Raw genomic sequence first — 72,089 nt, 5'->3', positions numbered from 1 at the left:
CAAGATTTGAACATACATGTAAGTCATAAAACCAATCAAAAGCAGAGTAAAGTTTCATATGTCATAAGGATCATAATAGGTACATCAAGTTGGGATAGGTTTATCAAACCATTTCAAAAGGGAAAGGGAAACAACAAGGTTATAGCAAAACGTGCCAAGTTACCAAGATACAAAATAACAAAAGACTTTCCCTTATACAAAAGATTAAATCTCCAAAAGTGCCAGTCTAGTTTAGGGTAAAATTACAACCTCTATCCCTCGAGTGAAGTCAAACCATCTCGACTTGTGAAACCTTTTCTACTTGGGTCCAATTTACAACTATTAGTATTAATTACTCTCATCAGACATTCGATTGCTTCGGGCGAAACTAATTGGCTGTTGAGTATTTCTTCCTTTTGTTAGGGGCACTGGGGCAACTTGAAATCTGATGTTCGGTGCTACCACAATACAAGCACTTTTTCAATTTCTTCCAACATTCATTCTTTGTGTGGTTGGGCTTACTATAGTATCCACAGTCGTACGAGAAGTCATGGCCTGACCAGCTTGAGAAGTTTCTTTGTATTTCATTTCCAGTTCTACGTTCTTATATAGCAACTCAATTTTCTCAGCATATTCTTGTTTTCACCGCCCTTCCCAGTAGTCAGCCAACATCTTTTGAAACTCTACCTCCTTTTGAAGGAGGTCCACTTCCTTACGCATTTCTTCCAAATTTGTCATCTTACCGGTTGGTTCAAGTCAAATGCTAGCCGGCCAGGTAAATCAAAGGATCAAATAAATAGCTATTTACAATGGAAGCTCGAGCCATAATACTCTTTCATTCTTTTGCTCATATGTTACCTCGGAATACAAACCTTAATCATTCTCTGTTTAACACGGGCGAGCTCTTAAGTCTCCATGAAATTACTATCAATAATTACAAACTCAACAAGGTAAGGGGGCCTTATTCCTTAATATAAAGATTCCATGTCTCAGTTCACTCTTCAATACTTATCTACAAGATCATTCGAGAAGAAATCATAACCTCTTGTTCTCACTAGTGCCTTATTATATCCTCTCAAATCAATCTCACTATTTCGAGGTTAGATTTTCCATGTGCTTAGATGGACGAACTTCAAGAATTGCTCAATTCCTCACACCTTTCTTGGTGTTTAGGTTGGTTGATTGGTTTAGGGCTTTAGCGCTCCACTAATCGTGCTAGGGCATTAATCGTCTGGTTAATAGCAATAACTAGGCGATTATTTTCATTCATTTCTAGGGTTTTGATTCAGCCTAGCAGTCGTTCTATAATCGTCCCCTTGAGCTTTGGGTTGCTTAACCCCTCGCTCTCGATCCTTTTCACTCTTTTGGTCACCCATAAATTTAACATATTTAAAGGCATGACATAAAGTGAGTGCACATAAACAGAGTTTGAAAAGTGATACCTTTATCACGCCAAACAAATACAAGAATAAAAGATAAGACACCAAAATAATCGCAAATGGGTACAACCCAATCATGGATTTGAAATCATGAAGCAGTAACGTCAAGCGTGCCATGAATAACGTTTAATTGCCTCAAAAGGTAGGAAACATAGTGAAACAAGATACAAAATGCAATGGCCTTTAAGCGAGCGCCACCCCGTCTATCTTTGGTAAAAACTATTAAAATAGTTTAAATCACTAGCTTAGTGATTGGCGGAGCGAAAAACCTTCACTACCTCCGTAGGATCATTTTCATTCCCAGCACTAGGAGTTTTAGATCTCATGTCCCTTATCGAATATCTTGTCATTCTCCACTTGTTCAACCAAGGTAACACACCCAGCCATCGACTTATCCATCCTGTCTTTAATTTCGGGCACTACCCTAACAAGTCGGGTCTTAGCTTTTTAAAACTTCTCACAAGGAGCCTTTGTCTTCCTCGCTCCTTAAGTATCTCAATCTCCACTTTAGAATTCTAGTAGTCTGGGCCTTCACAGTTGTCCTCAGTTCTCGATTATCCTCTCAAACTATCACTGTTTCCTCGGATAGCCATCTCCAGTCATTGACCCCCGTATCATTCCGTTATTTGGATACGAGTAAACCCTCTGGAAATCACATGGGGTTCTAGTTCAGAAAGTTGGATTATATCTCCAATGAATTTCCCTTAGGTCTTTCTCAATAACGGATCACCGGAAAGCATCCCCGAGGCGGTTCATTATTACCGTTACCTTCCATAACTTACAATTAAAATTAAAACTTAAATGGGTCCAAGAATATGAAATAAACTGTATTTGGTCATCTCATACTATTCCACACATCTCTTACAGGATCGAGACTCCCGGTTGTCCATTAATTCAAATCTAGGTTCTAAATTTCATCCCCACAAACGGTCACTTAACTTTCCAACCAGTTCCACAGTCCAGCATCCTAAACATTTAAACTTAGGACACACTACAAGGATATGAAACCTAGGCTCTGATACCAACTATGAACGCCCCCACTTCTCCCTACCGCGAACCAAAGGATATCCGCGAGACGCCTGCCTAACTCTCGTCAGGACTCAAGCAATTTCTGTTCAAGCTTATAACGGTGCTAAAAGCCCATAACCAGATAATATAATACAATTAGTGCGGAAGCGTTCAAGCTTAACAATATATAACAATCACCCAATCCTTACATCGGGTTTCCATAATACAACCCAAAATATACAATAGTCAAAAGTCCAGACAAAAGAGTTGGAACCCTATTACAAGAGTACACAAAAGAGAATTTCCTCCGAATCTCATTCCAAGCTCAAATCCTGTTAAGGAAAACAAATCTACAGGGTGAGCAAAACGCTCGTGAGGCCAAGAACACACATGCAAGCACATTGTTCAAGTAACAATCCCAATTTAACAAATAGAGCAATAATATTGCAATAAATAACAATTCGAGCGGGAAAAGTAAATAGAAACAATTCAAGGATATAGTAGCTCTCAGGAGCTAAGTTCCACTTGCTCTGCCGATGTCATTCGTATACCTTCCCGCGATGACACTCTGTCAACCGGGTCGGTATTTCCATTCCGTAGATCACCACTTATTTCCCTCCGTCCACTGTGCACCTCCCGGGCCCGCAAGACATTTATTAGGCAATACTCCTTGAGTATGCCAAGTAAGACCTCTCATTAGGTCGAACTTCATTATCTCATGGCTCGCCAAGGTTCCCGACCAAGCCCATGCCGGCTCGAGTCCAAGGTCGGCCTATGAGTTTAGGCGTCCCCCATTTACATTTGAGAGTCGAGGAGATTTACTCCAACGACGTATGCAGCCATAGCATACCATTTCATTTCATTCCATCATTCAATCATCTCATTTTATTCAATTAAGTCATTCATTTCATTTGAATCATGAGTCATTCATTTCAAATAAGAACGGGTGCGGTATAGTACACACTCGCCTCCATTTTCAAAATCTCCGAACAATCATAACAATTAAGCATGTATCAAGTATTCATAAACTTGACACTCACCAATATAAGTAATGAGGAAGAAATGTCCCTCGGAGCTTTAGGCGTTCACTGGGGGATCCTCTTGAAGGTCCTCGTGTGCGCTTGAGCAAATAATAATAGACTATTATTTACAAACCCCTATTATTAAAGAAGATCGTACCATAGTACAATCTTAGAAAGTCTCGTGAAACGAGTCTAAATTATCCTAAATCGAGACTCTCAAGTGGGGTTTCAAAGTACAAGAGAAATTTAGTTTTCATCTTGGAGATCAAGTATAAAACGTTCAAGTAATATCGAAGAAATAAGGAGTACTTGAAAAACTCCATTTCCTTGGAATTCAGAAAATTTCAGTTTTGATACGATACATTAGAAAAATCGTATCTCACGCTTTACAAGTCAAAAATTGGAAAGCTTGGTACCGTTGGAAAGTAAAAGTTTATAGAATACACATTTCCATGATTCCTGGCACCCCGAATCAATGTTTATAGAATCAATGTTTCTGGCACCCCGAATCGGCATATGATGTGATCTCTTAAGAAATTTGCCACCACTTTCTTCGTCACGTGCTTGAATGATTCCGCTTCGACCCATTTGGTGAAGTACTCAATTGCCACCAATATAAATCGATGCCCATTTGAAGCAGGAGGGTCAATTGTGCCAATCACATCCATACCCCACATTGAGCAGGGCCATGGGGCAATCATACTGTGCAACTCGGTGGGAGGAGCGCGTATGATGTCGCCATGCATCTGACATTTAACACATCTTCGGACAAAATCTATGCAATCGCGTTCCATTGTAAGCCAAAAATACCCGGTTCTCATGATTTTCTTCGCCAACAAATGTCCATTCATGTGAGGTCCGCAGGCACCGCTATGCACCTCTTTTAGCATGTATTGAGCTTCATCTTCATCGACGCACCTTAAGAGGTTCAAATCTGAGGTCCTTTTGTATAATACCTCTCCATTTAAGAAAAAACTTCGAGGCCATTCTGCGCAGGAAACCCTTGTCATTTGCACTAGCTTCTGGAGGCTAAGACCCGGTTTTGATGAATTCCTTAATATCATTGTACCAAGGGCTATTGCCAGAAGAATTGTCTATGACCCAACAATGAGCAGGCTTGTCTTGGAGTTGAATTCGGATAGGCTCGATTCCTAATTCGTCCGGATATTGTATCATAGAAGATAGGGTGGCCAAGGCATCTGCAAATGCATTTCGGGCTCGTGGGAGATGTCTGAATTCCAAACTTTGAAATTGTTTAGCCAAATTGAGCAAATTACAGTGGTATGGCAGAATTTTTGAATCTTTGGTTACCCATTGTTTCAATGTTTGGTGCACGAGTAAATCTGAATCACTGAAAGCTATTAACTCCTTAAACTCCATTTCCAAAGCCAGTTTAAGACCAAAAATTCATGCTTCATACTCGGCCATGTTGTTCGTGCAAGCAAATTGCAATTTAGCGGCTCTAGGATAATGCTTCCCTTCTGGGGATACAAGAACTGCTCCTATTCCGACTCCAAAAGAATTGGCTGCACCATCGAAAAACAATCTCCATCCAAGGCATTGCTCGCTCATATCTTCTACGGCACCGACAAATAAAACCTCCTCATCAGGGAAATAGGTATGGAGCGGTTGATAATCATCGTCCTTTGGATTTTCTGCCAAATGATCGGCTATAGTTTGTCCCTTGACGGCCTTTTGCGAAGTGAAAAAAATGTCAAACTCTGAAAGAATCATCTGCCATTTGGCCAGACGCCCAGTTGGCATCGGCTTCTCCAAGAGGTATTTCAGAGGATCGAAGCGGGAAATGAGATAGGTAGTATGACTTAGCAGATAGTGCCTTAATTTTTGAGCTGCCCATGCCAATGCACAACAGCTTTTCTCAATGAATGAATAATTAGCCTCATACTGCATGAATTTCTTGCTAAGATAGTAGATGGCTTGCTCTTTCCTTCCCGAGTCGTTGTGCTGACCTAGAACATACCCTACTGCTCCGTCGAGCACAGATAAGTATGTGACAGCCCCACTTTCCCCTAAGGCGAACCAAAGAGGTTAGCGGACTGCCTGCCCAGCTCTCGCCAGGACTAACGGTGCAGTATAGAGCGATCTTTCACGTTCCGGAACTTATAACGCGCGCAAATAAGGCAAAAGGGCAAAATAACCCAAAATAAAAGAAAATGCAATCCGGAGTCGGCCATGAATAGTAACTGACTCGTCCGAACCCAACCAAACATCGAATTACATATACCCCATAACATTTAGCCTTTACAAACCAAAATGACATTTAAAAGTGATACAAAAGTCGCTACATATATGGTTTGCCAAAACAAAAGTGAAAACGGCCCTAATGATACATTTAGGGTCCCATTTTATATACAATACAAAAGAGTCATTCATCTAGTTCATTTGGCAACCATTTATCAAAATTCATTCCAAAAGAGTCATATTCCTGTAAGAAAAACAAAAGGAACGGGGTGAGCTAATTGCCCAGTGAGAATACAACTCAAGCAACCAAGTTCATGGATACATCAAGCTTAACAGTCCAATTTACCAAAATAAATAAAGCCACACATTAATAATGAGGATAAAAGGATACGGGTGGCTCTCAAGAGCCCTTTTCCTCGTTTGAATTCTTGATCAGGTCTCATTGACTCTCCGTCAATGTCTGAAAGGTAACCAACCGTAGACTCCTCTTAACTTCCATTCCCTTCCTCCTAACATTCCTCAACCGGGCCCGAAATCCAAACACTTGCATTGTGGTATTACTCGAGTAAACCGGAATCAAGAGTCTCTCATACTACAAGATTCCCTATGATGTTGCCCCAAGGCACATTAATTGGCACGACCAAGCCCTCGCCGGCTCGATTCAATCAATAACCAATGGGGTTGAGCTCATGGATAATATTTGAAGTCATGTATTTCATTTCATATAACATTTCATATAACTTTCCAATAACATGCGGAACAATATGTGAAAGTGATAAAGTACACTCTCACCTGGATCAATCAACATTCAACATCTCAAGTACAAAGATCAAAGCCATGTAATAGCACATAAGTGAGTAGTACACTCACCAAGCTAGCACAATGTGGTTTCAAACACTTTAGTCAAAAGAACGTTGTGCACCACCGTCACGCCCTAAAAACATGCAAACAAATACAATGAAACTCGATAACGAGTCATAAACCAAGGCCAAACATGACCCCAATAAGGTTCCATAAACATTTACAAACAATAGAGGAAACCAGAAATTAAGAAAGGGCTTTAACTAAGGCCTTGATATGAAAACCGGATTTGACCTCATAATGCGGTAATGGCACAACTCTCACTACAATTATCGGATGAGGGTGTAAGACCCACCATTTCGAAGCCAAGAAACAGAACTACAACAATGTAGAAGGGCACTCAATCCAGTTCCTAACACAACTTGGTCAAATATACGAAATACTATACCAGAATTCCCAAAACAGGTTTGCAAAACGCAGAAAACTGTACTCGGTATATCTCAGTCCATACAAGTCCAAATGCCGAAATTCCAAAGGTATAAGTTAGCTAAGACATTCAGCTACATTTCATCAGAAGACACCAACTTCAAAATCCAAACCAATTCCAGTCAAAATAGCCAAATACAAACTCAGTTTTCGCATTCTGATCAAAGCAGAACAGCTACAGTAATTTCGTCATAACTCACTCTACACTCATCCAAATGCCCTGAAATTTTGCAGGAACCTCCTACTCATCAATACCTACAACTTTCATGTTTTGAACAAAGTCCAATTCTGCCTCTAACCCTATGATCCAAAACCGGACAGAATTGGGAAAAATATGAACCCTAACTTTTCATTTTCCATCCAAATCCAAAATTGATTACATTTTCTTATCCAATACACCTCATAGAGCCATTATCAGCCATTACCATTCATCATACAAGGCCACAACATCCCATTCATATTAAACCAGAAAAATTCCCAATAAAATAAAAAATTCACCAAAACTCTTCAAATCAAGAAATAAATCATATATTCCTTCACTCATGCCACCATTAAGCATAATATAACCATCATTAGGTTTAGGGGAGAGGTTGTAGCATCACTTACCAAGAAACAAGGGAAAGAGAGATTGTGGACACCTTTGCTCTTCAAAACAACTTCACTACAACCCTTACTAGCACTAGAAGATAGGATTTTATGGAGTGGAATCTTGTTTATTCGGTTGATTTAGATGATTTGCTAGTAGAAAGCTTGAAGATTGAAGAGTTCTTCTTCTTGCAAAAGAGTGAGAGAGAGCCGGCCAAGGAGAAAGAAAAATGAGGAAATTTTGTGAATTTTTGATATTTAATCCTTTGGTCAAAAAAAGTCAAGAAAGGGAATAGTAATTCTTAAAGTCCAACCAATGAGATTGTGACACTTGTCACACTCATTAAATGCATTCCTATCTTTCTTTTCTCTCTCACATCAATCACTTCACACACACTACTTATCTCTTAACACCCGATAAATTTTTCACAGTATCCGAAACTTAACCTAATTGGCCGAATTTTTCCGAACTTTTTGCACTAGTGGGTCCCACGTCCAATATAGATTCTTAATTTTCTAAAAATTCACCAATGCTAGAAAAATCATCTTAAAACTATAACTGCTCATAAAATCCACTAAGAAAATATTTCTAAGCCAGAAAATGCAGAAAACATGCAATTAAGGGGAAATAAACCCTAGGAAAATAATTAGGGTTTTACGGGTTCTCACAAAGTACATGATCAAAGGCTGGCCCGGCTTGGGTGGCACTAGGACCGGAGGCTGTAGCAAATAATCTTTAATCTTGTCAAAAGCTTGTTGGCACTCCACATTCCAATGCAACGGCATTTTTTTTTAACAACTTGAACAGTGGCTCGCATGTCGCTGTTAATTGGGCAATGAATCTTCCAATAAAATTAATCTTCCCCAAAAAACTTTTCACATCTTTCTGCGTTTTCGGTACTAGCATGTAGTGATGTTATTCGAATCGGGCAGCTCGCGAGCCGGGCTCGACCCGGCTCGTTAAGGCTCGAACTCGGCTCGTTTATTAAAATAAACGAAATAAACGAGCCGAGTTCGAGCCTAAAGACTGCTCGTTAATTAAACGAGCCGAGCCGAGCTCGGCTCGCGGGCTACCCGAAAGGCTCGAATTTGAGGGATAAAAATGTCAATTCATTAATTATGGCTATTTCAGTAAAATACTTCCATCTATTTCCAGAGTCAAACTCCCAAATCCCTAATCCTTCATTCGCTCATTCTTCTTCCGCGTTCACCTCTGGGCTTTTGCCTTCTCTTCGGCTCTGCTCTCTTCCGTCCAGACTTTGGCCCGTCAGGCGTCAACCCTAAATCACCAATTCACCCTTCGGTAATAGCTCTAGCAGGGAGCATCAGCAATCGCTCTTCAGAGGAGCTGACTTGTCGCACCAGCCCACCGCCTTGGTTGCGCAAACACCAGCCGCCACCTGGTGAACCCGTGTATTTTTCTGTACTTGATTTCTGATTTTGGAGTTACGTACATATAGAGCTGAGATCCAAAAAAAAAATTAAGGTGCATTAACTTCTTCTATTTGGTAATTAGGATTTAGGGATTTTGGTATTTTGCTAAAATATTGTGCTTTTGAGGCGTTATTGGGATGTGGGTTGATAAACATGAGCTTACGAATTTTTGTTTCCGCGGCAAAATAATACTACTATAAAAGATTGACTGTAATGGAGAAAGATGCGTGCATGGTAGTTAGCAGTGAGACTTCGTGACTGTAACAAGAAAATTGGGTGCTGGTGGATAGAGATAGTCTTGGCTAAACCAGACAAGATTCTTCATTCTTGAGTCTGCACAACATTTTCCTCGGCCTTTGATATGTTCAAGTGTTTACTATGTGGAAATATTTATTTTGAAAGCGAAATAATAAAGGAAAGCAAATTGCAGATGCTGCTGTTTTGAAACTAGTTTTTCCAACTATATCATTATTCTAACCTCCTATCCCTCTAGTTTATGATATATTTATCATTCCATCCATAGAGAAAGGGGGGGGAACTCTAATTCGACTAATACTTAAATATGTAACCTGAAATATTTTAAATTTTTTACAAGGACAAAAGTTTGGTTTTACGCAGAATTTTTTCCTTAAAAAATTTCAATTGTTCAAGAGAGAAAAAGAGAATTTTTCTTCTGTAAATACTTTCCCGAATTTTTAAAATCTGAAATTATATAAAATAACAACGAAAAGAGATTTAATGTGTCTGACTTTTCAAAGTTACATGGCCTGACTACAATGAAATCAAATATCTAAGCTTGATTTTTTAACGGTGTGAATGTGATGTTATTTCATGTTATACATTGAAGACAAGCATCAAAACTATTTTTTTTTTTTAACAATTCAGTGCATCATTTTCGTAATTCTCTTTTGGGTTTTTGTAAAGTGTCCCACCTTTGCAAACAAAATCATTATCAAGCCTGTGGTATGTCATGTGTGTGACCTGAATGTAGCTACCTTAGATTTGTGCCAAAGTTCACTTCACCTGTGATTGCTTCTAGTTCTATTCTGTAGGAACCCTGTCTTTTTATCTCATTTTTGTCGAACTTTGTTATAGTCCAAAACTTTTGTGGACTTTGTAGCCTCTAACTGCAAAATGCAATACCAAGATTGCTTTAGCACAATTGGCAAATTTAAAGTGGTTCTCCTTGTCAATGTCCACCCTTTAGCACAATCAGTATTGCCCCATCTATATCCCATAACGTTTTATTGTTATTTTTTCCTGACATTTTTACTCTTTCAGTTGAGTTGGTTTCTTGTTTGCAAATTTTAGTGCAGTGTTGTGCGTAGTTTGACAAGCTAACTGGCAAAATAACAACAGTTCTGCATTGTAGATTGTGTATTGGATTGGGACTCATTTGGTGTTCTTGACTTTTGATGGATCTTATAGTATGTTTGTTATCCTTCTGAATTTGTTCAAACAGTATATTAACTTGAGTTACTCATATATTTTAGATATGACAAACTTGGAGGTAATTACTCTCTTCACACCGGAGGCTGATGGTAGTTTGAATGATTTATCCTAGTTGACAACTCTCAAGTCATTGGATTTAGTTGCTTCCTGAATTATTGCAGTGCTTAGACTAAGGATGGTTAGAAATGAGCCTTCTTATGTTCTAAACCATCTGGATTTACGTTATTTTATTGGTAGCTCTGGATCATGCTAATTCTTGTGTTCTTAACTTGTATCTGGCTTACTGAAAATGATGTAGAACAAGATGGGTAAGAGCTTGACTTACTAGCAGTAGCGCAAGAATGAGGGGATTGTAGCCTATTTTGGGGGCTGTGAAGTGTGAACTATACCCATGAACAGTAACGTGGGTGGAGAAGAGAGGAAGAAGAAGAGAATTTAGGGAGAAGAAGAACAAAGGAACTAATAAACCAAAACTCAATGTTTATTCATCAGTTCTCTCTCTAGCATGACCAACTAGATGAATTGATTGCTTAATCAGTTTATGTAGATTGCTTGGTGTCAAGTGGATTTGGCCTTCAATATGAGCAGTAATTATTTTCTCATATTGTAATAGATAATTGAAATTATTGGAATTTTTTTATTTATAATGAAATTTGACATGCAACCTTTGATTTATAATTATGCCTTAAATTTTTTTCTTAATATATAGGTATGTACAGCCCTCTTAATTCCCACCAAGGTTCATCTTCAAGTCCTGCTATGGAGCAATTAAATGAAGTAGTAGATCAAGAACTGGATATTGAAGAAAATCCGGATGAGATGACTGAAGATGAGTTAGAAATAATAGAAGAACATGACAATGAAGGAGGAGGAGTAGGAGAGCAAAAAGGTGATGGTGGAAATGAAGAACCAGCAATGCCCTTTGAGAAAAAGCAAAGGAAAAAGAAATCAACGGTGTGGGACGATATGAAAATTGTGAAGTTAGACAATGGAATAGAAAGGTGCAATGCAATCATTGTAAGGAGTTATTTGCCAAGAGTACAACTGGAGCTACATCTCAACACAAGCGTCATCTAAATGCATGTTTACAAAAGAAGATGGCAATGGGAGAGCAAAATAGGATGAAACAGCAAGTGTTGTCTTTTACCGAAGGGCCATCCGATGGAATTACTTCGATCACAAATTTTTCATATGACCATGCCAAGGTACGGGAGCTTGCTTCTCATATGGTGCTTGCACATGAATACACATTTTCTATGATGGATCATGTTGTATTCAATAAATTTATGAAAGCTGTGTCCCCATTTTATAAAAAGATTACCCGGCAAACTGTCAAAGAGGATTGCATTTCTACTTATCAACTTGAAAAAAGAAAGCTGAAATCTGTATTAAAGAGTGCTAGTCGAGTTAGCATAACTACAGATTTATGGAAATCTGGTCAAAAAATTCAATATATGGTTGTAACAGGGCATTTTGTTGATTCTGATTGGGCGTTACAAAAACGTGTGTTGAATTTTTGTAATGTGCCACCTCCTCATACGGGAGTAATTATTGCTGATGCTTTGAGTAAATGTTTTATTGATTAGGGGATCGAGAATAAAATTTCCAGCATCACGGTAGACAATGCTTCTTATAATGATGCTTGTGTTAGGAGACTTAGGGAGGATTTTTCTCTAAGAAAGAGGTTAAGTATTGCTGGAAAAATTTTTCATGTGAGGTGTTATGCACATATACTTAATCTTTTAGTGCAAGATGGCCTCAATCAACTAGGTGATGTGATTGATACTGTTAGAGAGGGGATCAAGTACTTGAACAACTCTGAGGGTCGCCTAAATCAATTTGCCAAAATTGCGAAACAGCTACAGTTGCCCTCTAGGAAATTGATTCTAGATTGTCCAACTAGATGGAATAGCACATATCTCATGTTGGCTTCGGCTTTAGACTTCAAGGACGTTTTCCCAAGATATGAGGACATTGACCCGGGGTTTCACTATGTTCCAAGTGATTACGAGTGGTTGCAAGTAGAAGAAGTGTGTCGATTTTTGGGTATTTTTCATGAGATCACTGACATGATTTCTGGATCCGACTATCCAACTTCTAACATCTTTCTTGTGGAGCTTTATAGGATTAAAGAGCTTTTAAATGAAAAAGCTCTTGATATTTCTGATCAAATTAGGGCCATGTCTTTGAGCATGTCAGTAAAATTTGACAAATATTGGGGAGAAACCAATGTGTTGCTTTCGTTAGGTGCTATTGTTGATCCAAGGTACAAAATAGTACTCATTTATCATGCTTTTCCGATTATTTATGGTGAGGAAGAAGCTGCTGTGAAAATTGATGAAATTAAACAGCTTCTTTATGAGCTTTACAATGAATATGTTGATACTCACTTCTCCTCCCTTGCCGGGGAACCACCGAGGCAGTCGGTAAAGCGTAAACATAAGGAAGTGAGTAGTTCTTCGGCTCAATCTCAGAGGAATGTTAAGAAACTTGGACTTCCAATTCTTACTGGCAAGGAAAAATTTCAAATGCATGTTAGTGAAATTGACAAGGCGCCACCTGAAAAATCAGATTTAGATATTTATTTAGAAGAAAGTAGGTATGCTTGTGACGCATCTGCTAATCTGGATGTCTTGGGGTGGTGGAAAGGAGAAAGATGGAGGTTTCCAATATTGTCAAGGATGGCCAGTGACTTACTTTCTATTCCAGTTACAACTGTGGCTTCTGAATCTACCTTCAGTGCTGGGGGAAGAGTAATTGATGATCGGCGAGCTTCTATGTCTGTTGAGACAGTGCAAATGCTACTTTGCGGTAGTGATTGGATTCGCAATCTTCATGGAATAAAAACCAAGTCTCGTGTAAGTGTATTACGCTTTCTAGTAGTAATATGTGGTTAATTGATTATTTTACTTCATCTTTTATCTCTATAGCTCTTATTTTTAGAGAATATCATGACTTTGAGTCTTTGACATTTTTATTTTGTAGGATCAATCTGATGTTGCCGAGTCATCTACGTATCATGAAGTTGAGCTTCCTCAAAATTGAAAGAATGCTAAATTTTAGAAATTGCTGCTGCTGTCCTTTGGTATTCTACTTCATTTTTTTAGCTCAGTAGCTCTTATTTTTAGAAAATATCATGACTTTTACATTTTTATTCTGTAGGATCAATCGGATGTTGTCGAGACATTTTACGTGTCATGAAGTTGAGCTTCCTCAAAATGAAGGCTAAATTTTAGAAATTGCTACTGCTGTTGCTCTGTAGCTCTTATTGTTTGCTGTCTTTTAGACTTGATTATTGCTTTGATGTTTGTTGTACGTGAACAAAATATGAGTACTTGACTACTTGTGAATTCTCATCAGCAACCATGGCTGAGGTACTATGAATGCCAAAGTGAATTCTCATCAATTTAGAGGAGTAATTTTCACATTTCTAAGTTGCTGGACATTCATACCAAGTCAAACACGGCTCTTTTGACTGTTGGACTGATAGAAAATTACATATGCTCTCTTTTGGTGGGACTGCTTGATCTTTTCTCTTTTGCTAAATTGGATTAAATCCATAATCCCCACTCAGCAACAAATATGTATGCCAAATTTGCATCTTCTGAATGGTTACAGACTTGCGTGAACAGATGGCTGCTATGGTAAATATTTCGAGCTCGACTCGATTGTGTTAAACGAGTCGAGCTCGAGCCGAGCTCGAGCTAAATATAGAGCTAACGAGCTCGAACACGAGCTAGTTATTCGACTCGACAATGTTATCGAGCGAGCTCGAGCCAGCTCGAAATTCGTACAAATCGAGCTCTAACCACTACTACTCGGGCTCGGCTCGACTCGAATAACAGCTCTACTAGCATGTCTCGAATTGCCTTGATCTTTGCCTGGTCTATCTCTATACCCTTTTTGCTGACAATGAAGCCTAACAATTTACCAGCTGGTGCCCCAAAGGCGCACTTTGCAGGATTTAGCTTCAAGTTGTACGTTCGCAACCTTTCAAACAACTTTCTTAAATCAATCAGATGGTCCTCGGCTTTCTTGGATTTGATTATAATGTCATCCACGTAGACCTCCATCTCCTTGTGGATCATATCATGAAACAAAGTAGTCATAGTCCTTTGATAAGTAGCTCCGGCATTCTTTAAACCAAATGACATTACTCGATAGCAGAAGGTGCCCCAAGGGGTGATAAAAGCAGTCTTTTCTCTATCCTCCTCAGCCATTAAGATCTGATGGTATCCAGCAAAACAATCACAAAAAGATTCAATTTCATGTCCGGCAGTGTTGTCTAGAATGATATGGATATTTGGCAAAGGAAAGTCATCTTTAGGGCTGGCCTTATTAAGGTCCCTATAATCAACACAGACTCGCACTTCTCCATTTTTCTTTGGAACAGGGACTGGATTCGAGAGCCAAACAGGGTAATGGGATACAATGATAATATTAGTCTTAAGCTGCTTTTCAATTTGCTCTTTTATTTTGAGGCTCATATCTGGTTTGAATTTACGGGGTTTTTGTTTCACTGGTGGAAAAGCTCGGTTTGTGGGTAATCTGTGCACCACTACATCAGTCGAAATGCCAGTCATATCGTCATAAGACCATGCAAACACATCTTGAAACATAGTCAAAAATTCGATCATCTCCTTTTTCTGCTTTTTGTTCAAATGAATGCTGATTTGTATCTCCTTAACCTCAGTCTCAGTGCCAATGTTAACAACTTCTGTTTCTTCTAGGTTCGGTTTAGATTTCTCCTCATATTGTTCAAGATCTTTTGAAAAAGAATCAAATACCTTCTCACTATCACTCTCGCTTTGAAATTCGGATTCCATAACTTCCAAGTCGTGAGTGATATAGAGATTGTCATCATCAGATTCCAGAACAGTGATATCCAAAGGGTCAAATACTTTTATTTTTGACCATCTGAAAGAATTAAGAAATTAGAGACAATAAGCAAATAAATACATAAACGAACAACGTGATAAAAACAAACTATGCACTTTCATAAAAACTTCAAATCAAAGCAGAAACAAGCTAAGAGCATAAGTGCAAAAGATGCTTTCATTGAACTATTTACATATGCAAGAAAAAGTTTTCATGAACTTTGGAAAATAACAACCCCCTGTAGATTTACCGAAACTCCTTTCGCACGGGAAAGCACTCGGCGGTCAAGTTGTGTATAGCTCCTTGGGGAATGTCTGGGAATTCGGCATTATCTGACGGACCATTTCCGGATATTGCTCCCACAAACAAATGAGTCAGGCTTGTCTCCACTTCGTCAATTGGGCCAAACTCAGATGTAATCACTTCAGCTGGCCTTGGAAAGGTATAGCGTAATGGCGGAATGTCTAAAACTCCTTGCTTGCCTTCTTTTACTGCCCTTTTGCGTGCTTTCATCTCTTGTATATCTCTGGCAGTCGGACGGAATCCCAAACCAAATAGGTCCTTCTTTTCGATGAGTTCCACGGGCTTCAGAATGCCTTGTAGATTGCGTCCCAATCCCTTATCAAATTCATATCCTCCGCGAATCATCTCATTGGCCATCATAACACTAGCCGCTGGCAACACCATTTCGTCTTTTGAATCCTCACTTGTTACCCAACTCACGGAGACAATATCAGCTGTACAGTAGGAAGACACTAAGGCATTTCGGTTACCATCCTCCTCAGGCTCGGAATCGGCAATTACAATGCAATCTTTTTCAGCAAAAATGGTTATCAGCTGGTCGTTCACCACGAATTTCAATACTTGATGCAAGGAAGAGGGCACAGCACCAGAGCTATGAATCCACGGCCGTCCGAGTAAAACATTATAGACACTGGGAAAGTGCATAACTTGGCAGGCTATCTGAAATTGAGCGGGCCCCATTTCGACCACCAAATTTACTTCTCCTATGGACTCCCTTTGGGCTCCGTCGAATCCTCTAACTACGGTCTCTGAGGGTTTTAATTTAACATCTTGCAGCCCTAACTTCACCAACGTGCTCCAGGGACAAATATTGAGGGCAGACCCATTGTCATCAGTACTTTAGGCAACATTTTCCCATTGCACCTCACAGCTACATATAAGCTTTGTTATGACCAGTTCCTTCTGCAGGCAGCTCTTCATCAGAAAAAGTGATTTGTTTAGCAGTCAATACATTTCCAACTATATGCGAGAAATTGTCGACCGAAATATCCTTGGGAATCCGAGCCTTAGTCAAAACTTCAAGTAATGCATCCCTGTGCAAGTCGGAGGAGAAAAGCAAGTCTAAGATGGAAATTTGGGCAGGCATTTTGTTCAGCTGTTCAACCACATTGTATTCGCTTCTCTTAAGTCTCTTGAGAAAATCCCATGCTTCTCTTTCGGTCACTGCGGGTTTTGGAGTCGGCTCATGGTTGCTTAGTTTGATCGGGGTGCTGGCAGTGGATGAACTTGCAATCTTTCCTGACCTCGTAACAACAGACACTTCTTCCTTCAAAATTTGTTTACCCCCGATTTGCAAAACGGGCTCACTATAATTCCATGGCACCTGTCGTAAACTTAAAACCGGCACTTGTTCTGAGAATTCAATTACCACAGGTTCTAAAGCCGCACTTTCGGATGGGGTTAGGTCTAAAATGAAGGGCCTTTTGTCTTCCTCATACGATGCCTGCTCTATCACAAAAGATTGATCCATTATCCCAAACACTTCTGTCTCATTTGACATGCTTCGGACAAGCTCTTCAAATTCTTTATCATCCATAATAACTCCGACAGTATCAGTGTGCTCCGGCAAGGGGTTCTTGCTGACATTCGGTCCTTGCTCTTCTCTTTTCCTAATCACAATTTCCCCTGCATCTAACATGTCTTGAATTTTATGTTTGAGGAATCGGCAATTGGCCGTGGGGTGACTAGGTGCTCCTGAATGATAAGCACAAATAGCCTGTGGATTATACCCAACCGGCATGCCATACGGGTAAGTTGGAGGGGGAATCACACCTATTTTACCGGCAGCCTTTAATTGCTCATACAACTGATCCAAAGGCCTGCCTAGGTTGGTGAACGTTCGGGTACGATTTTGATTGTAGGTTTCAGTAGGTTGGGGATAGTTGTAAGTGGGTCTATTTGGTGGGGAAAATCTTTGGTGGTAAAGAGGTCGAGGACGAGTTTATTGAAAGTTAGGTTGAGATATTTGAAAAGGGGCCGTAGGCGGGTTGGCATAATTTGGGCGAGGTCGGAGGTAAGAAATATTGGTATGGTAGACAGGGTGAGGACTTGGATAGTAGGGATAAGGTGGTGAATATGTTGGTTTGTGTTGAAATCCGGGTCTTGGTGTAGGGTTTTGATCCCAGATGAATGCAGCTTTGATGAGGAGGTCGAGAGAGCTATCCAAGTGGAGCAAGTGAAGGTGCCATTGGGGCCTATGACACGAGCCCGCGCAAAGAGATTGAATGAAGCACTACAAATATTGGTTCGTGCAGCCCGAGCGCCCAGTGGAGAGCCAAAGGCTATTGAGGGCCTCAACGAAGCTAGATATGTGATCTTACTCGCAGCCATTCAAGAGGATTAGCTACCAAAGATTCGGCCAAGGGCCCATGGCCCATCATTAGTTAGTAGAGTATAATAAAGAGGTCCAACACGCCTATGGGTTGGACCTTAGTCGTTGTCAGTCTTTGGCCATAGGCTAGGCCATGTGGGCCACCTTTGTAGTCCCTACGCTGAGCTGTTACGGGGGTCTCGCTGACCCAAAGGGAAGCCCAAGGGCGGGCCGCCTTTCCTTCAACTTTTTACAAGCTTTGTTAGGTTTTTAGTTACGGCTACAAATAGCCTTAAGTCGTTGTTTACACTCAATTTTTGACGATTAATAAAATTACATTGAGAGTTCTCTCAAAGCTTCGTTGAAGCACCTTGAATATCTTAGATTTATATCTTAGGTATTCAATTGACTTATCAATCTAGGACCGCGCTAGATTGTGGCGTCTTCTACAAATACCGAGGTTCGTTGACCACGTGATCAACGGGTTTAAGTGATCCGCTGCGTTCGTCGTCTTCAACGTGAGTCTCTACCTTCTAGATCCAAGCCTTTCTATACGGGTTGCATCACAAGGTTGGTGCCGTTCGTATCAAGCTTCCCCCTCTTTCTTTTTAAATTACGGTTTTTTCCCACTACTCCCTTGTCCTTGCAAAGCATCCAACTGCGATTTGAGGGCAGAAACATTAACAATCTTCCCAACTCTTACGAAGTCATCGTACTCTTCGAGGTTATTGACAATAGCAGCAAACGAGCATCCAGTCATGCGAAAAATTTCTTCAAAGTACGGCGGATCATGTGCTTTAATGAAAGTGCGTATGATTTCGTCCTCAGTCATTGGTGGCTCGACTTTTGCAGCTATTTTCCTCCACCTCTTGGCATAAGTCTTGTGATCCTCAGAGGGTTTTCTCTTTGTTCCTTCCAACGTGGTTCGTGTCGGAGCCAGCTCGCAATTATACTCGTACTGCCTCACAAAAGCATTAGACAGGTCGAGCCAAGTCTTTACTTCTTCGGGTTTCAAATTGGAATACCAGTCGAGTGCATCCCCCTCCAGACTTTCCGGGAACAACCTTAGAGGCAAATTCTCATCGTCTACGGGCTTTCCCAACTTGTTAGCAAACAGTCGAAGGTGTGTTTTGAGATTACCCGTCCCATCATACTTGTTAAATTTAGGGGTTTTGAACCCCTCAGGCAACTGCACATTCGGAAAAAGGCAAAGCTCATCGTAATCCAGGACTCCTTGCTTCTTCAACCCCTGACTTTTCCTCATAAACTCATCGAAACGGTCTAGGCGCTTAAGCAGCTTCATATCAACGGGGGCAGAAGATTCTCCCATCTCTGACTTGGTTTGAATAGTATGATCTGGCAGGAAGGGCTCAGCAGCAGTGTGATAAAAGGTATGTGGCTCAGGTGGTATATTTGAAGTGACTTGGGGTTGTGGATCTCGCATGTGAGTAGGAAAAAATGAAGGATTAGGAGGGTAAGTGTATGGCAAATTTGTGGTGGCATAAGTGAAAGTTTCTTCGGGTAGAATAGGGAATGATGGAGTAAAGGTAGCTTGAGTCGAAGGTATGACAAATGGTTCTTGCTCAGGTTGTCTGACGGGTACGGGCTCGGGTTGAACTCCGCTGCTGATAAGCTCATCAATCAATTTCCTTTGGGCCGCCATCTCGGTAGCCATCTCACCAAACTTAGTAAGCATCTCGGTTAGCTGAACCCCCAAACTCGTGGTCTCAGGTTGAGCGGTAGTAGCAGACCTATCCGATGGTTCCGGTTGTGAACTCATGTTTACACGACTCCTCTGGACTCGACTACGGGATCGCGTTATGATGGGGCTTCGACGGGAAGCTATGTTTAAATATTACCTGAAAATACGAAATGGCTTGCTTTTAGATTTTAGCCCTGGCTTAGCTTTCCCAGCAAAAATAAAACAAAGAAAAAGAAAAAGACAAGAGTTAGTAGATATCCAAAAGATTCAGATGCAAGTCCTATTGGAGGGCCCTTTTTGCGCCAAGGGTAGGCCTAGTATGATGCAACACCTTCAAAATGGGACCCGTGACACAAACCTGTTTTTGACAACAATCCTATATGAGTGCAAAAGAAAAATCGCTTTCATTGATAAACTTGCCAATATTTACATCATGTCACGAAGATGATTTCGTACAAGATTGCCAACATTTCTGAGCCTATCTAATACAGAGTCCTTGGTTTCTCTAGCATATGGAATTCTAACATGTTCAGCTCGGTCATACAATTCTCCGCATTTCCTTTTCAGCTCTTGACGCATTTCTCGCTCATTTTCATACAATTGCTTGTTTTGCTCTGCTATCCCCTTGTATGTTTCGACAGACTTACTTAACTGCAGAATTTCCTTGTCTTTTGCTTCGATAATGGCTTTCAACTTTTCCACCTCCTCGGCTGGTTCGTCTTGTTTTCCTTGTGCAGCAGATCTTCTTACCCAGTCTTCGTATTGTGGAGTCGTCAAACCCTTCTGCTTGAGTTTCGGGATGTATTTGAAATACTCGTCATCAGATAGCGTCACCCATGCCTCAATAATCTGGTCCTTCATAGGGAGCTCGCTTGGGCACATTCCTCTATTGAAAACGATGGTAAGTTTACTTACATCAACCACAGGCGGCACTCCTTGGGTACGTCCTAACTGTCTGAGAAACCTCTTTGGGGTGTATGCGGTAATTCCTTGGGTACCCAGTAGGAGAACAAAATCTGATACTTTAGTGCGAAGTATTGGCCTAAAGCAAATCGTCCAGTCTAACACCCACCTAATGTCTCGATCCAGCAGCATCTCTAAGTAGTATTCTACACATTCAACCGCGTCACTCGGCAGACCCTCTCCGTTGACTCGCTTATGATGCGTGATTACCCAGTTGTACCCAACTACTGGCAAACTTACAGGAACGGATGCTCGTCTCTTAAAATGTTCTAGGGCCCAGATATACAAAGCTATATTAGCCCCGTAAAAGAACTTTTCCCCATTCTGGCAGTTGGTACAAGCTAGAAAAATATCCGCAAGGATGGTCGGGATTATGGTGCATTGTTTACTTCGGATTCCTGAAAAGAGGTCTTGTATAACCTTTGCTACCTTGAAAGCTATTTTCTGATCTCTTCTTGGGAAGAAATAAACTCCAGCCATAACTATTCCATACACCATTGGCCTTCTGCGTTCCCAAACATCCTTGGATGTGAATGAAAAATCCTCCCTATATCTCTCGAACCCGTTTCGTAGTGCAAAACGCTCAAACAAAATGTTCACCGCAACGCCCTGATCTGACCCTCGCAATACCGACTCTTTCAATCCTATGATCTTGCAAAATTCTATCTTGTTTGAAATGGATGGGAAAACCAAGGCAGTTCCATGCAAAGGTAAATTGAAGAGGCCAGCTATTTCCTCAAGTGTCACTGTCATGTGCTTATTGCCTACCCTAAAGGTTGAACATTCTGGATCCCACAGATGTACTAATGCCTCTACTAGATAGCCATTGGGCTTGATCTCCTTAAGGTCTCCAATCGGTCCTAAATGTTGAGCTACTTGATGCAATTCACTGGGTAGCATAAGGGCAGGCCATCTTTGAATCTCGGTCGACGGTATCAACAATTGATAAATTCGACGGGGGCAATCCATCTAAAAATGGAAGAGGCGGGTTGTCAATTACCTTACCTACGAGTCCCATTCTCCGGTTGACAAGAATTTAAACGTACAATCCCTTGAAGGGTTATGTACCCATGGGAAAATCAAGGTGAGTTTAATCCTAACAACGGGATTCCCTAAATGGCATTCCCTCTATGGCTCATGCATGATGCCAAATTATCAAAGCGAATAAATATGCAGTACACAAAACGTGACCTAAAGGGACCTCTTTTGTACGCCGGGGTGAGCCTAGAATGAAATGTATTTATGGTGCCAACGTAAAGTATTGAATTTAAACGTGTCACATCAAATAGGGTAGGCTCCTAGAGAGTACCATTCCAGGACTCTTATTTCCTAGGGCTTATGAGTGCAACGAAGACAAAAACTAATAAAAGTTAGTTCAATCAGATAAACACACATAACACATTGTAGCAAAGCAATACAAAGCAATAAAAGGAAAAGAGGGGTTGGATCCCTCCCCTCGTGAATAGTGTCCCTAATAGGGTAAGGCAGACTCTACCCTAGGTAAACTATCATGGATGCATGCGGTATTGGCTCACTAATGCATCTAGACTCGATAGGTTTTAGGTCCCCGAGCCTTCAGACCATGGAAACCAAGGGTCATCAATCCCAAGGTTCTTTGTCGGTGGCTCGAGCGATTCCCCAGACATTGCTACGCACACATCGTGTCACGGCTACATGTCATGAGTGAATCTATCAAAAATCCTCAACCTTCAACTAAAAGCTAAAGGCTATGAACCCAAAACTTAAAATGAAAGATTGAGTGACTCCTCGGATCATGCTACGCACACATCGTGTCGCGATCACAAGTCCAAGTGAGTCGCCTAAAATCCTAATAGGGTGGAGTGGCGTGAGAAGCCACTAAAAGAAAAATAAATGAGGGATAAAGAATTAAAGCGTATGCACGTATGCTAGTGCTCGTTTGGAGGGGAGGGATCAAGAACCAACGCGAGGCTCTAGGGTAATATCCCCCACCCAAATGCAATGCAAAGCGCGGAATCACATAAATAAACCATCCATCCATCAAAACAATCGTACGCCAAATGGGTAAGGGAGTGAGTTGATACGCGCGAAATGCAAAAACCCTAAAAAGAGAAAACAAATGCAACCCTAAACATCCAAATGCGATATATGGAAAGGTTAAAAGAAGAAAAAGATTGACTAAATCAAATTTGTTCGGACTCTCTAAGTCCCCAATGGAGCCGCCAGCTGTCGCGCCCCATTTTAAAAACATATAAATTAATGGTTTAAAAAGTGAATTTTTGATTTGAAAAATGAATAAAGAGCATGGGTCTAAATGGGACTTGAAAATACGACGTTTTGACCCAAAATAATAGTTTTAAAAAGGGTTTTGAAATAAAAATTGGAGTCGCCACTTGGTATTGAGTTAAGGTGTACCAAGTCACCTAAAAAATGAATTTTTTAAAGAAAAAGTAGAAAAACCCTTTCTAAACGACTCCAAATCTACGAAAATCAGAGAAAAAGATTCGGGAGTCACATTTGAAGAAAGGGAAGGCAAGGATAAAAATCCAAGGCACCCTTTCAACCTAGTCAAGGCTAGTTGCGTGATTTAGTCAAAGATTTTCTTAATTTAACCTAAAAAATTTATCACATTTGAATGTACTATATGGATGCAAACCCTAGACCTAAGAGGGTATCGAGGGGTCAAAATATGTTTTCAAAGCTCAATTGGTGCCACTCACATTGATTGTGACGCCCAATGAAGACTCTTCGAAGAAGTCACGAATAATGTAAAAATATGAGACTCTAAGAAAAGAAAAGAAAAATAAAATAATTATACAAATATACGTGACCTAGGGGAATGCATCATGTCAGGTACGGGGGACTAATACTCGTGACTCAATGTTCCCTTTAATAGAGGGAATACGAGCGTGCTAAGGCTAGAAAGCCAAACTCGTCCATATCCCATACGCAAGGGGTTTTCCTAATCTAGCATGCAAATGATTTAACCTAGTTTCTATCTCTTAAATGAAATGCAAGTCTAATGTTATGTTTTCATACAAAGGGGCAAGGAATATATATATAAGGGAAAATACGGAATAAGGGATATAAGTAGAAGGGAATATGGGATAAAGGATGTACATATATAAGAAAGTGTCACGCAACATGGTAAAACCCTAAAAAGTGAAAACATGCATGAGATGAAGTGATTTTATCACACAACCATGATCTAACGCTCGAGGGGCTCCTAAGGGTCTAGCGTTGGACTAGCCCATGTCTACAATTTCCCACTAGCATTGGACTAGTGAGAAAAGTCGGAACAAAGGGCCACAACTAGCGTTGGACTAGTATGGATTCGAGAAATTGACCACAACTCGCATTGGACTAGTGTGGTGACGTCACACATCGGTTACAATCAAATAAATCATGTAAGACCTAATAAAAGCATGTAAACACATAAATCACATATAGCACATAACACATAAGCATGATATCTAGATGCAAATCCCTAAGAAAGCGGTAACACATAGCACATAGACATGCAAAACACACATAAGGCAAATAAAGCAAATAAAGCCCTAACTATTACATTCGGGGGAAAGCCTACTACAATCTAAGAGGGGAAACGAAATAAAATAAATAAAATAATAACCTAGCTATTACAACTTTGGCATTCAAGTGCCTTTCAAATGATCGAAATTGAAAATAACTATATAAAACCAAAACAAATAAAGTAAATAATAAATAAATAAATAAAATGAAAACATTCAAAAGGCATGCAATTAAGCACATAAATCACATAGACACATAGAGTCAAATAAAGTGAAAATAAGGGATAGAGTGTACCTCCCTTGCAATGGTAATCAAATGAAGGAAAAATAACTTCAAAACAATAAAAGGGTCAAGGCACCAATTAAATAGTAAAGTATAAACAAAATCACCAAATCCCTCCCAATTGCAACTTAAATGAAATCAAATAATGCATAATTTCCAAGAAAAGTAAATTATTGATCAAATTTCTAAAATAGAAAAACTACCAAGGACCCAATTGCAAGTATTAACCAGTCACTCAAGCCCAATTAACACATTTTGGGAAATTCAAAGGTCCAAGAGCAAAGAAGGGGTCAAGTAATGGTTCAAACTGCAATTACTCTAGGACCTAATTGCAAGAAAATAGAACATAATTGGGCCTTTGTAGCATAGATGGGAGCTAAGGGGAGTGAAGTGCAATTTTTCTTTTTAACATGCATGCAGATTACGTAGAAGAGCCTTTCTTTTCTGCACCAATTCAGCCGCAATCTTCTTTCCATTTCATCATGCAAGCAAGTTCAACAAGTACCAAGGTTTCAACTACTTGTTGCAGGATTGAAGCAAAGCATTTGAGTTGACCCAACAGCAAGAGAAAGGGAAGAAATGCAGCAAGAAACGCAAGAGGTTTCATGTATCAAAAATACACCACAAACACCAGCAGCTCTACGATGCAACGAAATGGAAAAACACAGCAGCGGTACGAAGAGATAAACTCGCGGTGAACATGCACACAACATACCAACCAAAAACCTAAGAAATCATAAGCTTCAAACAAGCCCAAACTTGAACAAGCCAAAGAAAGAAAAAGAATCCATTTGTCCACGCTGCTGCAACAAGCCGAGAGCTTTAAGCTTGTTGCAGCAGATTTTTATGCGCAACTCTAAGTGCAAAACTATTTAAGACCAGGTAAACAGGCTCCTCAAAACATTCTTCCTAGTTTTCAACATAAAATTCTTAGGCTAAAACACAAAATTCAGGAAGAAAGAGCGTGCAAAACTGGAAATAAAATGTCTGCAACTTTCAGATGGCTTTGAAATGTTTATTTAACCTCATGCTGCAATAGCTAATAACACTCTTAAAAAAAAAGTCCTCAAATTCTTGTTAAACTTCCTAAACCCATTATCAAATACAATACCAAGCACACAAAAGAAAGAAAATCTGAACTAGGGAAAAACTTGCAAACCCAGATTTGTTCATTAGTTTCAAGTTTCTGGTTTTCATGTTAAATCACACGAACACCGAGTTTTTAAGCCAAAACAACAAATAAACTCCAAATCTTGTACTTTGCCCTCCTTAGAATTCTTCAGACCCAAATTACACGCAAACAAGAACCAAAAATGCAACCTTTAGTACATTAGATTACATATGTGGAAAAACATTATCTGTTCATGGCTCCTAAACTGAATTCATGATTTCAGATGCACGTTAAATGAACAAAGAGGCTAACACCAAGCCTGTCAACGGCACAACAATATCACCAAGCATAACCACAGTCATAGTCATCAGGCATGGGTAACGACCAAAACTTAGAAAAGGAAGAAAATCATGCATAGGAGACTCAAGTCCCTGTGAAGATTGTGTTAAACTAATATTGAGAAGAGTCCATTATACCTGAGAGTACTTAGGCTGCTAAATGGATAGGAGAGACCCAAAGAAATCGAACGGTTCTGGAAATTGAAATCTACGAACTGGGTTGCAAGAGATTCCAGCGCTGATGCAGGCGATGCCAACCGAAGATCCCTCCTTTTCTTTTTTGGTTTCCAGCCGAAGCCCTCCTTCCTTTTCTTACCTCTCTTGGTTCCCTCCTCAAACTTACATCCGAAACTCTCTTTTTTCCAGCTCCCTCTTTCCTGAACTTTCTCTCGATTCCCTTTTCTCTATCTCACGGTGGTTCTTACCCAAACCTAGCCGTCCTCTTTTGCTCTCTCCTCTTTCTCCCCTTTTCTTTTTCCGCCGTCCTCCCCCCTACTGAACCCTTAGCTTTGCTTTTATATAGCCCAAAGATCTCTTAGCCCTAACATCGGATGGTTCCCCCGTACTTGATGTCTTCCTCCTGCTTTATAAACCCTTAGATGGTTTGTTGTCCTATGATGCCCTTAGGATAGGGATTAAAGCCAAGTGGAATGATCAAACGGAGCACAAAAAATGAAACCCCGTGGAAAAGGAGCTGGAAATTTCTTGTATCTGCATTTTTACAAATGAAAATGAAGAGGAACGGTTTGGATCATGTGCTTCTCAGAGTCCGTGAACTTGCCTTTTTCTTTTTTCACTTTTTTTTTGAACCATTTTCTTTTTTCCGACGAATCTTAATACTAAAAGGTCTAAAAATAAATTAAACGACTAAATGAGCAACAATAAATATAAAAATAAAAAACTAGAATAAAATAATAAAATAATAATAATTAAAAATGCTATAAAATGCTAAAAAGTGCCTAAAAATAAAAATCATGAGATTAATAAAAAAAAGTAGATAGTAGTTATTACTAAAATAAATAATAATAATAATTTAAAAAAATTTGGTGTCTACATTGAGGAAAAGAATGAAACCATAAATGGCTGGAAAATAGGTAAATACAAAGGACGTGCTGCCTAAATTTACGCTCGAGAACTAGGTAGATATGCTTGTAACTTGAGTAAGGGTTAAGAGCGATTACCACTTGAACCATCGAGGATATTTGCACCCTTCTTTTATCAAGGTATATAAGTTGGAACTTGGCCGACCTTGTACCCTTGGAAAAAAATGAAATTTATGACTAATAGATATACTTTTCTCCATTTCGTCGACCCAAATGGTATTTCAAAGTATACTTGTTTCCAAGTTTCAAAGTCTTAAGAGCGAGTATGAATTTCTTAGAATTTGATAAGTATCTTGAACACTACTTAAACGAGTTGCATTTACTTGATTTTCTTGAAGCGAAACTCCTATGTTTCGAACTCTAGAAAGTTTTACATTCGTAAATGATATTTTATCGCAGATTTGGACTCCAACCAAGGAGTTGGACCTGAACATGGTTTTTGAGAGGCACTAGACTTTTGGTGAGTGCTTCCAAATATCTGGTTGAACTGGACACTTGTTTTAATACTTGATCCATGAAAATACATGATACGAGATTTGTTGATCGGGCAAGAGTGTACTTTATCGCACTTGCCCTAATATGATATTTACTTGTTTATTGTTGCAATTAACTTGATATACTTGTACTTGATTTGTAATTGTGGAGCGGCAGTATGTACCACACTCTATCCGAGTAGGAGGTGCCTCTCATTCCCGTCTCCATACTTTTATTTTAATTCAGTCGATTGGAGTGTTATCTCATCGACTTTTGGGGACCCCAAACCCCACTGGCTAGTTAATCGAGTCGAGCCGGCAAGGGTTTGGTCGATTAGATAACGAACCATGGGTAGTTAGTAATGTCGAGTGGAGTGATATCTCCTCGACTAATCGGTATACTCGAGTATTACCACTCATGTTTATTGAGGATTTTGGGCCCAGTAGGGGGTGTGAATGGTGGACGGAGAGTAGTGTAAGTGGTGCTCTACTGGATTGGTTACTTATTTGAAGGTTGACGGAGTGTCAACTATTACTGGATCAAGCTCTGGTGATGCAATGGGAATTTGGCTCCTGAGAGCCATCCGTATCCTTATACTTTGGAGTGATTATTGTTTATTGGATTATTGTTTCTTTTGAAAAACTTTTACACTCGCTCACTTTGAGATTTGCTACTTGAAGTATTATTGCTCACTTTTATGAACTATTCATACTCATTACTTTGCTACGCGATACTTGCACTTTTAAATAAGGGTTAACTTGCTATTTGGAATCTCACTGGGCTTTTAGCTCATTCCACATCATTTGTTTTCCTTACAGGGGTACGAGCTAGGCGTGAGACGTATACCGGCTAGCGTAGCCTAGTTGTTTCGAATTTTGTAATTGTACTCGCACTAGCCGCTCGATTAGGGTTGAATGTACTGAGAACTTAAATCTTTTGATGTATTTGGGACTGTATGGATGGTTGAGATAGAAATGAATGTATTCGTATGTTCCAAACTTGGGAACCGTTATTTCGTTTATTATCAAGGTTGCACCTTATTTTCATTGATACGAGTGAGTGAGTCCTAGCGAGAGTTGAGCAGGCGGTCCGCTAAACCCTAAGGTATGCCCAGGGGGAGGTGGGGCTGTCACACATGGATTGATAGCTTTGTGATGTGTATTATTGAGCTTTTATATGCTAGTTTTAGTTGCATAAAGGAATTTCCAGCTTGTGATTGAAATTTCAGATTTAGGGTTTCTAAATTGGCCTTATTTGTGGTTGGTTTTGGAGCTCTCACTTGGTGATATATGAAGGGGTATTTAATGGTTTATGATTTGTATGTGAATTTGTGGCTGAATTAGGATGAGATTGGGTGGATGTTAGATTGGAAAAGTAAAGGAAAACAACAGAAAGTGTTGCTGAAATTTTCGCAGGGCCCCTTGAGTAGTTTTGGGAAATTTACTATATCTTGTTGTAGGAATATCAGAATTGAGTTCCGTTTATTGTGTTTTAAACTAGATTCATAGGGTTACTAACCGTGTAAATTTCAGACTCTGGTTCGGTCTAGATGATTTATGGTGATTTTTCAAAGTTAACTGAAATTGTATACCTGTTCTGTCTTTTATTGGATAAAACAACAATTTGAGGCTTGAATTTGACTGGCTTGTGATCTGAATCTTATAAATGTGTCTTCTGAGAAATTGTACCTCTTTGAATCTACTTTCCGATGGTATAAATTTTATCAATTTTGGTCTTAGGAATCATGAGAGATGATTTTTCAAATGGAGGTGCGCAAACCTAGAAAATCCTATTTTTCTTAGGACCACCCATTACTTTTTTCTCTAAAAAGGCGTTTTATCTCCTTGTACTAGTAGTTAACTCGGAGAGGCATGCGACTTGTAGTCTAGCCTCATTTATGCATTCCGTTTACTGGATTCGTGACTGTGGGAACTATAATTGCTTTCCCTTGGTTATTCTAGGGTTTCTCGGTGATTAAAGCCCTACTTTGGGTGAAAACTTTTGAAGTATCTGTACTTGAACTTGTGAGTGTACTACTCCCCTGAATTATTGTTAAACTGGTTATCTGTACTTGTACCTTGTTACTTGAATGCCTGCTTATCTTGTACGAGACGAGGGTGTACTTTATCACACTCGTTATCTGGCTTGTGTGACTTGTTACCTCTGTATACTTGAACCTGTTACCTGTGCCTGCTGTGATGTCGTTTGGAAGTGTATTCAATGACTTTCTTGTTAAATTTGAGCTCAACCTCATGGGGAGTCAAATGAATTGAGTCAGCAAGGGCTTGGTCAAGGAAAATTGACAATCCATGGGTGTTGGTTCTTGGAAAATTTTAGGGTATTGGAGACTCTAGATTTCTGATATACTTGAGTATTACCATTCCTGTTCTTGTTTGGCGTTCGGGCCCGGTGAGGGGGTATGATTGATGGACGGGATTTGGCATTAAAGTGGCGTTCTACTGGATTGGTTCATTTATTTGAAAGTTGACGAAGGGTCAACGTAGTTGGATCAAGTACTGCAATGGGGATTCGGCTCCCGAGAGCTGCCTGTATCCTTTGATTTGTGGTGTTCATTCATTTCCTTTATTTGACGTATATATGTGCCTTAAAAGAGAAATCTTATGATTTATGACTGTTTATACTTTTGGTACCTCACTGAGCTTTTAGCTCACCCCGTTCTCATTATTTTGTTTTCCTTACAGGAACAACTTTTGGAACCATGTTTTGAGAAGCGAGTAGAGCTAGTTAGACATTCATTTGTTCTTTTTTATAGCTTCTCGGAAGTTGAAAACCCTAAATGTATTTTGATTCCAAGTTTTCCCCTTTTGATTTGTAAAGTTTACGAACGTGGAGTTATAAAAGTGTATTCGCTTGTATACGTGAACTATTTTCTTTAGAAATGTATTTTCACGAGTGTTGGATAAAGTGTACATGTATCAGTTATGGTCCGGTTGTGTACGAAAGTTGGACGTGGGAAAAGTTCTGGCCAAGTTACTGTTCACTGAATCCAGCCAAGTTCTGGCCGGATACATGGCCGGATTTGTAACAGCCCCACTTTCCCCTAAGGCGAACCAAAGGGGTTAGCGGACTACCTGCCCAGCTCTCGCCAGGACTACGAACAGCTACACGCGATCTAGAACGTTTCGGAAAAGTAAATGCGCGCTCGGACAAGCCACAGGTAGCAAAATAAGAAAATAACAAAAAAATGAAAACGAAATATAGTGGCCTGGGACAGCAGAATCCGGCCGGAATCTGGCCGGATTAGCGGCCAGATTATTGGCCGGATACTGTCCAGAGAGCAAGGCCGGATTTTCAAAAAAATCCCAAGGCAATCCGGCCGACAATCCGGCCAGTTTCTAGCCGGATTCCTGGCCGAATTCAGTCCAGTGCCTTTCCGTCAAAATTTTCTTTTTTGCCGTTTGCAAGCCGAATCGATCCGAAAGTCAACCAAACATCAACCAAACATAAATACATTGAAATTCAACATTTACAACCACATTGGCATGTCAAAAGCTATTCATCATGGATACACATATTCGGTTTGCCAATCAAAAGATGAACCCAATACACATTAGGGTTTCATGCAAAGAGCTATTCAAAATAGACATATACATGGCTCAATTTGGCAACCAACAAGTATGATCTTCCAAAAGTGATTATTTTCCTGTAAGGAAAACAAATGGAACGGAGTGAGCTAAAGCTCAGTGAGCAACTATCACACAATCAACCAAGATCACTTAAGCATAATCGTTCATTTCAAGTATTCAAATAAGAAGCAAAACAAATCGGTAAAAGGATACGGACGGCTCTCAAGAGCCCCTTTCCACGCTAACATTCTTGATCCAACCTCATTGACCCTCCGTCAATGTTAAAAGTACCAAACCGTAGACTTCACTTCACTTCCATTCCTTCCACCCATCATACCCCAACCGGGCCCGCACTCCAAGCAGTAACTTTAGGTGATACTCGAGTACACCGGAACCAAGGGTCTCATTACCACAAGATTCCCATTTCAGTCCCCGTGGCTAGTCAATTTTCACGACCAAGCCCTCGCTGGCTCGATTCAAGTGAATGCCAACGGGGTCGAGCTCAGTACAGTAGGGCCGTTGGATACTCGTCCAACCAACACCCAAACAATTTCCATGAATGAAATCCAAGAATTCATATAGCAGTACAGTAATACAGTGAAACGGTAAACAATCGGTCACAAGAATAAAAGGAATGAGGGCGGTCAAGTACACCCTCACCCTAATCATTTCCAATAGCCAAACAAGCCTTCAAGGCATCACATTAGCATATAGCAAAGCCACATTATAAACATCCAAGTGAGTAGTATACTCACCAATTAAGCAAGTGAGGTTTCATGCACCGTCGTCCCTAGTACGTCGTGCACTAACGTCACGCCCTAGAACATGTAAACAAATACCATAAGACTCGATAACGAGTCATAAAGCCAAGCCAATTATAACCCAATAGGGTTTCATATGCATAAACAAGCATAATAGCAAACCAGAAATTTCAGCAAAGGGAACTCATTTGATCCAACAACAAAAACAGTTTTCGCCTCCTAATGCGGTAATGGCACAAAATGCGCTACGCTTATCGGATGAGGGCGTAAGACCCACCATCTCGAAGCTAAAAGACAGGGCTACAACAATGTAGAAGGCCACTCAGTCCAAATCCTAGCACAACTAGGTCAAAATGCAGAAAACCAAGCCAGAACCGTAATTGCAGGTTCCCAAATCACACAAAACTGTAATCAGTCCAAGTCAGTCTATACAGGTCCAATGCATTGATTCCAAAGGCATATGATAGCTAAGACATCAAGATACATTTCATCAGAAGACACCATCATCAAAATCCAAAGCTATTCCAGTCAAAATGGCCAATTACAAGTGCAGTTCGCACATTCTGATCACCCAGAACAGCAACAGTAAAAACGACATAACTCACTCTACACTACTCCAAATGCCCCGAAATTTTACAGGCACTTCAAACTCATCAATACCTACAACTTTCATGTTTTGAGCAAAGTCCAATTCGGCCTCTAACCCTATGATCCAAAACCGGACAGATTTAGGGGTTATCAACCCTAACTTTTCTCATTTCAATCCAAACCCAAAATTGGTTGCATTTATCACTAATTCACACCTACTAGAGTCTTTATAGACTATTGCCAATCATCAAAGACAGCCACAACATCACATTCATATTAAACCAGAAAATTCCTCAAAAATATAAAAACTTTACCAAATCAACTCAAATCAAGAAATAAATCACACATTCCATCACTCAAGCCACCATTAGGCACAAAATAAGCATCATTAGCTATAAGAGGATGTTCAATCATCACTTACCTAGTAAACAAGAGAAGAGGAGTTGTAGACCACCTTAGCTCTTCCAAAAACTTCACCAAACTCACCACTAACACTAAATGGAAAGATTGTATGGAGTGGAAACTAGTTTGTGTGATTGATTTGGATGATTTGAGCTAGTGGAAAGCTTGAAGATTGAAGAAGTTTTCTTCCTTCTTGGCAAGAGAGAGGGCCGGCCACAAGGTGAAAGAAAATGGTGATTTTTTTGTGAAATTTTTAGATATTTAACCAATTTTGGTCAAAAGTCAAAAAAAATGAATAGTGTTCTTAAGTCAAAACCAATCACCAAGTGACACGTGGCACTTCATTAATGCATTCCTATCCTTTCTTTTCTCTCTCACATCAATCATTTCACACACTCTACTTATCTCTTAACACCCGATAAATTTTACACAGTATCCGAAACTTAACCTTATTGACCGAAATTTTCCGAACTTTTCGCACTAGTGGGGCCCACATTCATAATCTATCCGTAATTTTTCAAAAACTACCCAATTCTAGAAAAATCATCTAAAAACTCTAATTATCCATAAAATCCACCAAGAAAAATATTCTAAGCCAGAAAATGCAGAAAACATGAAATTAAAGGGGAAAAACCCTAGGAAAAATATTAGGGGAAATACGGGTTCTCACACTCTCTCCCCCTTAAAAGAATTTCGTCCTCGAAATTCCTTATCATTGGCTACTCTGGGATTATCTTGAGCATTATACTTAGCTAACAAATCTGTACCCCCTTCACTGGCCAAGTTCAGTAAATTCTTACCTTCCACGTCCTCTAATGGGTCAAAGACTTGATGTTGTTCTAAGGAGTACACCCGAGAGGACACTTTCGATCCATCCTTGTCCCCCTTCGGCTGGGCAGGGTTGGTCATAGTTGGTGGCAGAGTCCCTTGCCGCTCGCGCAGGCGAGCTGGACAGTTAGCAATTCGATGTTCGGCACTCCCACAGAGCAAGCATTTTCCTCCTTTCTTCCAGCAATTGTCCTCCGAGTGGTTTAATTTTCCGCAATACCCGCAGGGTCCGAGTACTGCAGAAGCCGAGCCTCCTCTTGACGAGCTCTCTTGTGACACTCCCGGCATCCTTACTTCTCCCATTCCCCGACCAAACTTGGGAGGGGTACTTTCATCCCCCTGCCCCGAACTACTTTCAGGAAATCCTCTCTTTTTCGCCTGGAAATTTTTCACCTGGAGCCTAGCATTCTCTACTCGTTGTGCCTTCTCCACTGCTTCGCTGAAGGCGTTAATTTGGGCTGCCGCGAGATCCTTCTGGATCTCTACGTTCAGGCCCTGGACAAATCGCCGTATTCTTCGTTGCTCAGTCATGATGAGTTCGGGCGCAAATTTGGATAGACGGGTGAATTGGCTCTCATATTCCGCCACAGTTTGAGCTCCTTGGCGGAGTCGAATGAACTCGTCTTCCTTCCTCTCCTGAACTAGAGGAAGGAAAAACTTCGCATTGAACTCTCTGATGAAGTTCACCCAAGTCCTAGGTGTCTGTTCTCGTTCCCACTTCTGTTGAATTACGTTCCACCAGGAACGGGCTGCCCCTCAAGCTGGAACACGGCAAAAGTCACCTGCCGTTCGTCAGGGTAGTGTAGGGCTGCAAATATATCCACCATCCTTTCAAGCCATCTTTCGGCAACGTCTGGGTCGGGTCCCCCAACAAACTTTGGCGGAGCGAACTTTTGGAATCGTTCGAGAGCTCTATCTTCGCCCTCGACATGATGGCCAGGGTTTCCGGGGTTTCCAGGGTTAGGGTTTGGGTTCTGGCCTTGTTGCTGCACTACTTGTGCTAGCAGGTTTGTCATTTGCTGCATAGCAGCAGCTATTTGCATATTAGGGTTTACTTGCGGTTCCAGATTGGGTCCAGTAGAGGTTTCCCCCGTACCCCTAACCGGTGTGGGTTGTCTAGTTCCGCGCCCACGTCCCCGACCACTCCGTGTACCTTCCATAAGTTTACTTGGTCTAGGCAAGAATACTAAACCAAAGTAGTAACAAGGCATGTAAGTAACACTCAAAACTTTCACAATAACACATAGTTATACAATCCAAACATGATCACAAACATATATATACAAGCCAAGCAAGATCAAGCCACACACATATATACAATCAGTCGAGTCAAGTACAGGCAAGTCAGAAACAAACATAGACGATCCCCCGAGGAATGGCCTTTCTAGTTCACCAAATCCTTTCTAACCTAGGCCCTCATATCCTTCGTATCCGGGTGCAAGAATCCCATCTAAGATAATTCACAACTCGAGCCGGCCGGTCCCAAGAGTAAACCATCCTTATTAAAGATTCCTACCCGACATACATACCTAGCTTCCTCGAGTCCCATAATAATGATTCGTACACTTATCACATGCCCGGTTCATAACTTATGCTCAAACGAGCACTTAGACATATTCATGAAATTAGGACCACAACACCGCTTGGCCCAGTCTCACTCCGCGCAGAGACCACGCGAAGTGGCTCTGATACCAATTGTAACAGCCCCACTTTCTCCTAAGGCGAACCAAAGGGGTTAGCGGACTGCCTGCCCAGCTCTCGCCAGGACTACGAACAGCTACACGCGATCTAGAACGTTTCGGAAAAGTAAAAGCGCGCTCGGACAAGCCACAGGTAGCAAAATAACAAAATAACAAAAAAACAAAAACGAAATATAGTGGCCTGGGACAGCAGAATCCGGCCGGCCGGATTAGCGGCCAGATTATTGGCCGGATACTGTCCAGAGAGCAAGGCCGGATTTTCAAAAAAATCCCAAGGCAATCCGGCCGACAATCCGGCCAGTTTCTGGCCGGATTCCTGGCCGGATTCAGTCCAGTGCCTTTCCGTCAAAATTTTCTTTTTTGCCGTTTGCAAGCCGAATCGATCCGAAAGTCAACCAAACATCAACCAAACATAAATACATTGAAATTCAACATTTACAACCACATTGGCATGTCAAAAGCTATTCATCATGGATACACATATTCGGTTTGCCAATCAAAAGATGAACCCAATACACATTAGGGTTTCATGCAAAGAGCTATTCAAAATAGACATATACATGGCTCAATTTGGCAACCAACAAGTATGATCTTCCAAAAGTGATTATTTTCCTGTAAGGAAAACAAATGGAACGGAGTGAGCTAAAGCTCAGTGAGCAACTATCACACAATCAACCAAGATCACTTAAGCATAATCGTTCATTTCAAGTATTCAAATAAGAAGCAAAACAAATCGGTAAAAGGATACGGACGGCTCTCAAGAGCCCCTTTCCACGCTTACATTCTTGATCCAACCTCATTGACCCTCCGTCAATGTTAAAAGTACCAAACCGTAGACTTCACTTCACTTCCATTCCTTCCACCCATCATACCCCAACCGGGCCCGCACTCCAAGCAGTAACTTTAGGTGATACTCGAGTACACCGGAACCAAGGGTCTCATTACCACAAGATTCCCATTTCAGTCCCCGTGGCTAGTCAATTTTCACGACCAAGCCCTCGCTGGCTCGATTCAAGTGAATGCCAATGGGGTCGAGCTCAGTACAGTAGGGCCGTTGGATACTCGTCCTGTTGACCTTGGTCGATCAATCCTTGGTTTTGATGATTAACAAACCAAAATGTAGATTTCGGCTAATGTTTTTATGTGAGCAATTTGTTAGAACAGATTCTTGTGGCACAAAAGAAGAAGTAAAAACAGGGCACTCATGTGGGACGTCCGAAAGGAAGCTATCGGACGTCCGAAAGGATGAAGAACATCAAGAAGGAAACTCTGTCGGACGCTCGTGAGGAAGCATCGGACGTCCGGAAGGATCGGACGCACACCTCGGACGCACATCGATTTCATCGGACGTCCTAAAAATTCCACGAAGATTTGATAACTCTCTGGACGACGTTCGGACGCAGGGTTCGGACGTCCGACAGGTGGTTTGGACGCAGGGTTCGGACGTCCGACAGGTGGTTCGGACGTCCGACAGGCCAACGGCTAGTTTTGACAGCATTTAATATTTGACCGTTGGAGAGCCTTTTGGAGTCATTTCTCACCTTCTATAAACACCCCAAAGCACAAGAAGACAATGGACTTTTGCCAACACAAAATACAAGCTTACAAGTGAGATTTTTGAGTAGAAAGATTCTTTGTTGGTTGTATAAGGGGTTGGGAAGTTGGGTTGTGAGGTTGCTCAAGTGAAGGGTACTCTCTAGGAGGAGTAAAACCTTGGTGAAGGTGAACCTATCACTTGAAGTGGTAAAACCTTGGTGAAGGTTGCCTCATTTGTATAAAATAGTTCTTAATTGGGTGAGTGATCTTTCAAGTGTAGGTTGTTGAGGGTTAACTAGAATAGTTGTAAAACTCCTTGGCTCAACCAAAGAGTGTTTGGGGTGAGGAAGGAGTGAGCCTTCACTTGTACATCTTGGTTAGCATCGCCATCTATTGAAGAGGCTATTGGATTGATATTTGGTTTGCATTTCTTATCTTTTCTCTTTAATTAAGTTTTCTTTATTGTGCTTAAATTTGATATATCTTTGTGCATCATTGTGAAATTGTTTGTACTCATTGGGTTGCACCAGGACTTACAATTGGTATCAGAGCTTGGTCTCTTTTGATCAAGCTTAACCGCTTAGAGTAAAGATCATGGCAACCATAAAAGTTTCTTTTTTAGAAGGGCAATCTATTGATAGACCACCTATGTTTAATGGTTCTCATTTTAGCATGTGGAAACAAAGAATGATGATTTTCTTACAATCCGTTTATATTGAATTATGGTATGTGGTAGAAGATGGTCCTTATGAAGCCAGAATAATTGACTCTACCACTAATTTGAGTAGATTAAAGACTAGACAAGAATTGAATGAAAAAGACAAGAGATACCTTTCTTTGAATGCCAAGGCCATGTGTATATTGTACAATGCATTATGTGAGAACCCATAAAAACCCTAATCTTTTCCGAGGGTTTTATTTCCTTTAATGGCATGTTTTCTGCGTTTTCTGGCTTAGGAAATTTTCCTGATGAATTTTTATGAGTAATTATAGTTTTAAGATGATTTTTCTAGTATTGGAGAGTTTTTAGAAAATTAAGAGTAAATAGTGGACGTGGGACCCACTAGTGCGAATAGTTCGGAAAAATTCGGCCAATAAGGTTAAGTTTCGGATACTGTGTAAAATTTATCGGGTGTCAAGAGATAAGTAGAATGTGTGAAGTGATTGATGTGAGAGGGAATAAGAAAGATAAGAATGCATTTAATGAGGTGACAAGTGTCATCTTCTCATTAGTTGGACTTTAAGAAACACTATTCACTTTCTTGACTTTTTTTGACCAAAGGATTAAATATCAAAAATTGCACAAAATTCACCATTTTTCTCTCCTTGTGGCCGGTTCTCCTTGAGCAAAGAAGGAAGGAAATTCTTCAACTTTCAAGCTTTCATATGCTTCAATCTTCTACAAACAAAAGCCTAGATTAGATTCTACTCCATAAAAACCTTTCTTCTAGTGATAGTAAGTGTATTAGTGAAGTTTGTTTGAAGCTCTAAGGTGGCCAACATCTCTCTCTCTCTTGCTACTTGGTAAGTGATGCTTGAACCCCCCTACTACACCTAATGATGGTTATATTATGCTTAGAAGTGGCTTGAGTGTTGGAAAATGTGATTTATTTCTTGATTTGAAGAGTTTTGGTGAAGTTTTCCATTTTATGATGAATTTTCTGGTTTCATATGATTTTGATGTTTTGGACTAGTATGATGGTTGGTAATAAGGGGCTTTGGCTCTAGTAGGTGTGCATTGTGGTTAAATGCAACCAATTTTGGATTTGGAATGAAATGTGAAAAGTTAGGGTTCATGAACCCCTAATCTGTCCGAAATTTTAGGTCATAGATAGAGGCCGAATTGGACTTTGCTCAAAACATGAAAGTTGTAGGTATTGATGATTATGAAGTTCCTGAAAAATTTCAGGGCATTTGGAGTAGTATAGAGTGAGTTATGCCGTTTTACTGTTGCTGTTTTTGGTGAACAGAATGTCCGAACTGCGATAGGAATTGTCTGTTTTGACTGGAATTGGTTTGGATTCTGTTGTTGGTGTCTTCTGATGCAATGTAGCTGGATATCTTAGCTATCATATGCCTTTGGAATTTCGGCATTTGGACCTGTATAGACTGAGTTGTGTTCATTACAGTTTTGTGTGTTTTGCAAACCTGTTTTGGTAATGCTGGTTTAGTTTTTGTCACATTTGACCTAGTTGTGCGAGGAACTGGACTGAGTGGCCTTCTACATTGTTGTAGCCCTATTTCATAGCTTCGAAACGGTGGGTCTTACACCCCCATCCGATAACCGTAGTGAATTTGACGCCATTACCGCATAATAAAGGCAAAACAGTTTTTCTATTTGGGGCCAAGACTAATGCTACTTCTAATTTCTGGTTTGCTATCATGCTTAGTTATGTATATGAAACTCTATTGGGTTGTGATTGGCGTTGTTTTATGACTCGTTATCGAGTCTCATTGTATGTGTTACATGTTTTAGGACGTGACGGTAGCTCACGACGTCTTGGTGACCACGGTGTATGAAACACCACTTTCTTGCTTAGTGAGTATACTACTCACTTACTTGTTATAATGTGGCTTTGTGCTATGTGTATTTGATGCCTTGAAGGCTTAATTGGTTGTTGGAAGTGGTTGAGGTGAGGGTGTACTTGACCGCCCTCACCCCTTGTGATTTCCTTCATAGCTCTTTACCGTTTTACTGAAATACTGCACTTGTTATATGAGATACTGAATTCCATTCATGGAAACTGATTTGGTGTCATTGGGGTGCATGTCCAATGGCTTTACTGTATCACTGAGCTCAACCCCGTTTGGTGGTCAATTGGATCGAGCCGGCGAGGGCTTGGTCGTGAAAATTGTCATGCCACGGGGACTGTACTGTGGAATCTTGTGGTAATGAGACCTTTGGTTCCGGTATACTCGAGTATTACCAAAATGACTGATTGGAGTGCGGGCCCGGTTGGGGTATGTTTGGTGGAAGGAATGGAGTGAAGTGAGGTCTACGGTCGGGTATTCTTAAACATTGACGGAGGGTCAATGAGATTGGATCAAGAATGTAAGCGTGGAAATGGGCTCTTGAGAGCCATCCGTATCCTTTTACCGACTTGTTTTAATTCTTAATTGTGTACTCGAAATGAAAGATTATGCTTATATGATCCTTGTGCTTATGTGGTAGTAACTCACTGGGCTTAAGCTCATTCCGTTCCATTTGTTTTCCTTACAGGAAAATGACCACTTTTGGAAAGGTTATACTTGTTGGTTGTCAAGTTGAGCTCATGTAAATGCATGTTTTGGATAGCTCTTCGAATGAAACCCTAATGTGTATTGGGATCACTTTCTTTTGATTGGCAAACCGAACATGTATATTCGTAGTGAATGATTTTTGATATGCCGTTTTGGCTTGAAAATGTTACATTTCAATGTGTGTATGTTTGGTTGATATTTGGTTGAATTTTGGATCAACTCGTATTTCAAACGGCGAAAGAAAATTTTGGCTACTTTCGGCCTAGTATCTGGATTCTGACGTGTCCAGCACTATTCATCTTCGGCTTCGAATTTCGTTTTTATTTATTTTGTGATTTTGACATATTTGCGCACGTTGGTATGTTCCGGAACGTAATAGATCGACGTAAACTGATCCGTTAGTCCTGGCGAGAGCTGGGCAGGCAGTCCGCTAACCCCTTTGGTTCGCCTTAGGGAAAAGTGGGGCCTGTACACATTAGATGTAAATGAATCTAGTAGGATTAAAGGTTGTAAATCAGCTAAAGATATTTGGGATAAATTGTGTGTATTTCATGAAGGTAACCAAGATATTAAAGAACAAAAGAAATCTTTGCTTGTTTCTCAATATGAATTTTTCAAAATGCATCCTCTTGAAAATGTTGATAAGATGTGTAGTAGATTTTGTGACATTATTCAAGATCTTAAATTGCTTGGAAAAGAATATTCTTTGGGTGAGAAAAATAGAAAGATTTTGAATGCCTTACCAAAAGAATGGGAAAACAAAATAAATGCTATAGAAGAGGCAAAGGATTTAAATTCTATGTCCATTGAATCTCTTGTGAATTCCCTAACCTCTTATGAATTAAAGCTGAAATTCAAAATGCAAGAGGAAGAAAATGCAAGAATGTATAAGAGAGGCATAGTTTTTAAAGCATCTCAAGTGGGGGATAACCCATCCTTCATGGGTAATGAAAACATGGAAGTGGACAATGATATAACTCCTCACATCAAAAGTTTCAAGAAGATCTTCAACAAGAGAAGTTCAAGACGAGATTGCAAAATTACATGGGATGAATGCAATTGAAAAAGAGAAAAAGAAGAGTTGGCACAAATGGCACTAATGGCCTTTGGAGAAGATGAGGTAAATTCTTATCACTCTTCTTGTGATGAAGATAATGAAGATGATGATGTGAAAATTCTTATGATTAAAATGCATAAAAGTTTGAGAAAATCTTATGCTAAAAATAAAGATTTGAAAACAAAAATAAATGATTTGTTGGAAGAAAACTCCAAACTTTTTCAAGAAAACAAATGTTTGAGAATGGAAAATGATGATTTAAAAAATCAAAAAAGTGTTTTTGATTGCAAAAATAATTTGAAAAAGAAGTTGGAAGAGAAAACAAAGTTTTATGAAAAAATGTTGGAGGAACAAAATTTGTTAAAGAAAAGAATTAATGACTTGAACGAGTTTCTCCAAAATGAAAAACAAAAGTTTTCTCAAATAAAAGAAAGCAAATCTTTTCAAGGCACAAATAAGTTTGCTATGATAAGAAGTAAGAAAATTAGTTGCATTAAATCCACCTATGTGCAAAATACTTCTATCATGTGTCACTTTTGTTGCAAATTTGGACATATGCAAAATGATTGCTATGTAAAGAAAAATATGAGAAAAGGCATGAAATCCATGTGGATTGCTAGATCATGTCGTATTAACTCCCAAGGACCCTATAAAGAAAGGGTACCAAATGAATTTTCTCATATTTAGGTACATCATGAAGATTTGATCCAAGAAGTGCTAAATGGTTGTAAGTACTTTTGAAAATTTTGATATTCAATATGGTCTTGATTTGAAAAATAAAGGGGGAGTTTGTTTTTTTTTTGATTGATGCCAAAAGGGGGAGTAGGATTTATTGAAATTTCTTTGTATGTTGGCACTTTCTAAGGGGGAGCTTTAATTGAACTTATTTGATAAAAGAAATCTTCATTTTGTTTGTCATCATCAAAAAGGGGGAGATTGTTGACCTTGGTCGATCAATCCTTGGTTTTGATGATTAACAAACCAAAATGTAGATTTGGGCTAATGTTTTTATGTGAGCAATTTGTTAGAACAGATTCTTGTGGCACAAAAGAAGAAGCAAAAACAGGGCACTCATGTGGGACGTCCGAAAGGAAGCTATCGGACGTCCGAAAGGATGAAGAACATCAAGAAGGAAACTCTGTCGGACGCTCGTGAGGAAGCATCGGACGTCCGGAAGGATCGGACGCACGCCTCGGACGCACATCGATTTCATCGGACGTCCTAAAAATTCCACGAAGATTTGATAACTCTCTGGACGACGTTCGGACGCAGAGTTCGGACGTCCGACAGGTGGTTTGGACGCAGGGTTCGGACGTCCGACAGGCCAACGGCTAGTTTTGACAGCATTTAATATTTGACCGTTGGAGAGCCTTTTGGAGTCATTTCTCACCTTCTATAAACACCCCAAAGCACAAGAAGACAATGGACTTTTGCCAACACAAAATACAAGCTTACAAGTGAGATTTTTGAGTAGAAAGATTCTTTGTTGGTTGTATAAGGGGTTGGGAAGTTGGGTTGTGAGGTTGCTCAAGTGAAGGTTACTCTCTAGGAGGAGTAAAACCTTGGTGAAGGTGAACCTATCACTTGAATGTGGTAAAACCTTGGTGAAGGTTTGGCCTCATTTGTATAAAATAGTTTCTTAATTGGGTGAGTGATCTTTCAAGTGTAGGTTGTTGAGGGTTACTAGAATAGTTGTAAAACTCCTTGGCTCAACCAAAGAGTGTTTGGGGTGAGGAAGGGAGTGACCTCACTTGTACATCTTGGTTAGCATCGCCATCTATTGAAGAGGCTATTGGATTTGATATTTTGGTTTGGCATTTTCTTATCTTTTCTCTTTAATTAAGTTTTCTTTATTGTGCTTAAATTTGATATATCTTTGTGCATCATTGTGAAATTGTTTGTACTCATTGGGTTGCACCGGGCCTTACACGTCCAACCAACACCCAAACAATTTCCATGAATGAAATCCAAGAATTCATATAGCAGTACAGTAATACAGTGAAACGGTAAACAATCGGTCACAAGAATAAAAGGAATGAGGGCGGTCAAGTACACCCTCACCCTAATCATTTCCAATAGCCAAACAAGCCTTCAAGGCATCACATTAGCATATAGCAAAGCCACATTATAAACATCCAAGTGAGTAGTATACTCACCAATTAAGCAAGTGAGGTTTCATGCACCGTCGTCCCTAGTACGTCGTGCACTAACGTCACGCCCTAGAACATGTAAACAAATACCATAAGACTCGATAACGAGTCATAAAGCCAAGCCAATTATAACCCAATAGGGTTTCATATGCATAAACAAGCATAATAGCAAACCAGAAATTTCAGCAAAGGGAACTCATTTGATCCAACAACAAAAACAGTTTTCGCCTCCTAATGCGGTAATGGCACAAAATGCGCTACGCTTATCGGATGAGGGCGTAAGACCTACCATCTCGAAGCTAAAAGACAGGGCTACAACAATGTAGAAGGCCACTCAGTCCAAATCCTATCACAACTAGGTCAAAATGCAGAAAACCAAGCCAGAACCGTAATTGCAGGTTCCCAAATCACACAAAACTGTAATCAGTCCAAGTCAGTCTATACAGGTCCCAATGCATTGATTCTAAAGGCATATGATACCTAAGACATCAAGATACATTTCATCAGAAGACACCATCATCAAAATCCAAAGAAATTCCAGTCAAAATGGCCAATTACAAGTGCAGTTCGCACATTCTGATCACCCAGAACAGAAACTGTAAAAACGACATAAATCACTCTACACTACTCCAAATACCCTGAAATTTTGCAGGCACTTTAAACTCATCAATACCTACAACTTTCATGTTTTGAGAAAAGTCCAATTCGGCCTCTAACCCTATGATCCAAAACCGGACAGATTTAGGGGTTATCAACCCTAACTTTTCTCATTTCAATCCAAACCCAAAATTGGTTGCATTTATCACTAATTCACACCTACTAGAGTCTTTATAGACTATTGCCAATCATCAAAGACAGCCACAACATCACATTCATATTAAACCAGAAAATTCCTCAAAAATATAAAAACTTCACCAAATCAACTCAAATCAAGAAATAAATCACACATTCCATCACTCAAGCCACCATTAGGCACAAAATAAGCATCATTAGATATAAGAGGATGTTCAATCATCACTTACCTAGTAAACAAGAGAAGAGAAGTTGTAGACCACCTTAGCTCTTCCAAAAACTTCACCAAACTCACCACTAACACTAAATGGAAAGATTGTATGGAGTGGAAACTAGTTTGTGTGATTGATTTGGATGATTTGAGCTAGTGGAAAGCTTGAAGATTGAAGAAGTTTTCTTCCTTCTTGGCAAGAGAGAGGGCCGGCCACAAGGTGAAAGAAAATGGTGATTTTTTTGTGAAATTTTTAGATATTTAACCAATTTTGGTCAAAAGTCAAAAAAAATGAATAGTGTTCTTAAGTCAAAACCAATCACCAAGTGACACGTGGCACTTCATTAATGCATTCCTATCCTTTCTTTTCTCTCTCACATCAATCATTTCACACACTCTACTTATCTCTTAACACCCGATAAATTTTACACAGTATCCGAAACTTAACCTTATTGACCGAAATTTTCCGAACTTTTCGCACTAGTGGGGCCCACATTCATAATCTATCCGTAATTTTTCAAAAACTACCCAATTCTAGAAAAATCATCTAAAAACTCTAATTATCCATAAAATCCACCAAGAAAAATATTCTAAGCCAGAAAATGCAGAAAACATGAAATTAAAGGGGAAAAACCCTAGGAAAAACATTAGGGGAAATACGGGTTCTCACAGGATTTGTAGGGAATTTTTGATCCCTTTGAAGATGCCTCTGCCTCCAATCCGGCCAAGAATCCGGCCGGATTCCGGCCGGATAGTGATGTGGCAGTCACTGTTCATCCGCAGCTCGTTTTCATTTTTTTGTTTTCGCGACCGTCGAAGGGTTCGAGTGCTGAAATTTCATTCGGAATGGGTATCTTGAGTGTGATTAGCTTCGTAGTCCTGGCGAGAGTTGGGCAGGCTGTGAGACCCCGATTAGTCCTTAAGTTGATAGTAGGTGAGGTGAAATATTTGTGTGAAAAAAATTGGGCTTTAGGGCTAATGAGAAAACCCTAGTTGGGGTTAGGATTGAAACCCTAGCTTTTGTATTAAGCACAAGATCGAGTTGTAGTTAAGTTAGCTATTCTAGTGTGTGTTTTGGAGTAAGTAAATATAAGATTCGATTTCTTTTATATGGGGTAAGGAAGTTTAAAAGTTAGAAAAACCTCCCACGAGTAAACCCTCTAGTGTTCCCATAGATTAGAAAGCTTAAGTTGGGTTTAAAACCCTAATTTTGCCAATATTATAAAGGTTGTTGTTTAGTGGGTTCTATTATGGATAAAGTATGATTAAATATAAGTGATTAAGATAGGAAAGTGATTAGTGAAGCAATTAAGTGTGATTACATGTTTTGGACTAGATTAAGTTTATAACTTATGGAGTAAATTGAAAGAGTTCCAAATGTTTAAGGGCAAGAGTGGATCAAATGCAAAGTTGAAGGTGTAAGGGCTTGAGAGCAAATTGGGAACTTTTATGTGATTGGTGGGAGTAGAAAATATCTTCCAAGGCTTGACTAGTCTTATATATCATAGGATTTGTGGGATAAGCTTAAGAAATAAAACAAAACAAACCAAGGGAGAGAGAGAGAGAGAGAGAGGTGGCCGAACCTAAGCTTGAGAAGGGAGAAAAAAATTTCCTTCAAGTTCTTCATCTCCTAGCCTTCCATCTTGCTTTTGGAGCTTAAGGGATAAACTAGGGTACTTGATTGTTGAGGTTTGATCAACTACAAAGCCTATTTGAAGGTATATCATCTTACTTGGAAGTTAAATTTTGGGGCTTTAAATTTGAAGTTATGGAAGTTAGTTTAGCTTGGTTAGGGTTTAGTTGGTTAGGGTTTTTGAAGTGAGTGAAAAGCTAGTGAAATTGGATTTTAGATTGTGGTTGGTGTTTGGTAATTTTGTGGTAATTTGGGGAAGAAATTTCAGACCATTGGTAGGTCTTTTAGAATCTGGTATAGGTAGTATTGTTTGGTATGAGGTTGGCTAGAAAGCTTGTATGAGAACCATAGAAACGGACTGTGCGGTTGCGACGTTCGAAACCGGCAAAACTGGAAACAGGGCAGTCCACAAATCCGAATTTGGGTTCTGTTTTTCTTTATGTTGCGTGCGGATTCAGAGGTTTCTCAAAACATGAAAGTTGTAGCTTCTGAAGTCCTTAATGTGCCTACAAATTTTCAGGTCAAACGGATCAGTGTAGCCCGAGTTATAGCCAAAAAACTTGCACCTATTTTGTACACTGGATTGTGTTACGTTTTTTAATTTTGCTTCTGACCATGCTCTGTCCGTCTTGATAACATGCGAACTGGGTGTTGATCCCTCCATAATAAATGTATATCTTGGTCTTAGCTTCGAAATGGTATAAAGTACATCCAAATCCGAGTTCCGTAGCTTCGGTTATGATCAAATCAAGATCGGTTGTCAGAACTGCCTTTGAATTTGGACAGTTCTGACAGGAACTTTGAACCCCTTTTTCCCTATGCTCCATACTGATTCAGCTTTTGGTCAAAACACAAACATTATAGCCTTATAAATAAGCTTTCTAACGCCTCTGGAATTTCTTGATTCCAATTTCTGAGTCATGAGTTATGGTCTTTCAAACAGGGCCTGTTTGGTAACCCGAAATGAAATGGCTGGAACTGTTTTGCACATTTTTGTCCTAGTTCCATTGAGATCTAGCTTGAGGTGCCTTTATGAAAGTTGTAGCCCTTCTTCTTAGCTTCGTAACAGTACCTCATGCACTTCGATCCGATAACCATAACCTGAAATTTTATCAAAACGATTCTATGTGCCAAATCTGCCGTTTCCGTTGCCGGCCGTTTACGTTTTCGTTTGCCGTTTCCGCACTTGCATGTGCCAATTTTGCCGTTTTGTTTGTTTTAGGCATGTTAGTGGCCGTTCGTGATATAATGTGATGCAATCTTCTATTTCAGACAGTGGTGAGTTAGGCGGAGCTGGTGGGGCCTACTACTAGCTATCCTTTGCGACGCAATTTTCGTACTTTTGCTATCTTGGTTCTTTGAGTAATTATTCGGGCCGTTTTGTATATAATTTGCTTATGTGTTTAAGATGAATGAAAAGGGTACCTAGGCGAGGGTGTACTTCATCGCACTCGACCTAAACCCTAATTTACATGCATATTTATACATGACATGTCTAAATGAATTGTTTTGGGTTTGAACCTCTTGAGCTTGTAGCTCGGGTGACGTTTGTGAGTTGGGGTCGATCTTCCCAACCTAGATGAACTATTTGAGCCAGCCGGGACTTGGTCGAGCCAGTCCAACCTAGTTTGAGGTCAACAAGTTTGTAGGTTCAAGTTGTGAACCAAGTTTGTGAACCGAGCTTGCGAAGCAAGTTCAATTTCGTTTCGTTCGCTTGAGCAAGTTTGTGAGGTGACTAGCCAGTGAGGGTGATAAGGTGTTAGGTGGGAGTACAAGTGGAGTTCTACGGACCTTATTTGTGGTCGACGGAGTGTCGGCAGGAGGTCACGCATGGCAAACGACTTGGCTTTGGGGCCAACCCGTATCCTACCATTGTGATGTTACATTTCTGTATTGATGTGAAATATTTGGATTTATATGTTTATTCTAATGTGCAATTTATGATTTTACCCCTGTTTACTTACTAAGCACATAGCTTACCCCGTTTCCTTTGTTTTCCTTAGCAGGGGACGACACGGGGAACTCCATGGCACATTCACCAGTATACACTACAAGAATTTTGGTCTTCAATGACAACTACTTTTCGTCACAAAAAAGCAAAAAGTCGTCACTGATGACTTTTATTGACAACATTTCGGTTGTCACAGAGTCGTCACTGAATCTCCGTCGGTAAAAGTATACAGTGACGACTTTAAAGTCGTCAGTGAATAAAAACTTTTTTATGACAAGATATGTTGTCAATAAAAGCTACAAATTTAGTGACGACATGCTTTCTTGTCAATGATGCATGAAGCAACATAGTCAGTGTATATATTAATTAGTGACAATTTTGTTGTCAATAAACCCCTTATCAACTGTGACAACAACTTCTTATCAATGAATAGTTTTGATTCAGTGACAACAACAATTGTCAATAAAGACAGCCTGCTTGAGAAATGCTACTCATTTACAACACCTTGCAATGTGTAGTTTGATGATTTTCCTACTACAATAATATCTAAAAAATGAAAACATCAGCAATGTTTAATAAATAACAAACGTAGACACCCGTTACAATAGGAAATGCCATAATAACATATTAAATATTCAAATGTCATAAATAAGTGCAACATCACACTACAAATAGTTTGATAAGTTTCAATAGAGCAAATTTTGCCATATAAGTCAAGGCTACACTAAAAAACAATTCCAAGTCCCAAAACATTTTCCGTGCTACCGAAACATTTTCTAAACTTAAGATAGCACTATAACCATAGTTTTTGAGTCGACACGTAAGCCGTACTGCTAATCTTCCAAACCTCTAAAATGAGCAATATATCTGCAATAAAATAGTAAAGTTATTAGTAGATGATAGAAAAATTAAAACAAGGAAAATTAGTTAAGGAGTCACCAAAAAATAAAGTGAATCATTTGTTTTAAGTCTCATCTAGATAGTGGCTATACAAAGAGTAGAAAAAGAGACATTATATGGGTAGTTCGGAAACAGAGTCTACTAGAGGATGGAAGTTTAATAACATTCATTAAGAGCCAAGGATTATATGGGCAGAATTGTTCCACTTCTTTATTTTAATATTAAGATGTCAAAGGACAGCAACAAACGATTCCACATTTATGAGAAACAACTTTGCAAACTTCACTGTGTTTTAGACCAAAAGTAGTCTTTGAAGCTTTGAATGTCATAGGATTTCATATATCTAAAAATATGTAACTATACATAAGGTCTAATAAACAAGAAAAAGCAGCCTTATCACCTACCAAGCACTTTTGAGGCTTGATACTACAAGTTAATATTGTCACCTACCAAGCACTTTTGAAGGATACTAATTTGTCCATTACTTGAGACATGAATCCAACTACTGCCTACAAGAATAGTGAATCAGCATATACAGCAACAAGATAAAAAGCAAGTCCAAGCACCGTACACATGATTGCAAGTTGGCTAATTGAAGAGACAAATTGGATATCCTAATAGCTGGAAGCTATAAGAGCTACACCTAGAGCCAAAAAGTCAAACTTTATCCGAGTCCATGTTAATAGTAACCTGTGGACTTATTGCCAGAATAATTACTTTTAAGACTCCAACAGTGGCAGGGGGAGAGAAAGTGCTACTACAAGAAGCAGAAACATATTCAAAACTATCATCTGTTAACTAAAGTGAGTTAGCAACTAGTGTTCATTAAGCACATTTGTCAATATCATAATTATGCAGACACAATACTTTGGTTAGGATACACAGGAATGTCAAAGCCATTATTTACAAGTGACAAATCACATACAACAAATTGTAGTGACCAAACTTGTAATTCATTGTTTGAAAACCACAAATTGATTACCAAAAAACATGAAACAGTAATCATTTTCAAGATTTTTGAGACTTTAGGCAGGCAAAAGCAAGCCCTGAGTCTTAAATACGTTTGGAATTTTTTTAATCTAGTTTTTCATTTTCTTGCCTGTACTCTGCTACCAATGGAACGCATTGCAAATTCCAGTAGTTCAAAGAAGTAGTACAACATACATGACTAATTTGTGCTGTGACATCTGCCAAAGATTGTCTTCATGACACGATTTTGTGCATTGACAGAATGATTTAGACTCATGCAGGACATATTTGCTTCATTTCGAATGTCTTTCCCTTGTTTTTCTGTCTTTAGTTTAGATAGAATCAGGATATCAACTAGCTTCACACTCAATTTTGTATCACAAGTGGAGATTCTTCACCAAGATTCTACTCATTCTAAAGCACTTACCAAAAGATACTTCATATGAATTAAATATACATCATCAAAGCAGCCATTCAATCGAATTACTTGCCGCATGGGAAGTTTCTACTTCAATTTTAGCAGAGTCAATAGCACTTCAGAATGGATATTGCTTCAGAAAAATTAACACAGTAGAAGCAGAAAATGCAATAAACTTTAGAGATTCTTATGCAACCCAGCAAGTATTAACCATAAAACAGATAGAAGGCATTCATTCAAATTACTTGCTGCATGTGAAGTTTCTCCTTCAATTTTAATAGAGTCAATAGCACTTCAGAACAGAAATTGCTTCAGAAAAATTTGCACAGTAGAAGCAGGAAATGCAATAAACTTCAGAGGTTTTTACGCAACTCAACAAGTATTAACTGCACAACAGATAGAAATGAGACGTAATGTCAAAGTACTTACCACTTTCAACTCCATCAATCCATCAAATGGCTGATAAGTTGCTATTCCACTAATACTCATGTCCTGTCCCAATATTGATTCCTTGGCATTCTCTGCTAGCCATTCTTGAACCAAATCTAATGACAACTGGTACAATAAACAAAAAAAATCTTACAAGTAATTACACTCCATCCTTAAACTTAAAATCAGCATATAAACAAAAGCGAACATTTAAGTGCAACTATATATTGTTATTAATGAAAAATTCTGATTCAATGATAACTCTTTATCACCATGAAAATTGAAAATTTTCCTACAACAATTATATCTATAAATGGAAAAAAATGACAATGATTTATAATTAGCAAATGAATGCATCCATTGCATTACGAAATGTCAAAATATCATATAAGCATTCAAATATCATAATGAAGTTCAACAACACCCTATAGCCAAGGTTGCCAAATTTGTCAAATCTGGGACAACTTTTAAGAAGAAAGCCAAGAAGATCCGGACCAAAGTTACCTTCCATCGTCCTAAGACATTGAAAAAGGACGGGAACCCGAAGTACCCACGCATCAGTGCTCCTCCTAGGAATAAGTTGGACCATTATCAGATTCTCAAATATCCTTTGACTACTGAATCTGCCATGAAAAAGATTGAAGATAACAATACCATGGTATTCATAGTTGACATCCGTGCTGATAAGAAGAAAATCAAAGATGCAGTGAAGAAGATGTACGACATACAGATCAAGAAAGTGAACACTATGATCAGGTCTGATGGAACAAAGAAAGCATATGTTCGGTTGACTCCAGACTACGATGCTTTGGATGTGGCAAACAAGATTGGAATAATATAAACGAATTTAGTCATTGTTTTGTTCCGATAAAAGATACTGTCTTTTAAGTGTGACAATTTGCTAGGCTGTTTTGTCGTGAAAAAAAAATACCAAATTTCAACACAAGGGGGAATTTTTAACATCAGACAAAATTTCACTAAACCTTGCCATTTCCCAATTTCACTATATCTCTTGTAGTTCGGTTGCTTAGCTAAAATTTGCAATCCAATAAGAACCTCAATAATTAAAGCTGGACATTCAAAATCAGCCCCAAGGAAAATCAAAATCAGGCCCAAACTAATGCACCAAATTAGCTCAAGAAATAAGTACTACTATTAAACTTCAGCCTCAAAGGAATAATATAACAAGTTGATAAGGCAACAAGCACTACTATAACAAGTACTGATATAAGTACTGCTATGAACAATATAACCAGTTGATAAGACAATAAGCACAACACTAAAGGAAAAGCAACTTCAGTTCACTTGCTTAGCTAAAACATTCAAATAAACTAAACTAAACTAAACCAAAACAATCCAAACTAATGCACCACAGAGGATACAAGGTGTCAAGTATCATAACCAAAGTAACGTTGATCATGATATAAGGTGTCAAGTAGGAGCAATGTGTACCAACATAACTAGAATGTTTCTTTGCCATTTAAAAGCAAAAAACAACTTTCTTGTTCTAGATCTCTGAAATTACTTTTGCTGTTTGTCATGGTGTATTAATTCCATAGAAAACCAGCACCCCTTAATATTGTATTCCAATCAAACTAGTAAGTTAGGCAAGTGGCGGGACATTGCAAAACATTCACAATGAAATTTACTTCAAGAATGGCACCAAAAATGGGAACCATTCATGTGAAAAGAAAAGGTATTACCTCAAGGAATGCCTTCAAAAGCCACATAAAAGTTAGTATTATTACTCCGTTAACAGAAAATCCAACCTACATCCAGCAAAAAGTTTGTGATTATATAGTATAAAATAATGCTATATGGAGAACAAACTACCATGTAAGACATGAAACTACCATGTAAGACATGAAACTTAAATTCCAGGAAAGCAAGCAAAACAGATTTTACAAAGTACTTATTCTTACTCGAACTAGAAAACTACCATAAAGATCACCGTTGTGCAAGTTGATTGAGAATTACTTATATCACAAATAATATAGCAGTATCCTCTTGCACTAAGCTCTAGCACTCAAGCATCATCCTCTCTAGTCTAATTACTGAGTACGTAGTATAGCCTTTTAAAATGTTATGGAATTGTGAATCAAATTCTTCCAACTCCTGAAGAAACACCCACTACCAACTGCAAATGCCAACTTATAGCTCTAGTTCATAATTTGGCATGTGATTTGCAATTTGGCCGCAGGTTTACCATTCAAAATTGCACCTTTCCTCATTTAGTCGGAAACTTATCTCAACGCCATATCTACATGTGAAAGAAGATCTAGAACAGATACCATAGAAAACGAGAAAACAAGTGATTGCTATGCTTATTACAAGCATTTCACCAAGACAACACCAAAAAGATACATAAATCACTGCCAATTACATGATTCAATTTTTTTATCAACAGTTGCAAATACAGAATATGAGCACAAAAGCAAAATAAAAGGTACATTGTTAATTTACTCCAAAAATAAAACGTCAATTTTCCTTATCTGAAACACTAACAAAAACTAACATGGTAGAACAAACTAAAATCAAGAAACCAGAAATGCGACAAGAATGCCAACAAAAATCATCTGAACAGCCCAGGAGGAAATAAACATCACCAACCTCTGAGCATTCCTATTCCTCACATAGACAATAACATGAGTAACAAAAGCCAGCAACAATCCCACCACAGTGTACAAGAACCCAACCGCGAACCCTTTAGCTCCCAATTGCATCCCGGACCCCCTGATAAAAGAAAACCAACTTCCCAGGGTCATTCCTATCAACCAAAAACATGGGTATTTTCCTAATTATGTTATGCATTGAACCGGAGACACTGAAAAAGTAGACAAAAATCTCTCCGGTCATCCAAATACTCTTATTGTGCAAAAGGGTGTTCCCATAAATCACTTTTTTCACCAAGAATGGAGCCGAAATCAGAATAACAGCAATGAGAAACATCAATTGCTTCTTAGAAATCAAAGAGGGGCGATCAATTGGCCCAATGCTCAGCTTCGTTTTGGCCTTGACAAATTCAGCCATGGATTCGGCGAGCCTCGAGAAATCTGATGCATTTATCTGGACGGAGTCTTTCTTGACATCGGTGTGGGGCAGAGAATTTACTCCGAAAAGGGCGAAAAAGGACTGGAATTCTTGAAATTCGATGTCGAAGAAGAAGAGTTTTGAGTGAGAAGTTGGAGGGTTGTTGGCTAAAAAGGATTTAGAGACGAGGGAGAACTCGGATTTGAGAGAAGGGAGGGAGAGTTCGGGTTTGGAGTGGAGTTGTTGGGCGTCGAAGAAGACGAGGAAAGCACAGGGACGATGAGTTGGAATGGATAGAATCCGTTTGAGGGAATCAGTGAGATGGATAACGCCGCCTTTGGGGGACTTGGATTGGAGAGATTCGAGCTGCAAGAGCAAATCCGAATTGGGGTCTTGAGAATTGGTGGAGATCGGGAGGAGGGTGATGAGGAAGAGGATGATGAAGATTGGGGCTTTTGTGAAGGCCATTTTGCAACCTACTATAAGTTAATATCCGTCTAAATTCTTTTTTGGGCGAAAAGGAAAAAAATTGGTGGTAAAAAAATGGTGGGAAAACGAAAACTTTTCCTGATGAATTGACGTGGGCAAAAGTAGAAAAATATGTTTAAAGTAGCATTGCCTTTTGAAGGATATTTGCCTGACGAATTGCCTTTTAATGCTATAGTATTATTCTTTATTTTTTAGCAAAAAATAAAAATTTTCATCAACATAGGTGGCAAAATTTGTTAATTTCATATAATTGAAAATGTACTTTTATAATTTGCTAATATTTTATACTAATTTCTTATAATTGCAGCACTAAAGAACATTATTGCAGCAAGCGGGATTCTGTGTTTTTTCTATTTCAAGGTTAGCTCGCATGCGGGTTAATGTTATATTTGAGCGCGAGAAGAAAAAATTGGTAATTAGGCTCTTTGGGCATTATAAGTAAATATTTAAATTAATGGCAGTTTTATTACATCAATATTATTGTATTATCATTATTATGATTATTGTATTATTTCTTATGCAAATATAACATTTAATTATTTAAATTTGATTTTATTTTTACAATTTATAAAATTTTTATCACTTATATAATATTTTTAAAACCCTAATACATCTAAATTTGATTTTATTTTTCAAATTTATAAGATTTTTATTTAAAAAAATGGGATACGGATAAGATATCCGGTTGGTTCGATTTGCATAGGTGCATATGAGAATATCCGAATACTCTTTAAACCCGCATGCGGGTTTAAGGAGATTATGGCAACTCTCTGACACACTAGTTACCCATCCAACTTGTGTGTAACTAAAATATATTTAAATAATATATTTCATATTTTTGTTATTTAGAGTTTAACAAAACATTAATATTGGGTAGATTTGAGGGATATGCATAATTTTGCATATTTGTAGGAATATTAGAAAATGGAAAATTTGGGTAAATTCCCAAATTTTGGAGGTAAGGTGCAATCCAAGAACTAAAACAGTCATTTATAAAACCTTAACAGTAATAAGGTGCAAACCAAAACTGCAATCCAAGAGTAATATCATTACAAATTTCATAACCATACATTAAATAAATAGAAATGCAATCCAATACTATCCAAAACACAAAATGTCTTGGGTATAATAGTAATTTTGCATTATATGATGTCAGCAATTGGGTCCCAAGTTCTGCCAGGGGAGGTCAGTGTAATTGTGGAAACCTCAGGGGAGGTCAGTGAAATTGTCAGAAACCTCAGGGGAGGTTTCTGAAATTATCCCTTTTTAATATTGTCAATTGCTAGTTTTTAATAGTTTTGTGAAAATATTGATAATGGTTGAGAAAATTTTTTTACATTACTGCAAGTAATAAATGTGCTTTTGTTCTTTTTCAAACATTTATTTTAATGTTTAATTTTGTTTAAAACTATTGTACTAGTATAGATTTGCAAGACAAAACTTAAGTTCTCAATAGTTAAAAAATTCATTACAGAGAAAACACAAAGTAGTAGTTGCAAAATGTGTATAAATTACAGATATTTTAATGTGTATAAATTACAGTTTATTTTAATGTTTAATTTTGTTTGAAACTATTTTACTAGTATAGATTTGCAAGACATAGATTTATGGGTAATTTCTTTTTTTTTTTCCTTTCACATATTTAATTTATGTTAAATACAAAACCTACCAGTTTCCCTTTCATAAAAATATTAGTGCAACACTTTTTGAATTTTACTTACAAACATTTATGTATTTAACATAAATTAAATGATTCAGAGTGAAATGCCCATAAAGAGCAGAATATTTGTTCATGTAATGGAGGAAACCCACAAAGAGTTGGTACTTTATGGGTCATTTCTTTTTTAAAAAAAATTTAATTTATGTTGAAAAGATAACCTGCCAGTTTTCGTTTTGTAAGAAATCAGTGTAACACTTTTTGAATTTTACTTACAAACATTTATAAATTTATCATAAATTATATGTTTGAAAGTAAAATACCCATAAAAAGTTGGTACTTTGAATAGATAATGCTCATTTGCCCATAAACTACACTCTCTGAAGGCTATTTTGTTAATTACTTTGTAGTACTTTGTTATTCCTTTGCTAATACTACTTGGCATGTAGTACAAAAGATAAATCTGGCATAAATTTCTTATTCCATTGATAAAAAGACCTGCCTGCCTTATAACTATTGTAATGAAAGATATATCTTTAGAGTTTATAACAAATTATTACTTAAGTTTGAGAAAATTATAAAATATTTATGCATAGTTTATCAAGATACCATTCGCAATTTCCTAATAAAAAAATAGGGGCTAAATTGTAAAAGTTAGGGTGCCATAATAGAAATAATAAAATTGGTGTATTACATATGGGGGTTAAATTGTAAAAGTTAGAGTGCCATAATAGAATTAATGAAATTGGTGAATTACATATGGGGCTAAATTACAAAAGTTAGGGAGTAATAATAGAATTAAAGAAATCGGTGTACTACATATGGAGCTAAATTGTAAAAGTTAAGGTATCATAATGGAATTAATGGAATTTTTTACAACATTTGGGGCTAAATCGCAAAAGTTAGGGTGACACAGTAGAATTAATGAAAGTGACTTAAAAATAATTACTTTAAACAGTGACAATTAATTCTTGTCACTAAATCCGAATCGGTAGAGTGACAGTGACGATATTAGAAGTTGTCACTATAGAGATCATTTTAGTGACAACTTTTTCAAGGTCGTCACTGAAGACTTAGTTGCTTTGAGCAATTATGACAACTTTCCTTGTCGTCACTAAACAACCACGTTTTGTGACGACTTTTGTCGTCACTAAAAAATGTTGTCACTAATGACCATATTTCTTGCAGTGTAGTTTGTGACGAAAATAACGGGTCGTCACTAAACATTTGGTTGCTTTGATGCAATTGTGACAACTTTAGGTGTCGCGACTAAAGAAGCTCCTTTTGTGACGACTTATTGTCATCACTACAAAATGTTGTCACTAATAACTTTTTTTTTCGTGATCAGTGACGACAACAAAAAGTCGTCCGTAAATAACTTAAATTAATATTTAAGTAACTATGACTAGTTTAATAAATCATCAAATTTTAAAAAAAAAATTAAATTAATATTGAGGCTCACAATTAAATAAAGTCATAGTTAATAAATCATCAAATTTAAAAAAAATAAATTAATATTGAGGTTCACAATTAAATAAATGCATTAGAGATGTTCAAGTTAGTGATGATACTTATGTTGTCACTAACTACACTATAGTTTTATTGACAAAAATTGGTCGTCAATAAACATAAACAGTGACAACAACGAAAAGTTGTCAAAGAAAGTGGTAGAATTACTGACAACTTTTATCAAGTCGTCACTATCGCAAAACTCGCGCCTTCCAAGTCCCATGGCGCGAAGTAGTTTTGTGACGACAATTAAAAGTTGTCACTGAAAACTCAGTTGCTTTGAGTCAATTGTGACAACCTTCAAAGTCGTGACTAAACAACCTCATTTTGTGACGACTTTTTGTCGTCACAAAGAAATGTTGTCACTAATGACCTTTTTTCTTGTAGTGATAGTTAGGTTTGCTTGTAATAGTTGGACAATTAAGATGGTTGTTTTTGTTTTGGTGGTTTGTATAAGGACCCTCCTTAGGGTCTACTTTCTGCTGGTTGTTATCACAATGTAATATAGTGGTTTGACTAGCTGCTTTTGGGGATGTAAATAGAACTTTTTTTTTGGAGTTGGCTATAGTGTGAATAGTACGCTATTGGTTTACCTAGTTTTTACTGTTTTGAAATTTCGAGTCCTGGCGCGAGTTAGGCAGGCATCCCGCCGAAACCCTAGGGTTCGCCCTTGGGAGAAGCGGGGGCGTCACACAGGCAGTCAGCTAAACCCTTTGGTTCGCCCTAGGGGAAAGTGGGGCTGTCACAAAAATTATATTTTCAAGTAGAGGCATGTATTTTTTATATATTTGATATATTACCAATTCTATTTACCTTAATACAGTATATAACATATTTTACATTGGGTTTGTTTGGACAAAGAAAATTTGCAAGATTTATTTCAGATTTTGTTTTGCTTGCATCATACACACAATTCCCAATCACCTTTTTATCTCACATACATCACATCACAAAAAGTACTACAGTAACTGGATCAAATAAATCATCCAAATAAATTCTTATCCAAACAAACTCATTATCTCTTCATCTTTTCAAATTTTAGTTAATTGATATTAGATTATTATAACTAACAACTAAGGTCAGATGGGAGCATCATCTAATCTCATACCACAATCACAACAATCAAAAATTTAATTGAGTCTATCAATACAAATTCACTTCATATTCTACCATTGCATGCTCGCCTATGTGTTCATATACAAACTTTGCTAGATAAGATTTGGATTAGGAATGGCACTTTAGGGTTTTGGCAGCTAGTGGAGTATGAAAATCCGGTTTGCCAAAAGTTGGGCCATACATCTACCTCTTGTTGGAGCTTGACGACCTCTATGGGGCATAAGATAGAGCAACTCCTCAAAGACGCTGCACCCCGAGACGTTGGAATTGCCCGTGTGGACAAGACCTGGGTTGTCAAGGAAGGCCCCCTTGAGCACCCACAGGCATTGAACATCATCCGTCATGCTCCCTCTAGCTACATGACTGAGCTACAACAGCAGGCCAATGCTCCTGTTGTTGTGACAGAATGCGTGCAGCTTGAAAACACCCAAGCCAACCATCTTCAGCATCCCAACACTTTAGGCTTAACGATAGAACAAAAATAGCTTGAAAGCTATATCCAAGGGGTAATGGTAGCACAAAGATTGTGCACGGCAAAGCCTCTCAGTCCTTCCTTTTATGATGACTGCCGACTTGAATGGAGAAACAAATCCTCTAAGAAGAACCTGCTTGAGAGGCAGGGTTTGATTTTAATTAGGTCTCAGATGCGGATGAACCTAAACGTACAACCATTCGTCTAGCAGACTTGCAATCTTTCAAGACTCAGTTGGATGCTAACCTTGCAGCTAGTCTGCCTCTTGGTAACTCGATGGATCAACACTCTTCGCTGCAACAACACCATATAAAATGAGCTGGAAAAAATGTTACTTGCGTCAACCAAGGACAATTCTTACTCGACAAGTTGTTAAAGCTTCTCAAGCTTAGCAGCCTCTCCTAATTTAATGATTGAAGCACTTATTGGAATGCACGGGGTGTCGCAAGCCAAGCCACACCCCAGCGTTTCAAAAAGCTACTTTGCTCCAACTCTATCACTTTCTTGGTAATCCTGGAACCTATGTTATATTCTTCAATCCTTTCAAACTTTGTGATAAAATTTGGGTTTCACTTGGGCTTACTTAATACCTCAAATAAAATTTGGGTTTGCTGGAAATCTTCTTTTGCCGTCAATGTAGTTAACAATAATAATTAACTTTTTCAATTGGCTATTACACACGCAACTCTTTCATTAGTCTTTTACCGCACTTTTATTTATGCTAGATGTATAAGATGGGAGTGGCAAGAGCTATGGGTCACCTTGACTAGTATATGCCAAACCATTGGGCAGCAGCCATGGCTCGTAGGAGGCGACTTCAATGTCATATTTTCACTAGATGAATACTCAGGTCACTCCCTTCAAGACACTCGAGAAATTGCGAATTTTAATGCTTTCATTCATGGTTGCTCACTCAAACAGACACAAGTGAATGGAAGTCCATTTACACGGTCTAGCATTCACAATAGATGAAGAATATGGAAAAACCTCGATCATGTGCTCTACAATCATGAACGGATGCAATAATTCTTGAGCTTCGTAGTCCATCATCTGAATTGTTCTACCTCAGACCATTCGCCTCTACTCTATTTGTTTGGTGACTTTCAGCGGCCTAACCCAAAATCGTTTAAGTTTCAATACATGTGGGTTAAACATCCCATGTTTATGGATACTGTTTGCCAAAACTAGAGCTTACCTGTCGATGGCTATGGAATGTATGCCTTGACAAGCAAGTTGAAGCAACTGAAGAAGTGTTTGCAAGAATGAAATAAATCCACGTTTAGCAGTATCTTCGATAAAGTAGCTCAAGCAGAAGAACTTCTTCATCAGAAGGAGATCCTCCTTGAACAAGTCAACATGGAAGAGGCCTACATGGAATGGAGCCATGCTTAGGCAACCCTCCTCCAAGTTTTGGCTAATGAGGAGCTCTACTGGAAGCAGAAAGCTTGGGTTAAGTGGTTGAAGAAAGGAGAATCCAACACAAAGTTTTTCCATTCCTTTTTATGGGAGAAGAGAAAGTGGTTGCATATAACCCGAATAAAGAATTCACATGGGGACTGGGTCGACAATTTGAAGGCCATTGAGAATGAGGGGGTGGAATTTTTCCAAAATTTATTGGCTAATAACCAACAGGGTATAGAGGATGAGCTTACTGCTCACCAGCTTCTCCAACACGTTCCCAGTCACATCACTACACAACAAAATTAGGATTTGATTTGAATGGTGTCTTTGGAAGAGGTAAAGGTTGCAGTCTTGGACTGGATGGAGAAAGTGCCTCTAGTACATAGGGGTTTTTAGGGTTTTTCTTTCACCATTGTTAGGACTTGGTTACTCTTGATGTCTTTAATGTGGTCCGAGAATTCTTCACTAGGGTATCTAATCCCAAAGCCATTGCCAGCACACTCATTGTGCTTATCCCAAGGAGGAGGCTTCCTTTTCCTTTGCTAGCTTCAAACCAATCAGCTTGTGCACGTTCGTCAACAAGATCTTCACCAAAATTCTATGCAACCAATTAAAACCTCTACTACCCTCGTTAATCTCAAAGAAGCTGTGAGGACTCATGTTTTATTCTTAATTTAGTCATTTTCATAATTATTTGCCCTAGTGTTATTTAATTATTCTCGTATTGCATGAATTGCCCTTAAATTTTGCTTTTTCGCTCGCGAATCGAAAGTTCTCGGAAGTCGTGCCAGTCCGATTAATTGGAGAATTAAGGAATTAGTATTAGACTTGTAAGTATGAGTAATTAAAGTGTTAGAGGAACCACCTTGGAGTATTAGTGTATAAGTGTACCAAACAAGAGAGAAAAGTGGTAGTACAAAACCCTATTTCGCACTATTGAGGGTTGACTTTTGTGCACACTTTATGGCTACCTTTTTCATTCTTTCCCTCCAAGAAATCAAACCACAAAAACCTCACTCTCTCTCTCCTCACTCTCGGCCAACCCAATGGAAAAGAAAAGGGAAGAGAAAGGCTTTAACTTCTTGCTCCAAGTTTGCTTGATTCACTCCATCCAACTCACAATCCCTTGGATTTTTGCTCCAACTAGAAGAAAGGTGAAAGCTTGAGGTGTTGCTTGGTGAATTTTGGTGGAGAAATCTAGTCTTCATCTAGGGTTTAAAGGGTAATCACTTCATCTCCTTAACCTTTCAAATTTTAATAAGATTGACGATTAGATTTCATGGGTTTGAAACCCTAATGAAGTTTATAGGCTAGCGTACTTGAGGAAACATTTCTCTTTCTTTAAATCCTAAGCCAGATGTCTTGAGGAGGCCTTTAGGTATCTGACTTGAGGCTATATTGTTTGATTATTCTTGTTCATGTGATGAATGAGATGATTATGTTTAGAAAGTGGAGAGAAAGTTGGAAAAATTGTGAAAGGAAAGCTGGCCGAAATTCTGTTCATGTTATCTTGCTTTTAATTCAAAATTTTGATGATTGATTGGCTGTTAAATTGATGGATTTATGTTGTATTATCTGTATAGAAAGTGTCTTTCAAAAATCATGTCGAATTGTTGCATAAAACTTGAGTTTTGGAAAAGTTTGAAATCTGGAAATTCGCTAGCAGGGTAACCGGACAGTGGTTCTTTGTCTGAGCATAACTCTTTGTACAAATATCGAAATTGAGTGCCATTTGTGGCATTCAAAACCAGACATTCAGAGCTTTCAAACGGTATAAATCCCCTACTAGTTCGTTTCGAGCAAACCGTGGTGAATCGGCAAAGTGGACTGTCCTGCTTTGCCTATTTGTCCGAATGAAACTGGGAAGCTGCATCTTTTGGCTCAATTTTGTCCCACTTGTGAAATGAATTTCAAAATGATGGCTTCTGATGTATTGTAGCATTTTGAACCTAGTTTTAAACGCCATAAACTATTCTCAATTTGGATTTGTATAGAGTTAGATATGGTTTGATTTCGAAACTGCGACAAAGCTGGAAACTGGAAACTGGAAAATTTTCCCTTCCCTGTTGACCGAATGGCCAAGTCTGTTTTGGAATGTTATATTTCGAAAATTTTAGTATCATTTACCCATCAATTGCTCATTAAATATTTCTGGAATCTTGGTTTCAAAAATGGAGCAAATTGGGGCTGATTTCGTTGGACAAAACTTTTGAAAAAGAAAGAGAGATAGGGTTGGCAGATTAGCTTTGAGAAATTTCACAAACTTTGGTCGTTTCGTTAACTGCCTTGTTGTTTGAGATTTTGCCTATATTTTGATAGAGAGGTAGTCCATATATGGAAGTTTAAGTGTACCAAATTTGGCAAAATTTCAATATCATTTCGAGGCCCAAATAATGCCCCAAAGATTGCTCTTCAAAACTGGAAATTCACTGATAAGGTCGTGAAAATCAACCGACTTCGATCTGTTGTATCTTGTTGCTCAAAACTCTGAATTTAGTTTTGCTTGTTGTGTTTAAAACTTGATTTGGAACTATTATTGTATTATAAATTCCAAAGGCTGATTTACTTCCTATGAATTTTGCCGAATTTCCAAACATCGCTGAAAACCAAAACTGGTTCTGTCTTGCCTCCATGAAACAGCAACTTTGAGCTGAAAACTAAATGCTTTCTAGTTGGAATCTTGGAAAAGTGTCTTCTACGAACTTTTAGTACTTTGGATCTAGTTTCCAATGACATAAAGTTTTCCATTTTCGGACATACCAACTCAAGAGCTAATTTTCTAAGTTTTGTCGCGCAAAGCTGAAAATTCTTGATTTCTTAGGATATGAGCTTTTGAGAACTTTTCACTTTCTTTCGAGATTGATAGACTGTTTTAACCTCAATTTCATGGAGGATACAAGTTTCCCTTATGACTTTAAATCCTCACTTTTAAATCTCGATTTTTGAAGGATTAACGTTCTCTTTTAAGACATTGTCTTAATTTTTAAGCAAGTGTACATTTTCCCTTGATTAATAAGTGGTCGTGAATGTATGTGAGTGATTGTTGATCGTTATTTCTTCAGGCGCTCAAGAGGATCTTGAAGAGAATCTCGGAGCGGTCAACTAAAGACTTTATTTGCTCACTTACTCACTTGTTTTGACTTGATGAGTGTCAAGTGCATGAATTGTTGCTAAATACTTAAATTGTTCCTTATTAATTGAGTATTTTGGAATTGTCGAGACGAGTGTATACTTTATCGCACTCGTTCTCTTTTACGTGAAATATAATCGAATTGTGTGAAGTGAATTGCTAAATGAATTACGTGAAGTGCTGCAATTGTTAATTATACTTGTGTTGACTATGTCGATTGGAGTGAATCTCATCGACTTATACGTGTAATCGTGGGGGACGCCCAAACTCATCGGCCAACCTTGCGACTCGAGCAGGCATGGCCTTGGTCGAGAAACATGGTGAGCCATGAGAAAATCATAAGGTTGATCTATTTGAGAGATCTAACTTGGCATACTCGAGTAGTATCGCCTTTTCTAATTTGATGTGCGGGCCCGGAGCAGGGGAAGTGTCGGTGAACGAGAGTGTGAAGTAAGTGGAGTTTTACGCACTTAATATCTACCCGGTTGATAAAGTGTCATCACGTGGAGGTATTGGATCGAATCTCGAGTGGAATCTAGCTCCTGAGAGCTCCTGTATCCTTATTAATCGTGTTTTATTATTAATTGTGAATTACTTGAACTATCTAGCTTTAATTCTTGTACAAATGTTATTGTTACTTGAATTATGTGTTCGTATGTTTTTCCTTGGCCTTACTGAGCGTTCGCTCACCCCATTAGTTTGTTTTCCTTAACAGGAGCTCGAAATGAAAAGAAATTTGAGGAAGCCGACCTGATTAATGTTGATTAGAATCTTGGGATGTAATTGATTAGTCGACTTCTAGTGGTTGTATTTTGGGGAAAGTTGATGTACTTTTGGTAACTTATGATGTAAGATTTGAATGTTTTGTTAAGGAAGCGACTTTTATTTACTTCAACCTTTATTATTTGGTTGTTTAACCTTAAGTTTGAATTAGAATTGTATCGAGTCCTGGCGAGAGTTAGGCAGGCGTTCTGCGGATACCCTTGGGTTCACCCTAGGGAGAAGTGGGGGCGTCACAGTTGGTATCAGAGCCTAGGTTTAGAGATCTATTTGGGAGATGTATTAGAGACTTTGCCCTTGAGAATAGGAACTAGATAACTTATTTATACCTTAAGTTGATGTTTGAGCGAATTAGTGACTTTAAGTTTCTAACCCAGAATTTGTGGTTATTTTGTAGGGATGGATAATGGTAATGGAAGTCATGCTGCTAACGGTAATGGACATGCTAACGGCCACGTGAAGCCTCTTAGACCTATCTACTATCGAGCATTTGGTGGAGGAGTTTGCGTTCGATTCTCGCCTTCCTCTAGGTTTCCCCGTTGTCCCTGTAGGGAGACGTTTGCTTATCCTAATGACCTTGTACTGTCTATTAACGATGAGCGTTGAAAGTTGGTGGCTACTAATAGGGTATTACTTCAAGAGATTGAGGATCTGAATGCTATGGTGGATGCCCAAGGTGCTAGGGTTGTGGAGCTCGAGAGGACAGTGATAGATGAGTGGATTGGAGCTGAGGTCGCTCGTGTCGAGTTTCAGAGGACTAGGGCTCGATTGACTAGGGTAGTCGAGGAGGTCCGGGATCGGACCGTCGGAATCTTAGCTGACACCACCATGTTGATAGAGGAGGCGATGGACGCTGTTGAGAGCCCGGTTCATGAGGGCACTCCTGAGGAGGAGTCTTTTGAGGAGGACCCAGAGGAGGAGGTCTCGCCTGACAGTCCTGCTGAGGATTAGGTTTGGAGTGATGAATCTTTTGACTTGTGTAGCTAGGGTTAGCTAGGGTGGTACTAGTTCAAAGGCCATTGTATTTTGCTTAACTGTGTGGTCTATCTTTTGAAGCATTTGAATCTACTTTTGACGTGCATGACTAAATGTACTTTTGTGGCACCTGTATGCTATATTTTTGTAAATGCCCCATGATTTGCAAATTGTACTACTCTTGAAGTGTTAATATATGCTAGTTATTGTTATTTCCAATGTGTTTCATGTTGGCTTTTATTTTGAGTATTCTCTCACATCATTATTTTATCCTTGCATCTAGGCAAAATTAGGATCATGGACGGTCGAAAAAGTGGTAGAGGTCGAGGGCGTGGGGTTAGGCAACCCCAAGGTCAAGGGGATGATCAAGGGTCGGCAACTAGATCGAGCCAAGGGCAAGTGAATGAGAGGGATAATCAAGTGGCTACTGCTATTAACTGTATGACGGATATTCTTGAGCGATTAGCAGAGCAATAAGGTCCAGGACCTGTTAATCAACCTAGGGCTCAGGTTAGAGGCGAGGATAGAACTTTGGAGAGATTTTTCTCCACTTAAGTTTATTGGAGGACCAGACCCCAAGTTAGCGGAGAACTGGTGATACGGACCTAGCTGGTTTTCAAGTTCATCAAGCCCGTTTGCACTTCAATGGCTAGTTCATGGTGCCCAAAGTCAAGATGTTGTTCCCAAAGTCATTGAAAGGCTTGAGCAAGATGTTGCTTGCAATTGAAGACACGCATAGTCAAGTCTAAACGCCACATTGGACCTAGATTAATGAGCTCATGTTGAGCCTAGGGGCTGGCCGTATAGGCCTTAGGTCTATTAGTGCCTTAATTAGTTATTTAGTTAGTTAATTAAGTTGGCTACTTAGGGATAATTTCGGCCAACAGCAAAGCCCAAGGGCTGGCCGAACCCTCTTCATGTTTTCCAAGCTTTGTTAGGTTTTAGTTAGGGCTACAAATAGCCTCAAGTGATTGTTTACATTCAGTTTTTCGGATATCATTAAGAAAATTCCAGAATTTCGTCTTCCTTTGAGGCAAAATTCCTTAGCTTGTGAACGCTAGTTTGAACATCCTAGAGTTGATCCTAGGATTGTTCATTGACTTATCAATCAAGCATCACACTTGATTGTGGCGTCCTCTACCGTTGAATCCGTTCTTGAGTGGTCCAAGTTTGGGTTCAACTCCGTCAATTACGTAACGTGTTCCTCTACGGTCTAATCTTCGCTTCCGCGTTCACATCATCTGGTAATCAGAGCAAGGTTAGAGGTATCACGTATATCCCTTTTTTTTTCTTGTTTTGAGTCTGTTTTATTCCCTAAATATTCGTCACTAAGTGGTAGGGTTGTTGTCGTGGTCATTGTTTTTTCGTAGCAAATCTGTCTTTGTTGTCTAGTTCACTATCCACAACTTCCAGATTTGTTGCACTGTGTTTTGCGTTAAATTTTTCAGATTCATTCATTGTTTGCGTGTGTCCAGTTGTGTTAGTTGTCCGTGTCTTGCCCAAAAAAAAAAAAAAATGTTGGTGGCGGCTAGGGTTTCTTCCCTTCTTGTCGCGCCTTGAGTTTCATTAGTCTTGAGTCGCAATCTGTCCAGAAAATTTGTTTGCCATTTGTTATTTGTCTGGGGTCAGATTATAGTGTAATTGTTGATTGGGTTTGAGTCGTTTGGGTGTGCCAAACAACCCAGCCGAAGGTCAAAAAAAAAAGGAAGGGTGTTACTTACCCTGTTGTCGAGTACTATTGCCGGAATTGTCTCTTTGGTTGCTGCCGAACCTGTCTTGCGTTTGTTCCTTGAATATTTGTGCTGTATCTTGTAAATCTTGAGTGCCAAAAGCAGATTTGTGGAGTTCTTGAACTTCTTGATCAGCCTTCTTGGAATTCTTGGAAAAAAAAAATAGATTTGGAAACTCTTGGGAAAACCCTGGGTTCTTCAAACAAACTTCCATCTTTCTTGGCAATCGTGAACCTTTGATCCGAGACTTCAAATTAGTTGGGACTGAATCTGATTTCTGGAAAAAAAATCCCTTAGTGATCCGCAAAGAAAAAAAAAAGAAACAAACAAAAAAAAGAGGGGAATTTGCGGCTCTAGTTTCCAATTGAGAGCCAAGTCCCAACCGTGAGCTATAACAAATTCTAGTCCACTTGGGATTAGAAGCGGCCAAGAAAACCCACTGCCCAAAGTCCTAATTACCCCAAGAGCCTCCCAACCGACCTCACCAGCCCTACAAGCACTCAAAACAGTTTCCTAAACTAAACCTGACCCGCCACACAAAACCAAGCCAAACCGCCTTTGGATCCTCAAAGTTCTAACAATCGGTTGCACTTGTTTGGCAAACTGATTTGACTGCATTTTGAGGACCGAATTGTACCTGATTGGAGCACCCAAAATCTCCAAAACACTGACCAAAAAAGGCCATGAACTAGCAGCTCAACCAAATTCCAGAAATTTGGGTTTCAGGTAGAGTTTTCTAGGATTTTCAAAACTTCAGCCTTAAGGTCATTGTTTTGCTTTCCTTTTTTTTTAGTCATTAGTTATTGTTAGTCATAATCTGAGTTTTAGGTCATGTCTAGGTCCTCATTCACCTCCATTCATTGCTACTATCTTGTGTCACTTGTTGACTAGTCAAGAACGAATCTTGTGGTGGCGCCTAGTTTGTTCAACCCGAGCAACTAGCGAGCCTAAGGAATTGTTTGGTGAGATTATTAGAGCGTGAAACACTTGAGCGCAAACACGAGTGTGAGGGTAAACACTCAGGGAGTGAAGTGAGGAACTTTATTACTAACCTTTCTCCTTGCAGGTTGAATTAAATATGTCTCAAAGTGTTGGAAATATTAACACTCCTTATGACATGGGACATATCATTGAGGCGGTGAATCAATTGAACAAAAGGTTTGACGCATTGGAAAGCAAGGTGGACCAGTTCGGTCCGTCAAAAAGTACCACCAAAAGGAAACCTCTTTTGGATGAATCAAGTGATTCAAACAATGAGGCTGACTATGAGGGCCATAAGGACCGAACTAGAGGAGCAAAGCGACATTCCAAGGGCAGAGACGATGATGAAGTCCGAGGGATTAAACTCAAAATTCCTCCTTTCCAAGGCAAGTCCGATCCAGAGGCTTACCTAGAGTGGGAGAGGAAGATGGAACTTATCTTTTAATGCCAATCCTATTCGTAGAGTCAAAAGGTTAAGCTCGCAGCTATTGAATTCACCGATTACACAGCAATTTAGTGGGATCAACTTTGTGCAAGTCGGAGGAGAAATGATGAGCATCCCGTAAGGACATGGGATGAGCTCAAAAGATTGATGCAAAAACACTTCATTCCAGCTTACTACCATAGAGATTTGCACAACAGATTACAAACTCTTACCCAAGGTAGTATGACGGTTGAAGATTATTTTAAGGAAATGGAAATGGCCATGACGAGGGTTGATGTTCATGAGGATTTGGAGGCTACTATGGCCAGATTTTTGCGTGGATTAAGGGAAGACATTGCTGAGATTGTGGAGCTGCATCATTACCTTGATTTAAATGAGTTGTTGGATAAGGCGGTGAAGGTGGAAAGGCGCCTCAAGAGGAGGGGTAACACTCGCTCAAATTCCAACTATCAAGCTGAAAATTGGCTAAGTTCGCCCTCAAGAGGCGAGGACACGACTGTAGGGACTTCTCAACCACCAAAATCGAGGGCCATTGATGCTAAACCAGCACCTAAGGCCGAGGTGGATATTAGCCAAAGAACCCCAAAACCGCGAAATAGGGATGCTAAATGCTTCAAGTGTCAAGGCTTTGGACACATAGCATCTCAATGTCCCAACCAAAGGACCATGCTTATCTTGCCTAATGGAGAAGTGGTATCGGATAATGAAGACAATTGTGAAGGTATGCCACCTATAGTCGAAGAAAGCGACCACTCGGAGGAAGAATTGCCATGTGAAGGAAATGTTGGAGTCTTGGTTGCAAGAAAAGTACTTGTTACCCGAGCTTTAAAGGATGAAGGTGAGCAAAGGGATAACTTGTTCTACACTCGTTGTCACATCAAAGACAAGTTGTGTAGTCTAATAATTGATGGAGGGAGTTGTGCAAACGTAGCAAACTTGTTCATGGTTGAGAAATTATCTCTTCCAACCACCAAGCACCCTCAATCATATCGACTTCAATGGTTAAATAACAATGGTGGTGAACGAGTTTTTAGACAAGTGAAGGTCCCATTCCACATTGATAGGTACGAAGATATGGTGGTATGTGAAGTGGTCCCCATGCAAGCCTGTCACTTGATCTTAGGACGATCTTGGCAATATGACAAAGCCGTTAATTTCGATGGTCGAGCTAACAAGTATTCCTTCATGCATGGTGATAACAAGATTACTCTTGTCCCTCTTGCCCCTATACAAGTCCAAGAGGATCAAGCGAGGTTACATGAGGAATATGAGTTGGAGTGTGAGTCAAGAAAAAAAGAAAAGAGTGAGATTGAGAGTAGTGAAGAGAGAAAAGCACTAGTGAGTTCAGCCAAGGGGGTGTATAAAGCTATGAAGCATAGCTTGTTAGTAAGGGCTGGGTGTGACAAAGTCCCTTCTTCCAACTTTACTAAAACAATCGCTCCTAGTTTTTCTTCCTTTGTACAGGTTAATCACACAGATATGGAATTGCATGATTGCCCTCCCATTTCACCCAACTTTGCTGTCATTCCTTTTCGTGAAGATGTTGACAGCACCATTCCAGAAAATTTTTCCTTATTACCTTTGTTCCTCTCTTCTTCTCATCTCTATGTTTCCTTCCTACATTTATCTCATTTTGGGGAGATGTCTACTAATCCTTGTTGTTTCATTTTTGTAGACATTGGGGCTGATTGCATATCACAAGTTCGTTCAACATAAGAGTTCCTCAATGCGCATTACAACTACTTTTGTCTATGTCTAGATCATCCGTATGAAGCTTCCTTATTTCCCTACCTGCTTTTGTGCTATGCACCCGCAATTGCACTTGAAGGCATTGGATTGTGGGAAGATGTTCCGCCCCAATTTGAGGATCCATACCTCTTCCATACACAAGCATTGAAGCTGGTCCGTGAGCTCCTAAGTACTACAACTGGTCCTTTTCAGCATTGCTCTTGGTGGTCCATGTATTGGATGCCATCCTTGACCATGATCATCATTAGGTTGTCTCCATGACATGTAACCCATATGGTGGCCCTTCGTGCTTCGATTTGTGGGCAAATCGCCTTTAAGAGGAGGGGAATGATATAGACCTAGCTAGTTTTCAAGTTCATCAAGCCTGTTTGCACTTCAATGGCTAGTTTGTGGTGCCCAAAGTCAAGATGTTGTTCCCAAAGTCATTGAAAAGCTTGAGCAAGATGTTGCTTGCAATTGACGACACGCATAGTCAAGTCTAAACACCACATTGGACCTAGATTAATGAGCTCATGTTGAGCCTAGGGGCTGGCCGTATAGGCCTTAGGTCTATTAGTGCCTTAATTAGTTATTTAGTTAGTTAATTAAGTTGGCTACTTAGGGATAATTTCGGCCAACAGCAAAGCCCAAGGGCTGGCCGAACCCTCTTCACGTTTTCCAAGCTTTGTTAGGTTTTAGTTAGGGCTACAAATAGCCTCAAGTGATTGTTTACATTCAGTTTTTCGGATATCATTAAGAAAATTCCAGAATTTCGTCTTCCTTTGAGGCAAAATTCCTTAGCTTGTGAAAGCTAGTTTGAACATTCTAGAGTTGATCCTAGGATTGTTCGTTGACTTATCAATCAAGCAATCACACTTGATTGTGGCGTCCTCTACCATTGAATCCGTTCTTGAGTGGTCCAAGTTTGGGTTCAACTTCGTTAATTACGCAACGTGTTCCTCTACGGTCTAATCTTCGCTTCCGCGTTCACATCAACTTGTTGGAGAGAATGACCAATATATTTGCTGTCCTAGACTATACTGAGGAGAGACGAGTGACCTTTGCTGCCTTTTAATTTAAGGGTGTAGCACATGCTTGGTGGGATGTGATAAGAGGAAAATGGGAAGGAGTGCAAACCCCTTGGACCTGGGAAAATTTCACAAGGGAGTTTAATGAGAAGTTCCTCGCGCCCTTGATTCATGAGAAAAGGGAGGACGAATTCATAAAGTTGAGATAGGGGGCTTCTAGCGTGGCCGAATATGAAGGAAAATTTACCAAACTTTCTAAGTACGCTTCGAAATTGGTGACTAATGAATGCAAAAAGGACAAGACGGTTTATGCAAGGATTTAATGTGGATATTCAAGAGGGGTTAGCGGCAGTCCAAATCTCTACGTTCACTGAAGCCTTGGAGAAAGCGCAGAGAGTCGAAAGCGCAAGTCTGCAAGTTTGGGACTTCCATACCAAGAAAATGAGCACTCCTAGTTACACTCCTAGACAAACAAGTAAGAGTACCTCACCTCCCAGGATAGGAAGAGGTACGGGAGGAGTAAGGCCTACTGGAGCACCAAGAGGGGCTCTATCAAGGGGAGGCCGTAACGGGCAAGGCCAAGCGAGAGGAGCACCTCCTAGTAGACAGGCCGTGGCTTCTTAAGTTGTTTGTGACTATTGTGGTAAGCCCAACCACACGGAGAATGAATATTGGAGGAAATCGGGAAAGTGCTTGTACTGTGATAGTGCCAAGCACCAACTCTCAAGTTGTCCGAATGCGCCGAAGATAGGAGGTAGTACTCAAAGGTCAGAGAGGTCAACATCTAAACAGTCTAGTGCTAGAGGGAGTCGACCTAAAGTGCTTGCTAGGGTTTACGCATTGGACTATCGACAGATTCCCGACTCTACTGAGGTGGTTGAAAGTACGATCCCTATTTTTCACCGTTTAACTAAGGTTTTAATTGACCCTAGTGCAACACATTCTTTTGTAAACCCTAACTTTATGAGTGGAATATATGTGAAACCAATTAAAGTACCTTATGACTTTGAGGTTAGAACGCCTACTGGGAATCAAAATTTAATTGCTAACTTGGTGTATAGAGATTGCGAGATATGAGTTGGA

The 72,089-nt window shown here is 39.2% G+C and overlaps 2 protein-coding genes and 1 pseudogene across 2 annotated transcripts; 2 read left to right on the top strand and 1 right to left on the bottom strand.

Moving 5' to 3' along the window:
- The first annotated feature begins 11,505 nt into the window (after window positions 1-11,505).
- On the top strand, window positions 11,506-13,453 carry LOC113780394 (zinc finger BED domain-containing protein RICESLEEPER 2-like). The gene is made up of 3 exons (XM_027326200.1): window positions 11,506-11,814; window positions 11,995-13,266; window positions 13,394-13,453. Exons 1-3 carry the CDS (start codon window positions 11,506-11,508, stop codon window positions 13,451-13,453), a joined length of 1,641 nt encoding a protein of 546 aa, XP_027182001.1.
- An 8,174-nt stretch (window positions 13,454-21,627) lies between these two features.
- LOC113780393 (60S ribosomal protein L23a-like) lies at window positions 21,628-51,376 on the top strand. The gene is made up of 2 exons (XM_027326199.1): window positions 21,628-21,649; window positions 50,967-51,376. The coding sequence occupies exons 1-2, from the start codon at window positions 21,628-21,630 to the stop codon at window positions 51,374-51,376; spliced, it is 432 nt and encodes a 143-aa protein (XP_027182000.1).
- Window positions 51,377-53,069: 1,693 nt separating this feature from the next.
- Window positions 53,070-54,033, bottom strand: LOC113780392 (annotated as a pseudogene).
- Between the last annotated feature and the right edge of the window lie 18,056 nt (window positions 54,034-72,089).

This window comes from Coffea eugenioides, chromosome 8 (assembly GCF_003713205.1).
Source record: "Coffea eugenioides isolate CCC68of chromosome 8, Ceug_1.0, whole genome shotgun sequence".
NCBI lineage: Eukaryota > Viridiplantae > Streptophyta > Magnoliopsida > Gentianales > Rubiaceae > Coffea > Coffea eugenioides.
The sequence above is the reverse complement of the archived record's forward strand: the minus strand, read 5'-3'. Positions and strand labels throughout refer to the sequence as shown.

Bases quoted from the DNA above. Each gene is read 5' to 3' on its own strand.
- LOC113780394 (XM_027326200.1), top strand. From the start codon at position 11,506: ATGGCAATGGGAGAGCAAAATAGGATGAAACAGCAAGTGTTGTCTTTT. The intron at 11,815-11,994 runs GTTAGCATAACT...TTTATTGATTAG, and splicing joins TATTAAAGAGTGCTAGTCGA to GGGATCGAGAATAAAATTTC. The intron at 13,267-13,393 runs GTAAGTGTATTA...TTTATTTTGTAG, and splicing joins GAATAAAAACCAAGTCTCGT to GATCAATCTGATGTTGCCGA.
- LOC113780393 (XM_027326199.1), top strand. From the start codon at position 21,628: ATGTACCCATGGGAAAATCAAG. The intron at 21,650-50,966 runs GTGAGTTTAATC...AACACCCTATAG, and splicing joins GTACCCATGGGAAAATCAAG to CCAAGGTTGCCAAATTTGTC.